The sequence below is a fragment of the Sminthopsis crassicaudata genome, chromosome 2 (genome assembly GCF_048593235.1).
Source record: "Sminthopsis crassicaudata isolate SCR6 chromosome 2, ASM4859323v1, whole genome shotgun sequence".
In the NCBI taxonomy this organism is placed as follows: Eukaryota; Metazoa; Chordata; class Mammalia; order Dasyuromorphia; family Dasyuridae; genus Sminthopsis; species Sminthopsis crassicaudata.
In genome coordinates, this window is record NC_133618.1 from 450,088,489 (window position 1) to 450,160,577 (window position 72,089).

The 72,089-nt window shown below is 36.9% G+C and overlaps 1 protein-coding gene across 4 annotated transcripts; it reads right to left on the reverse strand.

Annotated features, from left to right (window-relative positions):
* Positions 1 to 6,146: 6,146 nt before the first annotated feature.
* Positions 6,147 to 45,278, reverse strand: BPIFB1 (BPI fold containing family B member 1). Of its 4 annotated transcripts, none has more exons than XM_074292726.1 (17): positions 43,003 to 43,100; positions 41,802 to 41,870; positions 37,634 to 37,756; positions 34,890 to 35,031; positions 33,683 to 33,787; positions 33,237 to 33,386; positions 26,289 to 26,370; positions 24,220 to 24,283; positions 22,675 to 22,760; positions 20,988 to 21,167; positions 18,638 to 18,691; positions 11,698 to 11,856; positions 11,029 to 11,096; positions 10,819 to 10,864; positions 9,206 to 9,269; positions 8,221 to 8,297; positions 6,147 to 6,369 (listed from the first exon to the last, which is right to left on the reverse strand). In XM_074292726.1, the coding sequence occupies exons 3-17, from the start codon at positions 37,746 to 37,748 to the stop codon at positions 6,343 to 6,345; spliced, it is 1,419 nt and encodes a 472-aa protein (XP_074148827.1). In that variant the 5' UTR covers positions 37,749 to 37,756; positions 41,802 to 41,870; positions 43,003 to 43,100; the 3' UTR covers positions 6,147 to 6,342. The 4 variants fall into 4 exon arrangements, with proteins under 4 accessions (XP_074148827.1, XP_074148825.1, XP_074148826.1 ...); XM_074292724.1 differs by lacking the exon at positions 41,802 to 41,870 and adding an exon at positions 39,654 to 39,831 and having other exon boundaries at positions 43,003 to 43,089; XM_074292725.1 differs by lacking the exons at positions 41,802 to 41,870; positions 43,003 to 43,100 and adding an exon at positions 45,172 to 45,278.
* Positions 45,279 to 72,089: the final 26,811 nt, after the last annotated feature.

Here is a 72,089-nt window from a genome sequence, read left to right on the forward strand (position 1 = left end):
AGTTTGATAAACCCAAAGATTCCAGTTTTTAGAACAAGCACTCACTGCTGGGAAAACTGAAAGATAGTATGGCAGAAATTAGGCATAGACCAATCACAAGCTATATCAAAGGTTGAAATTGGAACATGATTTAGATCTGAAGGGTGATACTCTACAAAAATTTAAAAGAGTAAGGAACAGTTTGCCTGTTCTATGGAGATCTATGGAGCAGGGAAGAATTTGTGACCAAAAACCAGAACATTTTGAAATGCAAAGTGGATAATTTTGATTACATTAAATTAAAAAGCTTTTGCACAAACAAAACCAATGCAATTAAGATTAGAAGGAAAGCAAAAGGCTAGGAATCAATTTTTATAGCCAGTATAGCCAGTATAGCCAGTGGCCATTTCTAAAATATATGGAGAAATACAAGAATGCAAGTCATTATCCAATTGATAAGTAGTCAAAGGGTATGAACAGGCAGCTTTCAGACAATGGAATTAAAGCTATCTATAGTCATATGAAAAAAATGGTCAAATCACTATTGATTAGAGAAATCCAAATTAAAACAATTCTTCACACCTATCAGATTTGTTAATATTGTAAGAAAAAAAGATAAATGTTGGAGAAGATGTGAGAAAATTAAAACACTAATGCATTGTTGGTGGAATTGTGAATTGATGCAACCATTATGGAGAGCAATATGGAACTATGCCCTTTGGCATAGTGTACTTCTTTTCATCCAGCAATACCACTCCTAGGGCTGTATCTCAAAGCAATCATAAAGAAGGGAAAAGAACCCAGATGTGCAAAAATATCTCTAGCATCAATTTTTATGGTGACAAAGAATTGGAAATTGAGGAAATGACTATCAATTGGGAATGGCTGAACAAGCCATGGTATATCAATGTAATAAAATATTATTGTTATTTAAGAAATAATAAGCAGAAGGATTTCAGAAAAACCTGGACTTACATACTGATACTGATTTGTATAGCTTCCAGGGGAAATATGGCAATAATTTTAAGATCCCCTGATTTTAGAGTTTTTCTGTTCTAACATCCATTTATCAATAATTGTAAAAGTCTCCTGGCCTAGGAATATAATAATATTTCTTCCTTTAGACTTTAGGGAAGATACATTAGTGATCCTGAGACCCACTGACCTTTGAGTGTTTTGACAATCTGTCTGTCAATGATTCTAAAGTCTTCTAGCCTTAGAATAGTTGTATAAACATTGTTGACTGTCAAATACATAATCTGCTGGTCAGTGATAACAAAATTCCTGAGACCACTCCTCACTTCTAACTCTAGGCCATAAAATTAGCATATCAAGGACATGAAGAACTGGATAAATTTGTCTTGTTGCTCTTGGTTCTTTGCTAAATTCTTTTGGAACTTAGCTCACTTCCATTGGCATTACAATTACAATAAACTTTGCCTCTTGATTTGGATGTGGGTTCAAGCCTGAAAATTCCTTTGAGACACCACAAGACATCGGTTCTAAGACCCTCAACCTTTGGGAGTTCCTTCCCAACCTCAACAATACTGAGCACAGTGAGCAGAACCAGAGCATTGTGTGTACTAACTGCAACATTGTGCAATGATCAACTATGATAGACTTAACTCTTCTCAGCAATACAATGATTCAAGACAATCTCAAAAGTTCTGGGATGGGAAAATGCCATCCACATCCAGAGAAAGTCTGAGTGCAGATCAAGGCATACCATTTTCACTTTTTTTTTCTTATTGTTTTTCCCTTTTGTTTAGATTCTTCTTTCACAAAATAATTAATTGGAAATATATTTAATATGATTATTGTACATGTATAACCTATAGCTATTAACCTATAGAAATTGTTTGCTTTCCTAGGGAAGGAGAAGGGAAGGAAAGAAGGGAGAAAAATTGGAACTCAAAATTTTACAAAATTGAATGTTGAAAACTATCTTTACATGTAATTGGAAAAAAATATATTATTAAGGGCAAAAAGAAACCCAACATTCTGAAGACTCCAACATTACTATATTGTCAAAATGACCCACGCTCCAAAAAAGGTAAAGAAAAAAGCTTTGATTTAGGGAGCAATTCAAGGTTAAATTAAGGTGTTTGTCCATGGAAATAGGACCTTTGTTGACTTAAGCTGCCCAGGCCCTCTGGGCCCCATTCTTTCCTCTGTGGATTCACCAAAGATATTCAATCCTATTGTTCCTAACATGAATTTTCGAAACTCTGTGTTAGTCTTTGTTGAGAAAACATCATTTCTTTCAACACCAGATGCAATCCAATCTCGTGTAATCACCCCCTGGATGACATGGGCTGACTGAGCCTCTCACATCACAGTCCACCCCAGAACAAGGAGGCCCTTGTCCTGCTCTGATCCTGCTGCCAGCCGCCACGCTGGGAAAAAGGACAACCACAGAGTCATAAGACTCTGGTACGCCCGATCCGAAGGATCCATTGAGCTTAGCTAGGTCAAGAGCCACCATTTAGAAACAGGCTGAGGAAGACACTTGTGTGACATCACAGGAAAATTTAATGGCAGAACCCAGGTCTCCAGAATCCACCTCTCTTAGGCAGAGGACCTTTGTACAGCTTGAGAAGATTTAGACATAGATCGCATGTCAATCAGTATGATTTAGCACAAGTCAGATGTGGAAAGTCTTGGAAGAAAATACCAACTCTTTCATTTTCTAGCTGTGTGTGTGTGTGTGTGTGTGTGTGTGTGTGTGTGTGTGTGTGAGAGAGAGAGAGAGAGAGAGAGAGAGAGAGAGAGAGAGAGAGAGAGAGAGAGAGAGAGCCAGAGAGAGAGGAGAGAGAGAGAGAGAGAGAGAGAGAGAGAGCGAGAGAGAGAGAGAGAGAGAGAGAGAGAGAGAGAGAGAGAGAGAGAGAGAGAGAGAGGCAGAGAGAGAGAGAGAGGGGGGGGGGGAGGGAGGGAGGGAGGGAGGAGAGAAAGAGAGAGAGAGAGAGACAGAGAGAGAGAGAGAGAGAGAGAGAGAGAGACAGAGAGAGAGACAGAGAGAGAGACAGAGAGAGACAGAGAGACAGAGACACAGAGATAGATAGAGACTTTTCTTCCTTCTTACACCTCGATTTTCTCATCTGCAAAATAGAAATAGTAATGCTCACATTATCCATTTCATAGAATTGTTGGGAAACTGCTCTGAAAAACCTTAAAATTCAGAGGAACAAAGTTAGAAGGGACCTTGAGGGTGACTGTGTGCAACAAAGCCCTTGTTTTACTAAATCAGAAACTGATCTCCGAGAATTTAAGTGATTGATCCATGATCACAGAAGTAGTTAAGGACAGAAATGTTTTCTTTTTTTTTCTGCAATTGACTCCAGAAGCCTTTCCATTCCTCCACATGGACCCTATTATGAACATACTTTTCCTTGAAAAGATAAATAAAGGAGGACAGACATGAATGTGGATTCTATCCTTATATTAACTCATTAGTCTCCTCTGTGCTCTGGTCATGGATTGCTCCTCCAGATCCCGGACTACTTTCTCTTAAATTGTGAATCATAACGATGGAGGGTGAAGAGAATGTTATACTTCCTGTGAACATGACCTTATGTTGCTGTGTATGTGTGTGTGTGTGTGTATGAAGGAGGGTAAGATGCATTCCTTCCCTCACAATATGTCAGATGGAGGGCCTTTCTTCTGAGTCAACAAGTATTAATTAAGTGTCCAGTATGTTCCTGGCACTGTGCTGTGTTGGGAATACAGAGACAGGAAACCACTTCCTTTCCTCAAGGAGCTTACATTCTAATGGAAAAAGACAACATATAAAAGAAAGAAAAAAGAGGGAGTGGGATGCAGGAGGAATGTATGCTAAAGAGCAATGAAATAATGAAATAATGCCCTGGCTGACCAGGACACTTTCTTTAAAATGTAAGTTAGCCAATTAAAGGATGCCATCCTAGGAGCAGAATCATCTTCTGGTATGAGAAGGCGAGAGAGTTTCTTCAAGGCACTTCTCCCACAACAATTATCATGACTACATTTATCATGGTCATTTATACAGTTATTGTATAGTTCTGGAAAGCCTAGATGTAATATATACCCTTAGACCTATAAGTATAGAAGGGTTATCAGGGTTTTGCCCTGGGTACTGAAAAATCAATTCTCCCATAGGTATCTCAGGCATTTAGAAGAAGTATTGGGACTTACAAAGCAGGAAGGCAGTGGAAACTCCTGGCAACACCATACCCTCATGCTGACCAGATGACTTTCCCAATCCTTCTCTGCAGTGACCCATTGATCTATATGTCCTCTTGGGCTAGGTCCCCTATCCAAGTCCTTTCCCTGCAGGAGGGGGATACATACATGAAAACATGAGAGTGGAGTATTATAGAAATGCCCACACTGGTATTCCTTACTCAGGGACCTCTTTATTACCTTTAGTTCCTGGTTTGAGTATTCATATCTGTATCTTCTGGCAAATAGACATTACTCACACTATCACCAATGTCCAGGAAGTGGTTGAAAGATATCTTTTTTTTTTAATTTAAATATATTTTTAAATGGGCCCATCCAGGTCAAGCATGGATATAGAGTCTAGAAATATGAATAGTGGATAGTTCCTGAATCATAGGTTTTAAGATCACAATTGCTTGAGCCAAAAGATCCAGAGTATGCTAGTAGTCAAATCATCTCCATTTACAAATGAAGGAGGCCCAGAATGAGGAGGAACCTGTTCAGTATCTCACAGCAATTTAATGGCAAAATTCTGTGCTTGAATGGACAAGTGTCTGGACCCAGGGTAAGGGAAAGCATGAGTAGAATCCTTGAATATCCATCACCCTGCCCATCCTGGCTCCCCACAGGGAAAGGTCTTGGATAGGAGATTTAGCCCAAGAAGACAAATAGAACAATAGGTCGCTGCAGAGAAGGGTTGGGAAAGTCATCTGGTCAGCATGAGGGTATGGTGTTGCCAGGAGTTTCCACTGCCTTCCTGCTTTGTAAGAGTCCCAATACTTCTTCTAAATGCCTGAGCCTCCTCAAAGAGCTTCAGGAGATGATTGTTAGGATCTCCATATGGATACAGGAGTGATGTGAGGGTGGTCTCATGGACAGGTCCATGCCCTTTCCTTGGCCACATACATCCTGGTAATGAAGCACTTGTCCAGCTATTTTGCACAACTACTCCCACCCTTCCTCAAACATGGTTCTATTCAGACTATGTGGTATACACTCACTTGGCCCCAAATCAGGAATGCTCATCTAAGCTTCAAATTTGGCAGAAGATATTGGACCTTTGCCATTTCTCCTCCCTTCTGCTTAGGCTAGGCCAGCCCCCACTCACCATTAGCAGGAAGAAAGAGATGCATTTGGCACATTGCCTCTGTGCCAACATGGCAGTGGGAGAGGGAAGGGAGAGGCAGGTGGATCTGTCAAATGTCTCAGATCTCTACCGCATCTCCTCCCCCTGCCTTACACACACACATACCCACTTGGGATCTCTGGAACAGCTAAACATTATTTAACTATTTAACAAGAGATTAGCTAACTCTGGGAGCTTTCTGATGGTCCCCTAGTCTGTTTCTTCCTCATCCTGGATGGCAAGGGGTGTCCTATGCCTCTTTAACTAAAGACACCTTTTGTACCTCTTGCCCAGGGACAAAAATTTCTTGTTTTAGTTCCATTTGCCTTCATTTCAAAAAGGCTTAGAAAAATACTTTTGTGGGCAATGCATATGCATGGAGAGAGAGAACAGAAACTCAGGGGGAAAGGCAAAGGGAGAGGAGGGGAAAAGATTGTAATAGTATCTATAAAGTACTTTAAGGTTTGTGATACCTTATGTGAACATTTGTGTGTGTGTGTGTGTGTGTGTGTGTGTGTGTGTGTGTGTGTGTAAACTCAAAAAGAAACAATAAACATCTTTAAAGATTTTCCTGGTTTTCTATAGTGAATAAGTTTTTTGATGAAAAATGTTAGGTTGAAAAGTTTGATTTACTGAAGGTCACACAGTTAGTAGAAGAGTGAATATAAAGCCTCTTGGGACTGTTAGTTCAGTGACATAGTGCTGCTAACATCAACAACCTGCTCTTTTCATTCAGAAATCATCCCCACACCAGCAGCCAAGACATGGTCAATAGAGCTGAGTGAAAATAAGCCAGACCCCGGATCCACCTGTCTTCCTGGGAGAAGTTAAAGAATGCTACCAGTGCAGGGACAGACATGTTTATTGATGAGTTAGAATAGCTACAGACTGGGAAGTTCTTGTGTTCTCCCATTCTCAGCTCCTCTCAAGTCCAATTTAGGAGCAAACTTGATGATCTCTCCTTCTGTCATCATCTCCATCTCCTCTGGCTTCTTTTTGTTGATGGATCTGCTGAGCCAGGAGTGGCAGATGTTCTAGAATTAGGCTGGAGTGATCAGGAGTGCACCCTAGAAAAGGACAAATCAGACAAGGATCATAGATGAGAAGACTATGTCTAGCACATAATAGCACAGATCCATGAATTTATTGGTGGAATACATAGAGGGAATCACAACATTCTGTGACTTAGTAGATTGTCATTAAAAATCACCATGGCTAAAAACAAGTAATATCCCAATGACCAGCCTTCTGTCTTCTCTCTAAACCACTTAGGATCATCCTCAAATAGCAGAACGTCTTTCACTCAGCCTGTAGAGACTCTTTTATACTTTGGTAGACCCAACTTTTAAGAGATGGATGGTATATAAGAAATAATCTAGTCCAGTCTAATCTAATCTTATAAATGGGGAAACTAAAGTCAAGTGACTTGTCTAAATTCCACAGTTATTTTAAGTGATAAAATATGGATTCAAAGCCAAGTTCTCTAATTCCAAACCCAGAATTCTTTCCACTGTGTCATGCTACTTGCTTCAAAATGTCATTCTTATTGGATACAGCTCCTCTGATAATACTAGCTAAAGAATATGAGTTTTCTTGCTGTGGAAAAATTAGTTGAGCTGCAGCCTGAGAGATAAGAGCTATCCTTAAAAATAAATAATGTCACTAAGGACAGAGCAAAATCAGTTGCCTGAGAACTAATGAAGAGTCAGGTTGATAGTGTCCTGGTCTCTATGGCCATGGCAAAGAGAAAAATTTGAGGTCATACAATTGCTTTAATTTCCCTCTGAGTTGCTTGATCAGTTGAAGTTTACAGTTCTTTTTGAACTGTTACAGCCAAGTTTGGTGTTATGTGATGTATTGATGTTCATGGAGGTGATGGTGATGGTGATGGTGACGGTAGTGTGTGTGTGTGTGTGTGTGTGTGTGTGTGTGTGTGTGTGTGTGTGTGTGTGTGTTTAATGGCCTAATAAATCCAGTTACGTGGCTTTTGTATGAGATAGCATATGGTTCAGTGGAAAAAAGATGGGATGCCAGACTGCTTTTGAACTTTTTTGGATCTTTGCACTATGATTCCTTCTTCAGGAAACTCATTTTTGCGAAATCTCATAATCCTGTAAGACCAAACCTGCCTGCTTCATACATCTCTTCATTATCTCTTGCTCCTTTAATTGGTTCCAAGACTGGAAGCCTTGGGCTTTGGGACCTCTATTTCAGGAAGGCATTGACCATAGTTTTCCTCCATATTTCCCATTAGTTACCTTGACTTTTGAATTTCTCTAACGCTTTCCATCATGCCCCTGTACTTGATACCTTTTCCTTCACACTCCTTAAGACTATCCGCTACTTTTCAGCTTTCTTTTGTGTACTATCTAGAAGCTAAGTGACACAGTGGATAGAGTGTCAGGCCTGAAATAAGGAAGATCTGATTTCAAATCCTGCTTCAGACATTTACTAGCTGGATTACCCAAGACAAGTCACATAACCTCTGTTTACCTCAGCTTCTTCATTTGAAAAATGGAGATAATAGCATCTATCTCCCAGGGTTGTTATGGGGATGATAAAACATTGTAAGCACTTAGTACAATGCCTGGCACATAGTAAGTGCTACAGAAACATTTATTATTATATTATCTTCCTCTATTAGATTATAAGCTCATTGGTGTTAGTAACTGTCTTTGTTTCTATTTGTATCTCCAATACTTAGCAGAGTACCTGGCACATAGATGGTATCTAATAAATGTTTATTGATTGATTTGATTTGGGAATCTAGAGCAACTAAATTCTTGTCTCAGATTTACTGTGTGACTTTGGGCAAATGGTTTTCCCTCTCTCTGCCTCAAAGATGAATATTCTTTCCTCTTCACTATAAGACCTCCCTAAAGAAGCAGTATCAAGGACTTCTAGAATGGCTTACTCACCTGGACAGGAATCACTTTGGCTTCATTAAATCCCATGTCCTTAAGGATAGATAAGGGAATTCCCTTTCGAAATATACCTTAAACAAAGCACAGATGTTTGACAGAGAAGAGGACCACGCCCAGAAATCCACCATTTGCATTTGAAGGATTTAGGTTTCTTAGGGCAAAATCTGAAAACTCACCATGGAGGTATCCTCACTCTCACCAATCTAGGCCTCTCAGACACTCTACTTTCCTAGCTTCCCATGACCCTTCTCTTCCTATTCACGCCTTTGGACAGCTCAAGAGAAAAGTCCCATTTTTTTATAGCTTTTCTTTGTTCTAACACCCTTGATGACTCCCCATGGGCTATGAGATAAAATCCTCTACCTTCACTTAATCTGTTTTTTATAGAATCTCCTTATTCCTTTTCCACCGTGGGATTCATATCCATCCTTTAAAACCCAACTCAAATGTATATTCTCTAGGCATTTCTTTGATCTTCTTTCCCCTTCCCTATTTCATAAAACATATTCTTCCTTAAATGTCATTTAGCATCTTGTTTGATACTCTAATGCACTTACATAATAAGTATTACTCAGGCTAAACTATGAGTTCTATAAGAATAGGAACTATATTTTATTTTAACTCTATCTCCCCTAATACCAAGGACAATAAACTTAATAAGTAATAAGATTGGCATCTGAGGTCCTTCAAAATCTGGTACAATCTCCCTCTTTCCATTCATTTCAAGCCTTAGGTCCTACATAATTGCCTACCATTCCCCCAGTTCAGTCTCCCCAATGACCCACAACTCTTACATATAAATTCTCCCTTCTTGGCCATTGCTGGAGACGTTCCCCTCTCACTGTTTCTATTTTCTCTCTAAACTCTACACATTCTTCGAGGCCTAGCTAATATCTTGTCTCCTCCAAGAAGCCTTCTCTGATCACCTTGACTATGACAGGCTTCACCTTCTCTGACCACTTTGAGGGGCTATCCTTACCATTTTGGTTTGGCAGCAACACAGAGGTTAAGATTTCATTAATCACGCTCCCCATAAGTTCAGGCTGCAACAAAGAAAAATGAAGCCTTATACTTTTGTCCATGCAGGGATTCTTCTCCATAACCCTCTAGGAATCAGTTAGTCCCAGGGAAAATAGATGAGAAAGAAGGTTTATGAGGGATTTGGGGAGGAGGGGGGAAAGGGAAAATGAATGACTCAATAAAGTTTATCCCTATTGCTAAATGGAACAACTAAAATATTATGTCTTATGGAAAGTAGGTAAGAAGATAACCCTCATATTTGAAAGTTGGTATATTGCTATTGTTGGGGGTGGAGAGGTTAGGAATCCTTAATGGTAGTCCCAGGGAAAAGAGGATGGAGAGAACAAAAGATGGCACTATCATAGCCTTTATCAAGGCTCCTACATGAAACCTAATGACCCTTGAGAAAATCTCTCTCCTACGAACCCAACCTGAGAGAGGAAACATGTGTAAATCTTTCCTTAATTACTCTATAGTTCAGGTGCTGCTTCTTCCCCAAAATCTTTACTCCCTTCCTGGATGAAGGGAATTCATTCCTCCTTAGTTTGTTCATAGACTTTATCTTGGATCCTTCTTTTGTCCTCATCACACTCTATCTCCCCTAATAGAATATAAGCTCCATAAATGGCAGAAGCCATGTCATTTAGCATATTTGCGCAGCCCATTGCCAGCCATGTGGCCCCAAACATAGTAAGCACTTAAAAATTCATTAGATTGAATTGAAGTCATTGACCTTGTCCTTGGAATTATAGAATGTCAGAGTACAGGATTCTTAGAGATCCATAATATAAGTGAATTAGAAGTAAAAGTGTCATTTGAAGAAGAATGTAGAGATCTAGAGGTCTAAGAATCTTTTTTTTTTTAGCAAAAGGGATACTATGACTCAGAGAAGGATGCTCCCAACTTCACTAAGACTAAATCTATATGAACAAAGTGAAATAACTTGATGAGGATAGGAAAAGCCCTGGCCTGAGAGACTGTAGTTCTCTAGATTCAAGTCTCAACATTTGAGCAGACTTATTTGGCTATATGTGCCCATAGACAAAGTTTTTTTTAATCTGGGTTTCAATTTTTCCCTACCTTTTCCCTATCTTAACTTCTCCAATCCATGATCTATAGAAAAAATCCCTTTGACATAAAACTGACCATCATCACTCACTTCCCACAGATAAAAAGTCACCATCCTTTGACATGTAATTGGCTTATATAGACTTAATTACATGACCTCTAAAACCCAATCCAAGTTCAGTGGTCCATGCTTTTCACTCTAAGTGGAAAAATGTAGACAATGGTTTACATAATTCACATTTAAAACCCCATTTAAAAAGAAGTACTCCTGTTTGTTCCTATTCACAGCATTTGGCAATGATGAGCACTCAGGAGTTGATGTAGATCAATGGAATTGATCCACATGATTGATCCCCAGGACCCGAAGTGACTAAGCCATGATGATGTCTGGGGAGAAATGGTCTAAGACAAGTCATTGTGACAGCTGCCTTTTCCTTGAATAAGCCCATTTTCAGGGAATTCAGTCCAGGCTCTCACACCAGTCTCTGAAGATAGCGGACTTACACTGAATAAGCCTGATGCTGAGTTCATCAGATGGATGTGATCAGAGCTGTAACAGAAAAGCCAATGTCAGGATAATCTTTGAGGGCAGGAACTGTGACTTATTTAAATCCCCAATGTCCCCCAACATGATTTGATGATTTACAGAGAGAAGTTACTTTAATAAGAGTTTGTTGGATGAATAAAAGAATGAATAGTATTTTATATTTTTACCTGATTCCTTTGAGGTTGAAAAAGAGTCTGTCCTCTTCAGTGTAGAATTGACCTTCAGAGCTTGCTTCCTGTAATCATAATTTTTTAAAAAAGTAATCATGATCTGACCTAAAAATTCAGAAAGTGAAAGTGACTTAAGGGGCTAAGGAGGTCAGAGAATAGCTTCTAGAGGAGACTGAGGCAAAAAATTCCTTGACCATATCAGATCTAATCAGAAGGCAGAGATTTTGAATTGAATCCTTATTCTGTTATTTACTGCTTATATGACCCTGAATAAGTCACGTTACCTTATCTCAATTTCCTTAGCTGTCAAATTATAGGAGTGGATCAGTCCACTTCTAATGTCTCTCTTCAAGCTCTGTCAGTGTTTCAAGGTCCTTCACATCTGTACTTAATTGAGTGATACTGGAATACATCTGGTTTCCCTCAGTCAGTTTCTTTATCTATAAGATGAAGGAGCTGAACAAGATAGCTCCTAACTTCTCATTCTAACTTTCATTCTATGACTCAATGTTATAAATGTTACAAATGTTGTTTCTTGCTTTGACATTTTCTAGTCTAGGTTCTAAGGTCTCCTTGAAGGCTGATGTGTTAGAAACCCATGAAAGACTTGACAATTTTGTGGAGGGGTTTGGATATGATCATGGCTATTGGCCATATACTACTTACAATGCCCAGAGTGAAAAGAGGCCGGGTTTCTTGATTGGTAGCAAACACTTCCAATACAATCATGTGGGCTACCCTGACACTGCCAGCTCTCAGGATAATCTCTGGAAGTTCCTCAGGGAAGATCTTCACCATCTGAGTCTGTTTCAATTGTGCAGAAGCCTGCATAATGATAACAACCATGTCTAGAATCTTTTACAGTTTCTCCAGATCTTCTTCACAACAATCCTGAGAGATAAGTAACATATGGATCTATTATACCCCTTTGAGAGATGAGTCAATTAGGGTCCAGAGGAAAAAAGACTTTCTTAATATAATATATAAACACTTTAACTTTCCTTAAAATCCTTTCATTAGATCCTCATAGTCATTCTATGACAAATACAGGATATGATTGTTTTACAGGTGTGAAAAGTGATACAGAATAGGACCCAAATATCACTGTACTCTATATTCCAGAGATAAATAGCTCCAGTAACCTGGATCACTTAAAGTAAGCCTAGAAGCATAATTTTTATTTTTATTTTTTTGAGGAGAGAGTTTAGGCTTAGGACACGAGGATAAGAAGATAAAATTGTGGGGTAATATAAGGAGAGGATTTGGAAGATTTGTGAGAAAGTGAAGTACTGACTTTGGAGAATATGTTATTTTCCTTACTTGTCTGGGGACTATAACTAACTTGTTTTGTAACATAAATGTACAGGGATATTCTCTCCACTTCCTCTCTCCACTACACAATCCAAAAACCATTTCTAAAAGGAAAATTTAATTCATTGCTGCTCTCCCATCTGCAAGCTCCCCCTGAGTGCCTTTGTCCTACTCTCTTTGGTTTCCAGAAGGGAAAAAAATCATTAAAAAAAAACAAAACAAAAATTAAAAACTAAATAAAAACCAAACTGAACTATAATGGAAAGAGTGCTTGGCTTAGATTGAAGAAAATTAGTTTGATTTTTAGTTCTCCAACTGTGATCCTGGACAAGCCATTTTCCCTTTCTGTGACTCAGTTTTTTTCTCATCTGTAAAATGAAAGGTTTGGACTAAATGATCTCTACAATCTCTTATAGTTTTGATATTCTGTACAGAGGCCCCTTGTCCATGGGCTCACAGCAGGGGGTTGCCCTACCTGCTCTCTTCAGGAAACAGCCTGGTTTCCCAGCTGGCAATTTGCCTTCTTTGCTGGGACTGGAGGCTAGCCCACTGATTCCTGAACATCATCTGAGCTAGGCTGAACATCCCTTTTACCCCAGAGACTCTGACCTTTCTTAAAGTCCCTTTAAGGTATTCTTGAGCTAGAGAATGGTTTCATTCCCTTAGACTCTTTTCAGAGGCCTGGTTTCATGTGCTTTTTCAAAGAGAACTGGGCTAGATATATGGGTACCATCTTGACTCTGCCCCCCCCCAGATATATAGCTAAATTATTTTCCATATCTCTTAAGAAAAGTGTGTATCTGTCTCAGTTGCTTCAGGATGAAATAGGCTCAAAGAGCCCAAGGTCAAACCAATTATCCTAAGAGATTCTGCTGATGGGCTGTTTCTGCTCCATTCTGCTGGCTGATATGATATAAATGAGCCATGATTACATGAAGTATGGATATAAAAAATGGGGGCTTTTTAAACTAAGGTAGAAAGGGGAAAGAAAGGGATGGAGGAAAGACTTCAAGGACACTTGGTCAGTGATGTCCAATTTTTGAAGGGCTAGCTATCATGGAGAAGAAGGAACAAGCTTGTACTGAATGATGATGGAATTAAGGGGAGATCATTTGGTAGAAGTAACAAAAAATAGCAGATACTGGCTCCAAAAATGGAAACTTTCTTTATAGTGACCAGAACTAAACAGAAAAATTGATCTTTAAACACAGGACTCAAAGAGAAGCATGGAAAGGCAAAAAGGAAAGAAAAACCAAAATGTTATTTAAAGGTTTATATCCCAGGTGGGAAAATGACACTTGTAAGTCTTGAGAACTTTATTTTTATTAGAGCAGTCAGAAAAGACCTACATAGACAGAGGATAGGTATAAATTGATCCTGATGTAATATTGATGTAATGATATCGAAGAAAAAAAAAACATTAAGGGATGGAAAATGGAATGCACTGAGAGAAGAGGAAAAGGGAGGTAAAATATAATAAATTATATCACATGAAGAGGCACACAAAAGGTCTATTACAATACAGGGAAAGAAGGGAGTAGGATGAGCATTATCTGAAACTTAATCTCAAAGAGGGAATAACATATTTATTCAGTTAGGTATAGAGATTTATCTTATCCTATAAGGAGAAAGGAGAAAGAGATAGAATAGAAGGGAGGGCAGAAACAAAAAGAGAAAGGAATAAGAGAGAAGGGGTGATAGAAGAGGGTAGGTTGAAGGTGGGGTGTGTCAGAGATGAAACACTACTAAGAAAAGACAGGGTGGAAAGAGAGGATAAAAGTATATTACAGGGGGAAAAATAGGATGGAAGGAAATACATGGCTGGTCATCATAACTGTGAATGTGAATGAGATGAGCTTTCCCATAAAATAAAAGTGGATTAAAAACCAGAATCCTACAATATGTTGTTTACAAGAAATACATTTGAAAGACTGAAATACATACAAAGTAAGTATAAAAGGCTAAAGCAGAATTTATTATGCTTCAGCTGAAGCAAAAAAAAAAAAAGCAGGGGTAGCAATTTTGATCTCAGATAAAGAAAAAAACAAACAACAAAAAAAGATCTCATTAAAAGAGATAAGGAAGGAAATGACACCTTATTAAAGGATATCATAGACAATGAAGTGATATCAATACTGAATGTGTATGCACTAAGTAGTACAGCAGCCAAATTCTTGAAGAAAATGTTAAATTAGTTATAGGAAGAAATAGACAACAACTATTTTATAATATTAACTATATTAATGGGGGACTTCTATCTCCCTCTCTCAGAATTAGATAAATCTAACAAAATAAATAAGAAAGAATCTAGGGAAGTTCATAGAATTTCAGAAAACTTAGATATGATAGATCTCTGGAGAAAATTGAATAGGGAGAGAAAGGAATATATTTTTTTCTCAGCAGTATATGGCACCTACACAAAAGTAGACCATATATTAGGGCATAAGTACCTCATAATCATATGCAGAAAGGCAGCAATAGTAAAAGCTTCCTTTTCAGGTCATGATGAAATAAAAATTACATCATATAGTAAAAAATCAGGGAAATACAAACTAAAAACCAATTGGAAATTAAATAATCAATTCTAAAGAATGAGAGGGTTAAGCAACAAAAATTAATTTCACCTAAGAGAATGACAATAATGAGATAACATAACAAAGCCTATGGGATTGAGCCAAAGCAGTTTTTAGGAGAAATTTTATGATCTCTAAATAGTTAAATGAATAAAACAAAGAGGAGATCAATAATCAATAATAACTAAAAAGTTAGAAAAACAACAAATTAAAAACCATGAATTAAATACCAAATTAGAAATTCTTAAATCCAAAAGAGAGATTAATAAAATTGAAAGTAAGAAACTATTGAACTAATCAATCAAACTAAGAGTTGGTTTTATGAAAAATCAACAAAATAGATAATCATTTAATTTGATTTGATTTAAAAAAAGAAAAAAAGCCAGTATCAAAAATGTAAAGAGTGAATCTATTCCTAATGAAAAAGAAATTAAAGCAATAATTAGGAGCTATTTTGTCCAACTGTATGCCAACAAATCTGACAATCTAGTTGAAATAGATGAATAATTTACAAAAATATAATTGTTCCAAAGAGGAAATAAATTTTATTTAAATAACCCTATTTTAGAAAAAAGAAATTGAATAATATCAATGAATTCCCTTAAGGGAAAAAACTCCAGGGTCAGATATATTTACAAGTGCATTCTACCAAACATTTAAAGAACAGTGAATTCCAATACTCTGTAAACTATTTAGGAAAATAGTCAAAAAAGGAATTCTGCTAAATTCCTCCTATGACACAAATATGGTGTTAATACCTAAACTAGGAACAATCAAAACAGAGAAAGAAAATTACAGATCAATCTCCCTAATGAATATTGGTGCAAAATTTTAAATAAAATATTTACAAAGAGGTTACAACAAGTTATCAGCAACATAATATATTATGACCATGTGGGGTTTATACTAGGAATATAGGGATGGTTCAATATTAAAAAAATATTGGCATAATTTACCATATTAATGATAAAACTAATAGAAATCCATATGATAATCTCAATAGATGCAGAAAAAGCTTTTGACAAAATACAACACCTATTCATATTAAAAACACTAGAACGCATAAGAATAAATGAATTTTTCCTTAAAATGAAAAGTATTATCTATATAAAATCATCAGCAAGCCTTAATTGTAATGGGGAAAAGCTAGATGCAATCCCAATAAGATCTGGGATGAAACAAGGATGCCCATAACTACCCACTATTATTCTATATTGTATTAGAATGTTGCCTTTAGCAATAAGAAAAGAAAAAAGAAATCAAAGTAATTAGAGCAAGCAACAAGGAGATAAAACTATCACTCTTTGCAGATGATATGATGGTATACTTAGAGAATCCTCCAAAAACCTACTTGAAACAATTAACAGATTTAGAAAAGTTGCAACAAATCTATAGAAATCATCAGCATTTCTTATGTTACTAATAAATAGAAAGAGAAGTTCCATTTAAAATGACCATAGACAATATAAAATATTTGGCTGTCTACCTATCAGGACAAACCCAGGAACCACATGAAAACAATTACAAAACACTTTTCACATAAATAAAGTCAGATCTGAACATTTGAAAAATTATCAATTGTTCATAGGTAGGCCAAGCAAATATAATAAAAATGGCAATTCTACCTAGATTAGTCTACTTGTTAAATGCCATATTAATCAACTCCCCAAAATATTTTATATAGCTAGAAAAAAAATAATGAAATTCATCTGGAAAAAGAAAAGGTCAAGAATATCAAGGAAATTCATGAAAAAAAAAATACAAAGGGCAGTGACCTAGGGTGGTACCAGAACTAAAACTCTATAAAGCGGCAGTCATCAAAACCATATGGTATTGACTAAGAAGTAGAGTGGTGGATCAGTGGAATAGATTAGATACACATGACACAATAATCAATGATTATAGTAATCTAGTATTTGATAAATCCCCAAACTCCAGCTTCTGGGATAAGAACTCATTTTTTTCACAAAAATTGCTGAGAAAACTGGAAAATAATGTCAGAAACTTGGCACAGACCTACATTTCACATCTCATATCAAAATAAGGTCAAAATGGGTATATGATTTAGTCATAAAGGGTGAAAGTATAAGCAAATTAGGAGAGCAAGGGATAGTTTTCCTATTAGATCTTTGGAAAACAGAGGAATTTGTGGCCAAAGAAGAACTAGAGATAATTATAAGTACAAAACAGACAACTTTGATTACATAATATAAAAAAGGTTTTGCACAAACAAAACCAATGCAACAACGCAGTCAAGATTAGAAGGGAAGCAGAAAGCTGAAAAAAAAAACACTTTTATGTCAGTATTTCTGATAAAGTCCTCATTTCTAAAATATATAAAAAACTGGATCGAATTTATAAAAAATATACGTCATTTCCCAATTGATAGTTAAAGGATATGAGCAGACAATTTTCAATTAAAAAAATAAAGCCTTCTATAGTCATATGAAAAAAATGTTCTAAGTCACTATTGATTAGAAAAATGCAAATTAAAACAATTCTGAGATACCATTTCACACCTCTCAGTTTGGCTAAGATGACAGGAAAACATAATGATAAATGTTGCAAGGGATGTGGGAAAACTAGGACACTAATTCATTGTTGGTAGAGTTGTGAAATTATCCAACCATCCTGAAGAGCAATTTGGAACTATGCCCAAAGGGCTATAAAAGTGTGCATATTATTTGATCCAGCAGTGACATTATTGAATCTGTATCCCAAGGAAATCTATAAAAGAGGAGGAAAGATTCATATATGCAAAAAATGTTTATAGCAGCTCTTTTTGTGATGGCAAAGAATTGGAAAATGAATAAATGCCTATCAATTGGGGGATAGCTGAATAAGTTATGGTATATGAAAGCAATGAAATATGAAAATAATGAAATATTATTGTTTATAAAGTAATAGCAATGTTCTGGAATGACCACTATAAATGACTTTGCTATTCACAGCAGAACAATGATCCACCATTATTCTGAAGGATTTATAATGAAAAAGTCCTATCCATACCAAGAAACTGATTGTGTTTGAATGCAAATGAAAGCACTGTCCCCTTACCCCTGAATTATATTTTTCTTGAGTTTTTTTTAAATTAGGGTGAAGTATCTATATTTTCTTTCATAACATGACTTTTATGGAAATGTTTTAATAATTTCACATGTGATTTTTTAATGGGGGCTGAGGGAAGGATTAAGGAAGAGAATCTGGAATTCAAACACTTTAAAAGCAAATGTAAAAAATTGTTTTGGAGAAAATATTAAATAAATTAAAAAACAAAAAAGAAATATTATTGTTCTATGAAAATTGATGAACAGGTTGATTTTTAAAAGGCCTGTAAAGATTTACATAAACTCATGATGAGCAAACAAACAGAATCAGGAAAACACTGTACATAGCAATAGCAAGATTGTTCAATGATCAACTATGACAGAATTATTTCTTTTCAGTGGTTCAATGATCCAAGGCAATCCCAATAAACTTTGGATAAGAAACTCCATCTGCATCTAGAGAGAATTATGAAGACTGACTATGAAACAACATATGCTATGTTTGTTTGTTTTTTTCATTCATGTTTTTCCCTTTTGTTCTGATTTTTCTTTCCCAATATAATTCATAACATAAATATGTTAAAATTGGTGTAAATGTATAATGAAAACAATGTTTTTACATGTAACTCAGAAAAATAAAAATGAAAATGAAAATAATATAGAGAATAGACCAACCTTTGGGTTGATTTTATCAAGAATTGATTTCAGGTGACGAGCAACATCAGGAAGCTAAAAATCAAAAGAGATCAAAACTTGTTATAGGTTGAATATCATCAGAACAATGTTTTTTTATGTGACCTTAAGAATACTCCTTCCCCAGTCTGGGTCCTAATTTTCTCACCTATGAAATGAGGTTGAAGTTCTCAAAGGCGTCATCTAATACTCAAATTTATAGCAATAATGAATCAATGGACAAATTGGACAATGGAAAATCAATTTTTCTCAGTTACAATGAGATCAGGGAGATAGTGTTCTGTAACTCACAGATTAAAAAATTAGAAGGCAGCTCAAAGGCTGTCTGGTTCAAACCACATATGAACATTAATGTCCTCCATGGCATACTTGATTGTGCTGCTTATTCTCACCACCAAGTCAAGACAATTCATCATGAAGTTCTGATACTTCCTTTGTATCCCACAGGTCAGACAGTCAAGAAGTATTTATTAAATACTTAATATGTGCAGGATGCTAAGCTCCAAGGAGACAAAAAGGTCAAACAACAGTCCTTGTTCCTAAGGAATTCACATTACATAATGATCTTGATCAGACAAGAGGAATAATGAGAGAAGATATTACAACCTACAGGAGAGAATATAGTCAGAAGGAAATTTTCACTAATGCCAAAGGCTGCAGAGGTTTAGAAGATTGAAAGCTGAGAAAAGAGGGGCAGCTAGGTGGTGCAGTGGATAGAGCACCAGCCCTGAATTCAGGAGGACCCGAGTTCAGATCTGGTCTCAGACACTTAACACTTCCTAGCTGTGTGACCCTGGGCAAGTCACTTAACCACAGCCTAAGTGGTGGGGAAGCTGAGAAAAGGTCCTTAGATTTGGCAATTAAGAATTTTGGAGAGAGTAGCTTCAATTTTACAATAAGGTCAGAAATGAAATTTAAGATGATTTAGAAGAAAATGAAAATAGGGAAAATGTAAGCAACAAGAGATAGCTTTCTCAAGAAATTTAGCTGAGACAGAGACAGACAGAATCACAGAGAGACAAAAGACAGAAAAAGTCAGGGGGAGAGAGAGAGAGAGAGAGAGAGAGAGAGAGAGAGAGAGAGAGAGAGAGAGAGAGAGAGAGAGAGAGAGAGACCAAGAAAGACAGAAACAGAGATACAGAGATAGAGAGACAGAGACAGAGAAAGACAGAGAAAATCAGAGAGACCAAGAGATAGAAACAGAGAGAGATAGACACAGAAGCAGAGAGAGGAGTTGATAAGTTAGCTGGAGAAGATGGGAGAGGATGAGGTTGAGAATACACATAGAGGAGTAGAAGCAGCTGGGTGGGTCAATGGATAGAGTACTAAACTTGGAATTGAACATCTTCATGAGTTCAAATCTGAACTCAGACAACTGAGACTGGAGGAACGGGAATGATATAACTTATTTATAAATAAATCAATAGAAAAATATATAGTAAATTCAAAGGAGAGAATCAGGACTTATAGCAAGTGGCACTTAAGGAGCTGAGAATGGAACTAAACATTCCAGAAAGCTGAGGTGAGGGAGACGGACCTATGGCCACTGGGGGGCAGTCTTGCCAAAGTCAAAGCAACAGAGGATTAAATGAACCCATTGAGAATGGTCAAATTTGGCTGGAATTTAGGGGAAGTCATGGACAATAACAAGTCTGAAAACAGGAGCCAGAATGTAAAGGATTTTAAATGTCAAGCAGAGGAGTTTGTATTTCATCCTAGAGGAAAGAAGGGACCCCTGAATATTCTTGAGCAGGTGATTGACTTGACAGACTCTGTTTTCAGAAAAACAAAAACATACCAGCTTGGTAATTGTGTAGTAGATAGGCTGGATAGGGAAGGTCTTAGAGTTAGCAAGTTCAACTGGGAGACTACTGCTTTATTCCAGGTTAGAGGTGATATGAGGGCCTTAATTAGGGTAGTGTGTCTGTGTGGGAGGAGATTGGGTGAAGGATGCATGAAAGACTGCAGATGTTCTCTTCCTCTCACAATGGAGAGTTGTTGCAGTGGATAGAATGCTAGGCCTGGTGTCAGGAAGTCCTGAGTTAAATCTGATCTCAAGAGACTGTGACCTGGGTCAAGTGATTTAACTGTTTGCCTCAGTTTCTTCAAGTGGAAAGTGGTGATAATAACAACACTTATATTTCAATATTATTGAGGCTCAAATGAGGATATGTTTGTAAAGTGCTTAGTAGGTACTTAAAAATGTTTGTTTCCTCCCTTTAACTAGTTGTAAGTTGAAATGGATGTTCTTTTTATTCTCTTCAAATTCTGAGCTGCTGTGATTCTACCCATACATCATAGACAGCCAGTCCATAAGATTGAACTTCCTTACCACAGGGTCCAGAAGAACTGTTAGCTCCTGGAAAGGCAGCAGTGCCCCAATGGCAGCCTTCACCACTTCTTGTCTCACTATAAAACTGAAATCAAAGTTATTCAAGCTGGGCATAATCAGCTGGCCCTCTGTGTCTTTGAAGACCTTGATCAGCTTTCCTCCTCGATCCCGAAGCTTAGCCTGGGGAGATACATGGGAAAGAGGAAGTTGTGAAAGGATTCCAGGTGTATGGCTTCCTGGATCTGAGCTCTGACCGCATCCCTGGGTAGGAGAGTATAGTTGGCAGAAGGCTTTCTTCTCCCTGAATGACAAGCTACTTGTGATTTCCACAAGTATATTTATGGGGGTCAGCTTTAGCTTCAGCGCCAAGCTCAAGCCCAAGTTTTAATGATGGATTGTTCAGGAGAATCAGTCACTCCCCTGCTCTGTCATTCTTCAAAATGAAAGGATTTGACTAGACGATCTAAAATTCACTCCAGCTCTGTTATTCTCCATTCAAAGGGTCCCTTTTGCTTCCATAACCCATGTTGTAAATCTCGATCTTTGTCTTCCCCCTCTTCTTCCTTCCTTTTCCTCTCTCCTCACTCCTTCTCTTCCCCCTTCCTCCCTTCTTTCTCTCCCTCCCCCTTCTCTTCCTTCCCCCTCTTCTCTTCCTCCCTTCTACCTCCTCTCCTTTCCTCTTCTTCCTCCTTCTTTCCTTCCCTCATCTCCTTCCCTCCTTTTCTTCTCTCCCCTCTCCTCACGCCTCTTCCCTTTTCCTTCTCTCCTTTCCTCTTTCTCCCCTTTCCCTTCTTCTCTCTTTCTTTCCACTCTCCCTTCTCTCCTCTTGTTGAGGGCGGTAGCCCCTTTGGTATTCTTTGTTTGATCTCCAACTTCCTTTGGGACTTGGATCTTTGATACAAGATGTGGTCAAACTAGTTTGGGCTATCTGAGGTGGCCAGGATTTTACAGCCCCCATTCTAATCTGCTCAGATAGACCAAATGGCATCAGGAAATTCCTTTTGGGAAGAGACTTCTGTCTGTCCCCAAAAGATAACAAGAGAGTCCTTATCTTAATTTACATCACTCTCAGGAACCTCCCTACATCACTGCATAAAAGAGAGAACGGGAATCTTCTCTTTGCAAATGGCCTTGTACCATGCAGCCATTCTGCCCACCAGCTCTCCGGTGTTTCCATTCTAATCAATAAAGACTATGTTTCCATACAGCATTAAGTAGCAAATTCCTTTGCTGCCGAACCGGCCATTGGTTACTTTGGGGAAGGAAGGAGAGAGAGAAAAAGAATAGAACCATCTCGGTTTAGACCACAATTTACTCCTCAATTTACTACTCATCATTTACTACTCATCATTTAATACTCATCATTCTCTCCTCTCTTCTCATTCTCTCATCCTCAGTGTAGACATAAATTAGAGGTAAGGAAAATGGAAATCCTTGTGCTTAGCCCCAACCTTAGAATGGGACTGATTTAGCATTGCTTCTAAAAATAGTGAGCCTTAGGGGAAAGGATTTGTTTTGAAGAATTCCAATATCTTTTTTAGTTTCAAAGGGAGCCAGAATCTAGAGGATTTCTGAGCTTTATTTAGGGGGAACATTAGCACCTTTCACCCAATCTCAGGAAGACATGCTGTCTCTTTAGAGGCTTTGAAGGGCTTAGATTAGCATACCATTAGGCAACTATACTCACATTTAGATCCAGCTGAAAGTTGGTGTCCACAACTGAAAATGACAGGACATCAAAACTCAGGAAATTGGATCCAATTGGCACTGGTACTATAAGAGGATAGCAGAATGTTTGTTAAAAACACACACCATGTGCATGTAGAATATACTGGGACATTAGTATGAAGTATTGGAAATAGAGATAGGCTAAGGAGCTCCTTATAGTTCTATCATTTTGTATTTTAAGGTCCCTTCTAATTCTAACATTCTATTTTCTAAGGCCCATTTCAGCTCCAACATTCTATGCTCTCAGGTCCCTTCTGACTCTGATGTTCTTTAACTTTATGATTAAGATGTTTAAGGACTACAATTTTGAGATAGAAACCTGATTTACTCATTAGTTTGTTAATAGCCCTGCAAAATCACTGCAGGGCCAAGAAAATGTGAAAGGGAAAAAGAAAAGCAAAATTAAAGCATCCTGCCTTAAAGAGCTTAGAATGTAATAGACACTGAACAAAAAGCTAAGCCCATTCATTCCCTGTCATTTAAAAGACTCCACAATCTGCCTTCAAACTACCTTTCCACACTTATCTCTCTTCTCTGATGTAAAATGTCTACTCAAAGTGCCACCTCATAATACCACCTCCACCAAAGGTACCCTGTTCCTCAGTTGTTTCCAATTCTTCCTGACCCCATTTGGCAAAGATATTGGAAAGGTTAGCCATTTCTGTTTTTTAGCTTGAAGAAACTGTTAACCTTAATAGGGTTCAATGAGTTGCCTGGGCTCACATAGCTAAACAATGTCTGAAGCTAGATATGAAGTCAGATCTTCTTGACTCCAAGGCCCAGTTCTCTATCCACTGTGCCATTCAACTGCCTTCCTTTGTCTTTTTATCTATCTCTGTCTCATTCTGTCAATTTGTGTTTATGTGTGTGTCTACCCCTGTTTGTCTCTCTGTGGCTCTTGTGCTCTCTTCTCCCTCTCTCTCCCTCTCCCTTCTACCCCCTCTTTTTCCCCCTCCCCCCCTCTCTCTCCTCCACCCTTCCCCCTCCCCTATTTCCCTGTGGCTAGGATAAAAATGGTACTGAGTATCTTAAATCTAAAATCAACAAATGGGAACAGTTGACCTTTTATACTCCTATTTCCTCACTTCAGGAAGACAACTATACAGTGGTGATTCCCATTCCCCACCTAGTCTACCTTCAGTCTTTCACTGCACTTCCCCAGCATGGTATCTTTATTAAGTCTTAATACTTTAGGCAAGCCATTTGTTCTCTCTGTACTTCAGTTTCCATATTCGTAAAATAAGGTTAATAAAACTTGATCCAGCCACATTTCATAATAGTTTGTAAGGAAAAGGGCTCTATAGAACTTAATATCACACTGCAAATAGGAATGTGCATGAGAAATCCTGGGCACACAGAAGTCATTTAATGAATATAAAAGGTAGCTGCCCTGAAGAGGGCTACTCTCCCTCCTCCCACTCCCAAGCTTTGTAACAGGCTGCTTAACCCAAGAGGCAGAAAAGGAGACTCATTTTACATAGGAAGAAAATATCCTAGGACTTACAGGTTGACCAAGTGTAGATTTTGGTAGTCACGCTTGTAAAGCACTTTTCAATGATTGGGCATATCTACAACAACAAAAATTTGGGGTTTCAGGAAGTTTAATGACAGTTCTGAACTATACTATCAGCTTGACCTACAGAGCTTATGCAATGGAGACATAAAGCTAAGTATAAGACTGAGTAAGAAAGGAGGGAAGACAGGCAGGCAAGGCAGGCAGGAAGAAAGGAAGGAAGGAAGGAAGGAAGGAAGGAAGGAAGGAAGGAAGGAAGGAAGGAAGGAAGGAAGGAAGGAAGGAAGGAAGGAAGGAAGGAAGGAAGGAAGGAAGGAAGGAAGGAAGGAAGGAAAGAAGGGAGGGAGGGAGGGAGGGAGGGAGGAAGGAAGGAAGGAAGGAAGGAAGGAAGGAAGGAAGGAAGGGAAGGAAGGGAAGGAAGGAAGGGAAAGGGGAGGAAGGAAGCTTAAATCTTAGGATGCAAATTGAGAATTAGATAGGACTTCCATCAGTACTAGTCCAACTCCTACACCAAAGGAATTCCCATTGTAATATACCCAATAAATACTCAACAATCTAGCCTCTTCTTGAATTGAAGAAGAGGGGAACTCATCTTCTCTTGTGACTGATGATAGCTCTAATTGCTAGGAAGTTTTCTCTGATAGCTAATCTAAATTTGCCGCTGTAACCACCACCCATTGCTCTTGTTTATCTTGTTAGCTTCAGCAACACAGAAAGAATCCTTCTTCCATATACAATCCTTCTAATATTTGAAGACATTTATTGGTAAGAGAAAAATAATCATAATTAGAAAGCACATTGAAAATGCCTGTTCTGGGGCAGCTAGGTGGTACTAGATAACGCACCAGCCCTGAATTCAGGAGGACCTGAGTTCAAATCTCACCGCAGACACTTAACACTTCCTAACTGTGTGACTGTGGGCAAGTCACTTAACCCCAAGTCACTTAACCCACAGCACCCCCCCCCCAAAAAAAAAAAAAGTCTATGCAATTTCAAGTTAGTGACAACATTGGATTCATCTTACAAAAATTTAGTTTACACGCAACTTGTCAGAATAGTGTAAGAATTATTGTAAGATGGGGAGCTATTTTGTGATAAAAAAACAATATGGTTACAAAGGAAGCAAAGTCAGGTTGTAACTCCCATCTTGAACAAGACTTTAGGTTGCTGTCTGATCTATATGACAATCAACAGATCAAGTAGTTAGTCTCAATAGTTGTAGAGTTGGGTAGTAACATAAGGGGCAAACCCAATGGAAAGCAGGAATCCTATATAAAACACCTTTGAACAAGCAATCAACCAACCTCTGTCCAAAGACCTCTAGGGAAGAAGAGAATAATGCCTTCTAAAGCAATCAGCTCCACTTTGAGATAATGCTGATTATTAGGAAATACTTATAATGAGCTGAAATGTTATTTCCCTGAGTTTCTATCCATTGCCCCTACTTCTACACTCTGTCCTCTGAAGCCAAGTAGAAATAAATGAATGAACATTTATTAAAATATAATATATAAAACTCTGTGCCAAGTTCTTGGAACACTAATAAAAATCAAGAAAGTTCCTTCCCTTAAGAATATCTTAAGTAGTTCTTGATCTGGGGTTAACAAACTTGGTGCCTTGTTTTGTTTAATTTTATATGTTCATTATTATATCTTAATATAATTGATTTTTTTGTATTGTTGCACATTTTATTTTCTGCATTAAAAACATTCAGAGATGGGGTCCAAAATACTTGCTAGACTAGCGAAATGGTCTATTTCACAAAAAGCTTAAGAACCCCAGGTATAATCCCTCTTCACTATGATAATCTTCCAGATAGATATTTGAAGACAGTGTATATATCATTTTTTTTTCCAGCTGAAACATCCATAGTCAAATTGTGTTTACTAATCCATTATTCAAGATTCAATTTTCACAGCTAAACTGGCTGGTTCTTCCTGACAATGGCCCAGTCATTGCAATTGTAGAGCAGAACTCACTGGATCAATTATTACCATGAATGTATTCCCACAATACTATGGTCAAAGGTACCTCCTATAAGGAAAAGACATCACACTCACTTCATTTTTCACTAAGATGGGCAACGTTGGCATCAGAGCATCAATGATCTTGTTAGCCAAGATGTTGATTGCAAAGGAGAACCTGCCCAAAATAAAACAGCCATTATGATACCAAATAATGGTTTTATTTAAACATTTTGAGGCTCTGTAATGGTGTTTGAAGACATCCTCCAATGACACATCAATTAGTAAGAGTTCACATTTATCCAAAATTTTAAAGTTTGTATACTTTATTTTACTTTACCCTTCCAATACCCCATTTAAGATTAATGCAATTATTATCCTTATTTGACAGATGCAAATTAGGCAGATAGATGTTAAACCTTGCTTAGGCTTACAAAACTACTAAATGTTTGAGATAGAATTTGAACCTAGATTTTCCCAACTCCATGTCCAGAGCTCTATCCACTACTCCACATTGCCACATAACTTAATCTATAACTTAATAAATAGTTTTTGGGGATTCCTGTGGCCAAAAAAATATCATCCATTTGAGACTCACTGGGTAATAAATTTCTTTAAAGTATTCTAAACTGATGTAGTTGGGAATTGATCCAGCCTTTTTGGAGAGCAATTTGAAACTATGTCCAAAGGGCTATCAAAAAGTGCATACCCTTTGATCCAGCAATGTTTCTACTGGGCTTATATCCCAAAGAGATTTTAAAGGAGGGAAAGAGACCCACATGTGCAAAAATGTTTGTGGCAGCCCTTTTTGTATTGTCAAGAAACTGGCATTAGCTGGGGAATGGCTCAATGAATTATAATATATAAGTGTTATGGAATATTATTGTTCTGTAAGAAATGATCAGCAGGATGACTTCATAGAGAGCTGGAAAGTCTTACCTGAATTGATACTAAGTGAAATGAGCAGAGCCAGGAGATCACTATACATGACAGTCATACAACAAGACTATACGATGATTAATTCAGATGGACATGGCTCTCTTCAACAATGAGATGATTCAAACCAGTTTCAATTGTTCAGTGATGAAGAGAGCCATCTAAGGGAGAGGACAGTGGAAACTGAGTGTGGGTCACGACATAACATTTTCACTCTTTTTATTGTTGTTTGCTTGCATTTTATTTTCTTTCTCATTTTTTCCTTTTTGATCTGATTTTTCTTGTGCAGCAAGATAATTGTATAAATATGTATGCCTCTATTGGAGTTAACATATATTTTTTTTTACCATGTTTAACATATATTGAATTACTTGCCATCTAGGGAAGGGGGTGGAAGGAAGGGGGTTTTGCAAGGTTTAATGCTGAAAAAATATCCATGCATATATTTTGAAAATATAAAGCTTTAATAAAAAATTTTCTAAGCTAATATTTGGACAGGAGATGTATAATCTGCTACAAGGTCATTATGGAAACATTTTCAGCTTGGTGGGATCTATAATAACCTGTGTTTTTCTAAAACCATTTTTAAAAACAGTGTCACTGTCCGGTTATGATAAAGCATGAGAAGAGATTTTAGAGTCTTTACATATTACCTGACATATATGTACAAATATTATATATCACATAATACAAATGTATGTATAATTTGTATAATATGTAATATATATATATAATATATTTAAATAAACATACATACTCTCTATATATGAATATATTTACTTAAATATACTAACCTATAAAACCAGACAGTATGTTATAGTGTATAGAAAGCTGACCTCGGAGCTAGGAACACTTGGGTTCAAGCTACTGTATTGACACCCAATTCTTGTGTAATCCTGGACAAGTCCCTTACACTCTTTCAGTGCCCCAAGTAATTCTTTCTCCCTTCAACTTCTTTATTTTTATTACTCTCCATTTTCTTCCTTTGAAAAAAAAGCTATCTATTCCTATAGCTTACCATTTCCATTCAGTTTTATTTTATTTTCAGTTCTAATTCTCCCTACCCAAGGCAATAAAGTATCATTATCTATATGAAGCAAAGCAAAACTGATTTCTACATTATCCATGTTCAAAAAGAACAATCACTTGACTTGCCCAGGGTCACACAGCTAGGAAGTGTTAAGTATCTGAGATCAAATTTGAACTCAGGTCCTCCTGACTTGAGGGCTGGTGCTCTATCCACTGCATCATCTAGCTGCCGCCCCAAAATACTTTTCAATCTGCACTCTGAGTCCATCAGTTCTCTATCTGCAGGTAAGTAGCATTTTTCATTATGAGTTCTTTGGAATTGTGGTAGACTATCATTCCTAAATCTTTCACAGTTGATTATCTTGACAAGATTGCAGTTACTATGTAAATGGTTCTCTTGATTATGCTCATTTCACTTTTCATCAGTATATAGAAAACTTTCCAGATTTTCCTGAAACTATCCCCTTTATCATTTCTACAGAAGAATAGTAATCCATTACATTCATTTACCACAGATCATTCTGCCATTCCCTATTGATATACATACCCTCAATTTTCAGTTCTTTACCCCTTAACAAAGAACTGCTATCAATATTCTTGTACAAATAGGTATTTTTCTTTCTTCTCTTCAGGGGAATAGACCTATTACTGGTTCAAAGTATATGTATGCCTAGTTTTATAGCCCCTTTGCCATACTTTCCTTGTTGGAGTAGTTCAGAATTCCATCAACTGTCATTAGTGTATCTCTTTTTCCACATCCCTTCTAGCATTTCTCATTTACCTTTTCTGACATGTCAGCTAATATAATAATTGTGAGGTGTTACCTCAGAATTTTTAAATTTGCTTTTCTCTATTAATGATTTAGAGCATCTTTTATATAACTGTAGCTTTGATTTCTTCCTCTGAAAACTACCTATTGCATCCTTTGACTGTTGAGGAATGGCTCTTTTTTATAATAGCTTTATGTTTTTCTAAATGCATGCATGTTTTCAGCATTCACCTTTGCAAAATTTTGCATTCTGATTTTTTCTCTCTCCTCACCCCAACTCTAGACAGTAAACTATCCAATATAGGTTAAACTTGCAATTCTTCTAAACATAATTCCATATTCATTATGCTGAACAAGAAAAATCAGATCAGATGGAAAAAACATGAGAAAAAACCCAAGCAAACAAACAATTACACCACTGTCAAAAAGGGTGAAAATATTATGTTTTGATCCACATTCAGTCTCCACAATATTCTCTCTGAATGTAAATGGCTTTTTCTATCACAAGTCTATTAGAATTGCCTTGAATCACCTCATTCTTTGTTAAAAATAGCCAATTCCAACATAGTTTATCATCACATAATCTTTTTGCTGCTGTGTACAATGTTCTCTCAGTTCTACCCTTTTGCTTAGCATCAGTTCATGTAAGTCTCTTCAGGCCTTTCTGAAATCATCCTGTTCATCATTTCTTTTAGGACAATAATATTCCATACGTATTTCATTACATGCATATACCATAATTTATTCAGCCATATTCCAACTGTTGGTTATCCACTCAATTTTCAGTTCCTTGCCACTACAAAAAGGGCTGCTACAGATATTTTTTGCACATGTGGGTCTCCTTTACTCCTTTTTCTTATAAATATGGATAATTTCCTCATGCATTTGAGAAATGAGTCCTTTTTCAGAGAAACTTGCTATTAATTTTTTTTTCACAATTCCCTGCCTTACTTCTAATTCTGGCTGCACTGCTTTTGGTTAAGTAATAACTTCAACTGTGTGTAATCAGAATTATGGTCACCCTAGGTAGCATAGTGGCTGGAATACCAAGCCTGGAGGTAGGAAGACTCATCTTAGAGTTAAAGTCTAGCCTCAGACATTTTCTAGCAAGTCACTGGGCTAGAAGTCCTGGGCAAGTCACTTTAGCCTGTTTGCTTCAGTATCTTCAGCCTAAAATGAGCTGAAGGAGGAAATGGCAAATTATTCCAATGACTTTGCTAAGAAAACTCCAAATAGGGTCATGCAAGTCCAACAGTTCTGAACAACCACAACCACAACAAAAGAGTCAGTCAAGGAAATAGAAAAGGGAGGAGAATGTGCTGTCTTCAAAGCTAAGCATAGTCTTGTATAGTAGTGTCAAATTCAAATAGAAATTGGATCACTAAACCTCACATAAGGATCCCTGTGGACTGCATAATGATTTAGAAAACCACACATTAATATTATCTATGCTCTCTTGCATATTTATTTATTTTGTTAAATATTTGCACACTTCATTTTAATCTGATTGGGCCCTATTCAGGGAATATAACTACTCAGGTACATTTGTCACCTCTGTTCTAGTAAAGCAAAATGGTCACAAGGGTTAGAAAAACTATAGCAAAGTAAAAAAGCATAAGGACTTGATAAAGAAGTCATTGAAAATGCAAACAAAAAAGCATTAAAAGACTTCAAAATTCTGATAAGAACAGGACTAATGGATCATGAAACATGATTCTCACCTACTGGCAAAGAAGTGATAGATTTTACATATATAATAAGGCTTGCATTGAAACAATGGCCAAAAATGTCAACTTTCTTATTTTTTATAAGAGAAGGTTCCTTTTTTTTTTTAAATTTATTTTTTTTTATTGAGGGGGATCTGTGAGGGAATGGAGTAGTCATTGGGAACTGAAAGCCATGTAAACAAAAGAGTATCAAGAAAATAAAAGACTTTTTTTTTTTTTTTAAGATCATTGAACCTGAACTGAAAGAAGCTGAGAAAACACTGGTAAAATAGGGGACTTGGGTATAGACTTTTTCAAGATGTTAAGCAAAGTAGGGGAATATAGCAATGAAATAATAACTGAATAGAAAATAGGAAAACATTTTTCTTTCTTTTGTTTTGTTTTGTGTGTGTGTGTGTGTGTGTTTTTAAGAATTAAGGATACCTGAATATTTCACTCCTTTTTGACCACTGTCAATATTTATAGTGGGGCAACTAGATAATGCAATAAATAGATAGGTAGAGTCAGCAAGCTCTGAGTTCAAATGTGACTTCAGAGACTTACTATCTGTATAACCTGGGTAAGTTACTTATTCTTTATTTGTATCAGTTTCTTATCTGTAAAATGGAAACACATCATAGAAGGAAATGGCCAAATTACTACAGTATCTTTGCCAAGAATAAGTCCAAGAGGTCACAAAAATTGGACTATACTGAAGACCACATATGCAGAAATCATAGGAAAATGAATTTTATGCTACTGTAGAAAATAGATAATCACATTTTCTTATGGTTTAATGAGCTGCTCGTTAAAATAGTTAAGTTGTTAATATTTTAATTCCTAGACATAAATTATGTTTCTATGTGCCTATATTCATCATCTAAGGGGACAGATTATCACAATCCCCAGAGGTTTAACAACAACAGAAAGCCATTTTTATTATCACATTAAAGGACTCCCTTTTTTCTGTTCCTACTATGATCTCTTGACTAAAGATCAAACTGTCCCCATCAGAGACTACATCTAGGAAGAATTTAGCTTGAGGACCCCCTTTCTGAATTGGTGGATATCTCTTCTAGGCACTATTTCTGGAAAGTCTTGGTCGTGCTTTATTTTCTTCCAACCTCTTTCTTCCAACTTTCTCCTCTAAAATCTCCTTCCCCTTTTTTGCAACCATGAACCATAATCAAATTAACTTTGCCATTGCTTCTGAAAAGATTATGTCATACTCTCCTTGTGACATTACTCACCAATCCTGTTCACAATTTTTCTATAAGCATTATTTCCCTCATTGCAATGTAAGTACTTTGAGGGCAGGCAAATTCTTTGCTTTTACATTTGTATCCTTAGCATTTAACACAATGCTTGACACATATCAAAATCTTAATAAATATTGGTTCATTAAATAATTCATTCAAAGAATAAAGGAATGTAAAAATAAAGGAATGATGAAGTTTTGTGAAAATCAATTTCATTCTTGTCCAAGTTTATTTTCTCTTCACTTTCTAAGTTCTATTTATTGATGGACCAGCTCTATGGATTTTCTATACAATTAAATATGCATTCATCATCCATTTTTTTACCCTCATGTGAAGAGTTGATTTTTTTAAGCTAATGTGAGTCCCACTTGGAAGACTTGCAGTGTTCCCATTTTTAATGCACTTGGTACATTGTTATTTGCAAATAGAACTATATGGAACATATAAAAAACAATCTCTGTTGAATTTGGATCCTGCAATTGACATCCTATAGGATAGCAAACTTCTTGGGTCAGATTCATCTCTATAGTCTAGAGCTCATCAATAATCTGAGGGTCATAAAACAAATTTATATCTGTTGCTACATTTTCAATGAATCATATGAGTTTAATATATGTATAAATTGTACTCTGTTAGAGGAAAGCTTTTCCAGGACAAATTTTACTCTACCAAGTGAAATGCTTTTTTAAAAAAATAGTTACCAAACAAAAGAAAAATGAGATCATGTATTACTTGCCACTTTCACTCTTTTTTTTTTTTTTTTTTGGCTATAAACATGCTTTCTATTTAACATATTTGTGAAAGAAGGCCTGATTCTTTTTCTTGACTTCTATATCTTCAATACAAATGGAGTCTATCCTTGTAAAATTTTGTAGGGATTGGAAGGTATTATTGACATTCCTTTGATTGTTTTGGGGTATGATAAAAAGGTGCCTGGTAGAAAAGCTGTCTTTCCTAAAGTGAGCTGCTCATGACAACACAGTATTTCATTTGACCAGGGCAGCATACAGTGTGACATTCTCCTCCTAAATTGTGAATATTATGCTCCTGCAAATGCAGTCCAAGATGAAATAGCCTTCTTGGCTACCATGTCACAATATACAAAATATAAGGAGCTTACAATTAAGTCCACTTAATACTTCTTCAGATCTTTTTAAGTGCTACATAACCATGTCTATACTCATACTCACAAAATTGAAACCTTTTAATCTAAGTGTAAAATGTATATTTATCTCTATTAAATTTCATCTTAGATAATTTGAAAAAAATTAGGATGTACTTTAGAGAATTATAAAGTGCTGCCTAGCTATAAAGAGTTATTAGTTACGAAATGACAAATACTCACTTTTGTAGAAGACTGATGCGTAAGTTATTGGGACTGTTGGTACAATGTCTGAGGACTAAATTAGAGGGTCCTTGATTGTCAATTACTGTATGGACATCAGCTATGACATCAATTTCCATGTGCAGCTCTATGAGTTTGGGGGAAATTATGCTAAAAGGGAAAAGAGACACCATTGGAAATGACCTTAAGCTTCACTCAATAGAACTCAGCAAGTAAAAATTATCTAAAGAGATGACAGGAGGAAGTTGGGAGCACTAAGTGTCTGCCCAGGTAGACCATACCCCCAAGGATTTAAGTAAAATTGGATTTAACCTGGGCCCAGTAACAGAGATGGAAGCTGAGGGATGAAGAGAGAAGAGAAATGGGGAGAATAATACTGATTTAGACAGTGCTACTCCCTGAGGCCACCAGCTTCAGTGAAGGAGGTGGCCTATGGGATTACTCACGTGTTGAATCCAGCCACCATATCCAGGGGGATCCTGATCTGGAGACGATGCTCCTCAGAAATTTGAAATGTTACATGGGGAACACTAGCCTCAGTAACTTTCAGCCTGCAGCAATGAAACAAAGATGTAGCCAAGGATCTACCCCCAGACTCAAGATGTGTTGGGACAAACAACTAGGGTATAGCTATTGAAGTCTTGTACCAGGACATCTACATTCAGAGAAGTGCAATGTTTTCCCCAGGGAACATGCTTCCTCTTTTTGACTGTCCTTAAAGGAAGGGAAGAAGTTTGCACATGACACATTTGTATACAAAAAGTATAAGTGGCTAGGATAAAACATCAGATCCAAACATACTTCTTGTGGTGGTGATTTATAAATAGCCTAATTTTGTGCTTTAGTGAAAGAGAATATCATAGAAAATCAAATGACTGTTTTGTTTGATTTTTCTTACTGAATTGACTGACATAGTCCTCTTGTAATAGAATTCTAGAATCCTGAAATCTCAGACCTGAAAGATCATTAATTCCAGAGCAAAATTTCATCACTCACACATATATGCATAAGTATATATACGAAAACACAAATAAACATATATATATATATATGTATGCATATATATATATACATATATATATATATATATATATATATATATAAAACACATATATATGTGTCAGTATGCCCACCCTATTTCTTTCACATAAATATATGGAATAGCAACTAAGGTGGACAAGGTGAGCAGCTATAAATCCCTTATACCCATCTTTCTCTGCTCACTTCATATATACATTTTATCTCTTTGACATATACTCACATATTTTCCATCACAAACATGCACACACATATGGAATCATACATGAAGAAAATGCAGTTTTAGACCTCCTGCATTATCTAGTTCCACTCTATTTTGCAGATTGGGAAACTGAGGTCTAAAATGTTTACGAAGCTTAAACTAAAGTCCCAAAACTCTAAATCCAGGGCTCTTTGTAGAGCATCATGATTTCACCTTGTCCTTGGGTCAACTAGATTCTAAGCTCCTTAAGGGAAGGATATCTCCTTGCTTAGCACAATACTTAGAATATAATCCTTAATAAATGCTATTGAATTGAAATGAATCAACTATCATTGGAAATAAGTTACATTCAAATATCTCTTTCCAGAGACTGGTTCATATCAGGATGTACTTGGTATCACTAAGTTGCTCACCATATAATCTGCTTCAGAAAATTGTTGACAAGGCCTCCAATCAAGGGGAAGGTGTTGACCTGATTCTTTTCCATAGCTTCATAAAGAGGCAAGGTTTTTAGGATCTTAATAGTATCCTGATTCATGAGTTCCTGGTGAAAAGCTGAAAAAAAATTTTCTTGAAATCATACTGTACCTTAACATATTTAACATGTATGGGACTACCTACCATCTAGAGGGTGGAGGGAAGGAGGGGAAAAATTGAAACAGAAGGTTTTGCAAGGATTAATGTTGAAAAATTACCCATGCATATGTTTTGCATGTAAAAAACTATAATAAAAAGTTTTTAAAATCATACTGTATCTATAGAAATATATGATTTATGAAGCACTTTCCTAAACAAAACAAAACCCTCCTTGATGTAAGTAATGCAAATATTATTGCCATTTTATCCAAGAGGAACTGGGGTTCAAAAAGTAGCAGAGTATTTCTCATCAGCTTAGTCATGGTCTCTTTGATAACAATGGACAAACAACAACTTCCGTGAGTAGAATTGCCCCTCTGGGAACCCAAATGGAACTGGTCAGTTGAACAACATAATTCTTTCCTCCCTCCCTCTCTCCCCTCCCTTTCTTCCTTCCCTCTATATAGGGTAAACATATTACTGAAACCTCCCATTGAAGATAGATTTTTTTTTTAAAGACCATATCTTAAACCCAAATCTCTCAGATCCTCATTGCTTGGCCAGTTATAGGTCCCAGGCAAATGGCCATTGATTGGGCCTTGATCTATTCAGAGTGAAAGTAAATAGCAATTGTTTCTGTTTTGATCAGAAACCCTGAGGATTTTCTTCTCCCAGATTGGATTTTTTTTTTTGGATTAGATGAAAGAGGCCATTGTTTGCTTTGATTATTTTTTAATTGGCTTATTTATTTATTATTTTCATTTTATTGGAGCTTTTTATTTACAAAACATATGCATGGGTAATTTTTCAACATTAATCCTTGCAAAATCTTTTGTTCCAAATTTTCTCCCCCATGGCAGGAAGTCCAATACATGTTAAATATGTTAAAATATGTTAAATTCAGTATATGTATACATATTTATACAGTAATATTGCTGTATAAGAAAAATCAGCTCAAGAAGGAAAAAAACCCTGAGAAAGAAAACAAAATACAAGCAAACAACAGAGAGAGTGAAAATGCTATGTTGTGGTTCATGCTCAGTTCCCACAGTCCTCTCTCTGGGTCCCTTACTTAAATCTCCCTCACTTGCATATCATGACATCACATCCCTGATGTCATGGACCTCTTTGAGAATGGAGGACAAGCAACAGCTGTGCATATAACACAAGTCTGCTCCCTCACCCCCTATTGCCTTTGAAACAATCCCTGATATACAGCTTATATTCTAATGGAATTGAGATAAAACATATACAAAGGTAAAATAGGAAAAGTTATTGACAGGAGGGCTAGTAGGTATAATTATTTTCGTGTAACATAGTACATAGGTATTGGGGTGACAATGCCAGAAGTCCATTGGCCAATAAATGTGTGCTCCTTAATTTCTCTCAATTAGGAACAGATTGTGATAAAATAATCATTTGTCAATACTTTCTTAGAAAGACTAAAGAAGGGCATGAGGAGTCTTGAGAATGAAATGGTAGGGAAAGTATAAATTAGATATCTATTTTTCACATGATAAAATGGTATCTCTCCACATTCATAGTCAAGAAAGATGCCAATCTTTAAGTTGCACACATTGACCAGGCAGTATATGCTATGGACTTGGGAACAAAAATTAAGGTGGGACATAGCATAAGCAGGAATACTTTTCAGTACAGTTCTAAGTATAAGGAAGTCTTTTGACTTTTGATTTTTTTTACAGATGCCAAAAAAAAACATAGTGTTATTTGGCATCTGCACCTCCCAATAATATCTTCCTGAAACAAAAGTCTGAGTACCAAGAACCTGTGCAAAATCCTTTAATCTCCCATTATTGTCTGATGTTTCTTCTTGGTCACCTTTCAACTTAGCCATCTCTTTTTCTCAGAGAATGAGTCTTTCTAGGGGATGGATTCTCCTCTCCTGTCAAAACTGTTCTCACAACTGAAATCTTTCATGCTTTCTCCTACTCTTGTTCTTTCCTTAGCTTGTTTTTTATACCCCAAGTGATAATAAACTTCCCCTCACTGCTACTGTATTGTCTCACCACAACCAATAGATCAGCCAGACTCTTTCCCAATGATAGAAGTCTTAGTTATAGATGCAACTCAAAGCTAAAATCCCAACATCTCTGTGTGATCCAGTAAGCTTTTCTCAAACCTCTGACTACCTGCTAAGCTAAGCCCCTCACACATATCCAGAACAAACATCAACCACAGGCACAGATGGATTCTTGATTCTGTTATAGACTAAACTTCAGGACCAGCCTCAAGACCCAGGTCCAGACATATCTAATCATAATCTGAATTCTCATCCTCATGTATGAAATCCTATGTCTGGTCTCCATATAAGCATTCTTGGTTCTGGTAGCTTTTCTAAGGCAGGACAGATAGTCAAGGAAAGTCTCAGTAGAAGCTGTTGCAGAGTTCTGGACCATGACTATGATGTCAGCAATCTTTTCTCTAGGTACTTGAATTCTCTGTTACTTGAATCTTTTGACTGATGTAGACCTTACTACCTACCAATTTTTAGAGCTCTAATGGTTTTAGTGTGGGACAGTATCTCATTCCTTCTTTTCTTCTGACTGAGCAAATGACTTACCTTTGTTGAAGACTTCTGGACCAACAACCAAAGCTGCCTGGCCTCTTGGTGTAGCTTGAGCCAAGGATATTGTAAGCAAACCCCATATAAGTACCATTCCCCATGGCTGGAACATCTTTAGTCCTGAAATCAGCAGAGAATATGGAGCAATCATAATGCTTCATGAAAGGGAAACAATCCTATTAGTACCATCAAGAAAGAGGAAGAATTTGGAAAAGGAGTACCTGGTATAAAAACACCTTAAATTAATAATAGTGTAGCTAAATGTCTGGTGAAAGAAAAGAGCTTGTTGTTGGACACATATAATAAAAGCAGGACAGAAGGAAGGAAAGAAGGAAGGAAGGGAGGGAGGGAGGAAGAAAGGAAGGAAGGGAGGGAGGGAGGGAGGGAGAAAGGAAGGAAGGAAGGGAGGAAGGAAGGGAGGGAGAAGGAAGGAAGGAAGGAAGGAAGGAAGGAAGGAAGGAAGGAAGGAAGGAAGGAAGGAAGGAAGGAAGGAAGGAAGGAAGGAAGAGAGGGAGGGAGGGAGGAAGGAAGGAAGGAAGGAAGGAAGGAAGGAAGGAAGGAAGGAAGGAAGGAAGGAAGGAAGGAAGGAAGGAAGGAAGGAAGGAAGGAAGGAAGGAAGGAAGGAAGGAAGGAAGGAAGGAAGGAAGAGAGGGAAGGAAAGGAGGGAGGGAGGGAAGGGAGGGAGGAAGGAAGGGAGGAAGGAAGGAAGGAAGGAAGGAAGGAAGGGAAGGAGAGAGGGAGGAAGGGAGGAAGGAAGGAAGGAAGGGAAGGAAGGAAGGAAGGAAGAAAGGAAGGAAGGAAGGAAGGAAGGAAGGAAGGAAGGAAGGAAGGAAGGAAGGAAGGAAGGAAGGAAGGAAGGAAGGAAGGAAGGGAGGGAGGGAAGGAGGGAGGGAGGGAGGGAAGGGAGGGAGAGAGGGAAGGAAGGGAGAGAGGAAGGAAGAGAGGGAAGGAGGAAGGAAGGGAGGAAGAGAGGGAGGGAGGAAGGGAGGGAGGGAGAGAGGAAACAAGCATTTGTTAGGTTCCTACTATTTGCATGGTACTGTGCTAAAAGCTTTACAGATATCTCATTTAATCTTCATAATAACTCTGGGAAGTAGGTGCTATTATTATCCTCATTTTGCAGTTGAAGAAACAAAGGCAGAAAGAGGTCAAGTACCTTACCCAAGATCCTAAATGTCTGAGGTCACATTTGAAACGTCTTCCTAACTCCAGGCCCAGCTGCCTGTAGGCATTTCATTAAATGCCTTTGCTTTTAACTAATTTTGTCATCTGGTTGACCAGTAAAAATACATTATAATTTGAACCTGAGGTAGCTAGAATTTTCTAGAGAGTCTCATGTGCAAGATGGTATGATTCAAGTGCTACTTAAACCACAAGTTATATTATTAAGGGCAAAGATATGACCTTAGGCAAGCTCTTTCTGGCTAAGCTGATATTTCTGACTTTTTAAAGTGAAAGGTTTATTATGTTAGATGGTCTCCACGGTTCTTTATAGCTCTGATGCTTTATACTTCTAAGAACTTCCTTACTCCTCTCCCCCAGGTCTCCTTTTGGTATTTTGTTAGGATTTGCATCAGGTCAAGGAGCATTCATTCAATTCATCTTTTAAGTGCCTACTGAATGAAGAACTTTGTGCTAAGTGCTGGAGATTAAAATCAGCTAGAACACTATCCCTGCCATTATAGAGCTCACAGTCTATTAGAGTAATAAGAAATATATACATAAGAAATAAATGCATTGGAGGAATACAAAATGGTGTTATATTAGGTCTATAGGGGACAGTTGTGACAACCATGTGAATCAGGGAAGACTCCTTGGAGGTAGTAGCAATTAAATTGTTCAGAATGTAAGAAAACTAGATATCACTGCTGGTCTCTCCAGGCTTCACTGCCAAACCCTATTTTTGTCTCTCTCCTCTTATTCAGGAGAGTTCGAGGCCTGGAGAAAAAGGAAGAATTCCTTTTTAATACAAGGTTGGGGACCACTAGCCCACAGAGTAAAATACAAATTTATTCACCCAACATTTGAAGCTTTCTGTAATCTGGCTCCAGCCTATTTTTCCAGCTCTGCTCCATCCCTGCTGCTTGTTTGAATAACCCCACATTGCTTTCAGACAGTTATGTTTCCCCACTCTCTCTCTTCTTTCACACTAGGCTCATCTCATCCTCCTGTGCTTTGGTTCAAATGCACCATACCTAGAATGAAATATTCTGCCTTCAAGGCCCTGTTCATTCCCAACCCCTTCCCTGAATAGCCTAGCCCAGACATCCTTTTAGCTAGATACATTTGACTCTGATTTTTAGCTCATACTGCCTTGTGCATTGTATTATTTAACTCGATTCTGATTTTTTTAGCTCACACTATATTGTGATATCTACTATATTATTTAACTCTTTCTCAATTACCAGAAGAGCAAGCAATTCAAAGAAGCAGAAGAGCTAGAGACAAAATTGCCAGGGTTCCAAGATAAACATATACTTTTGTTTTATTGACTACACTAAAGCCTTTAACTGTGTGTATCACAACAAAACGTGGCAAGTCTTCAAAGAAATGGGAGTACTGGATCATCTTGTCTTCTGAGGAACTTGTATTTTTCAGGAAGAAGCAACAGTTAGAACTGAATATGAAACAACTGATTAGTTTAAAATTGGAAAAGGAGTATGACAAGGTTATAAGTTGTCATCTTATGTATTTAACTTATATACAGGGTATATATCATGCAAAATGCCAGATTGGAAGAATCAAAATCTGGAATTATGGTTATTGGGAGAAATGTCAACAATCTCAGCTATGTAGCTGATACCATTCTAATGTCAGAAAGTGAAGAGGAATCAAGATGCTTCTTGATGAGGGTGAAATGGGAGAGCATAAAAGCTGGCTTGAAGGTTAACATCAAAAGCAACAACTAAGATTTTGGCAACTGGTCCCATCATTTCCTGGCAAATAGAGGGAGAAGAAATGGAAACAGCATTAGATTTTATATTCTTGGGCTCAAAGATCATTGCAAACAGCAACTGTAGCCATAATATTAAAAGACACTTGCTCCTTGGAAGGCAAATATGGACAGCTTATTAAGAAGTAGAAATATCACCTTGCCAACAAAGATTCATATCATCAAAAGATTTGGTTCTTCTAGTAGCAATGTAAAGCTGTGAGAGTTGGATTATTAGGAAAGCTGAGCATGGCAGAATTGGTACTTCAAAATTATGGTGCCAAAAAGGACACCTTGGACAGCAAGGAAATTAAATCAGTTAATACTTAAAAAAGAAATCTAAACTATTTACTGGAAGGGCAAATACTAAAGCTGAAGCTTAAGTACTTTGACTATATAATGTGGAGAAAGGATTCATTGGAAAAGATCCTGATGTTAGAGAAGATTAAAGGGAAAAAAAGATGGCAAGAGAATGAGATGAATAGATAGTATCATAGAAACAATGAACACTAATTTCGACAGTCGTTGAGAGATAATGGAAGACAGAAAGGCCTGATATGGGAATATCCATCAGATCATGAAGACTAACTGAACAACAAAAGCAATAGATCCCAAAGATCAGGTTTCAAGCCTTGACTCTTGTCCTTACTCTATCTCTCTTGATTACCCCTTCATCTCTCTAGATCTCAGTTTCCTTATCTGTCAAATGAGGATAATAATAAAGATATTACCTACCTTATAAAACTATTGTCAAGAAAGTACTTTGTGAACCCAAAGCAATGCAGAAATGGAGGTTATAATTAACTCTTATGTGAGCTTCCTGAAACCAAGGACTGTGTCTTCTACCCTTGCTTCTCCCAGTGTCTCTCCCTTGGCTTTCAATTATCTCATAGTTTTCTCTCCTAAAGGACTGTGAAATCCTTAGAAAAGGGACTTTCATTTCACTTAGTAGTGTCTGATACATAGTCGATGGCTAATAAATGCTTGTTGATTGACTAAATATAAAAGATCAATATTATTCTTTCTAGATCCATAATTTCATCTTGTTGAATATTTCCTCAAGCAACATTGATCCCAATGCTGAAGGCCTTTCTAGACAAGTTTAATGGATTGTCATGGATGAAAAACTCCATCTTCTGTCAGCTAAACTTCTGGTGATGGGTTAGGGGTTTCACTGCACTTATCTAGGCTCATCCTTAGATAATATACAGTGTATGTCACCAGAATTAATACCTGAAGTTCTTCCAGTTAGGTAGGATGTATTTGTTCTCTACTAGAAGAGCCTTCAAGAAGTCAAGGTCACTGTCATGACATAATGAGACATTGAAAGAGAAATTAAATCATTGCTTGATATATCTGATTGATGCTTCCTGGCAGAGATCTGGCTCTGAAGGTTCAATATCTCTCCACAACTTTCAAGCAGGAAATTGCTGTTAAAGGTTGGTATCTTTTGTGAATCAGTAGCTTCCCTAAGAGACATTTTGTCTTGGTATCACTAAGGAACACAACTAGTGACTCCCATCTCTACTGCCATAGGGAATTGTGCTGCAATTACCCTTGAGTGAAGGTGATCAGCCCAAGACCAGGGTCAGCATGATAGAAAACAGAATTATCTGAACTGAGGAAAAGGTTAGAAATGAAGATTAGAAATAAGTAGAGAAGAAGGTTGAGTGTTATTAGATTAGAGTAGAAAGCATTCTGGACATGGAGTCATGGAATGTGGATTCTAGTTCTGTCTCCTGCCTTTACTAGTTAAATCATCTCAGGTAAATCAATTTTCTTTTCTAGGACTCAATTTCATCATTTATAAAATAGAGGTAATCCTCTAACTAACTCAAAAGATTGTTATGGAACAAATTATTTTTCTAAACCTTAAAGCCCTATTAAAATATGAAGTTATGACTTTTTAATCACTAGGACACAGAAGGTAAAGATCAAAATGGAACAAGCCAGTCAACAAGGTCAGAAGGCAGAAATGATATAAAAGTCAGAAGTGATGACAGGATTAGTCTGAGCTGACAGCATACCAGAGAGTAGCTTTAGGTAGACTGAAGAGTGCTGGTAGAACGAAGAGTTCAAGCTTAGTAGTTGACTTTGGACAAAACATTTCACCTATGCTTAGTCCCCAACATTTTATACTGAGATTCCAGAAAGTACCACACAGATCCATCACACTGAACCTTAAAGCTCCAGAAGGACCTGATCCTGGGAGGCCACACCATCCAACATTACAGCAAGGGGAAAATCTTAGTTCTAGCACAAATGCTCAGATCAAGAACTAAACCTGGAGAGACAAATAAATTAGATCCTGACCAATGTCAAAAATTATTGCTAATCTAGAAATTCTCCCTAAAGAAGGACACTTAATTCCTTAAACACTACAAGCACAAGCTCAAAGAAAAAAGTTAATTTCCCACAAGGGTTCTCTGAATACCTAACTAAAATATCTCCCTTAAGCTGTCATGGGGCTATTTAGCCTTTGGTGACTGGAGGCCATTTGCTGTCTCATCTTCTGCAGCACAGATGCTTTGTGGCAGTGATGAGCTCCTGACAATTGTGACACTTCCTCCATGAAGTAGACATATGGGCATGTAATAGATGATAAACAATAGCTCTGACTTTCATCCACTCAAGGACACACACCAGACAGTTATCAAACATGGACAGCTCTAGAAACATATATCTAGGACATTACTTGGTAATAGCTCTCTCTGCTAAGAGTAATTACAGTAAAAATCAGCAGTGTTCATGTCCTATAGTTGATGATGAACTAAAGTGGGGAAATGGAAGATTTTCAACTTTGAGGGTAGGAATAATGGGAGTATCTGGATATCTGTCTATAAATGAAAATTAAGTTTAAGTGGAAATTGAGTTCCTCAGAACTTGTACTCTTCTCCTCCCCAGCCTGGAACACTGGGGTGATGCTCTATTTGCACTGAATCCTAAAACAGAAATTCAGAACTGTGAAGGACTTCATCAGGAGCTCTGTCTCTAGTTCTAACAACCATTCATTTCTCTTTGGGGTCATTGAGAACAAGTCTAATCTTTCTTCCACTTGACAGATCTTTGAACACCTAAAAATAGTTCTCTAGTCACAGAAGTCTTTTATTCTCCAGACTAAGAACCCTAGATCATTTAATCAATCTTCCCATGGCATGAACTTGAGGCCCTTCACCATTGTGATTACCACCTTATTCTGGATTTTCTTTTAATTTATCAACATCGTTCCTAAAATATAATTCCTATTCCTGAGCTTAGATGTGGTCTAACCAAAGCAGAGTGTGGCAAGACTATAAACTATGCACTCTGGGAATTTCTAAGATTGGATAACTTATTTGGCTGCCATATCACTCCCTTGATTTAAGGTGAATTTGAAATCTACTAAAATATCCATATATTTTTTCAAATAAATTGCTGCCTAGTCACCCTTCATCATATTCTTTTGAATTTGATTATTTGAGCCCAAGTTTATGACTCTATATTTATCTCTAGTAAATTTTTTTATATTAGATTCAGCCCAGAGTTCTAACCTATAGGATTAGAGGGAGATCTGGATCTTGTCATCCAGTGTATGACCAATTATTCCAGCTTTGTATTATTAGCAAATTATCAAAATAAAGATACCTTTATTTAATCAATGATCGAAAATTTATTGATTAAAAGGTTAAAGAGGACCAAGGACAGATCACAGGGTACCCAGATCTGGCCTTTCAACCAGACAGAAATTGATTTAATTGTATTATTTATACCACATCTTTCCATTTTGTCCATAAGATTAAAAAAGAATTCATTAATAAGAAACCATGGATTACTCTTCATCTAAACAAAAAGCAACTAATCAATTCTCAATTATCTACACAATGTCTTGCACGTAGGAGCTCAATCAGTTGAATTAAACTATCTGAATAATTTGATAGACTACCTCTCATACTGCTTCATAGCTGCCTTCTTCACAGTAAGCAATAATTTATTATTATTATTAATCATACTACATCTAACATTTGCAAAGGACTTTACAAATGTTATCTCAGTCGAATTTCACAACCATCTTAAGATTTAGGTACTATTATTATTCCCATTTTACATATCATGAACTGAGATAAACAAAAATTAAATTACTTTTTTTCAAGTTCACACAGTTAGTGAGCGTCTGGGAGTCAATTTGAACTTCAATCTTTCATTCCCAAGTCCTGTACCTTCCAACGCTGTACCATCTAGCTGCTTGAGTCCAAGTCAATCAAAATATTATCTCATTGAAGACAACCAGAAAAGCAAATATGGCATTGCTAACTTGAAATGAAATTGAATAAAACTTTGAATCCAGTAGGAAAGATAACTTTAAAAAATGCAGATTTTTAAGGTTCTGACCAAACAGTAATGAGAAGATTAGACTCAGGTTGATTCATCATAGCTCACCTACTTAATTGGAGGATCTCTGGGAACTAATTAATTCTAGTCTCGTTAACTATGAGGAGAACTTAAACTACAGCAGAGATAGCAGTGGAATTCCTTGTTGCAATTAGGAATTATATCTCTACCAGGGAAATTTCCATGATATTTTCCAGCAAAGCAAATTTCATTATAAAATTCACATCATTTTTACCTGCACTAGCTGGAGTTTCCAGCTCTCCACTTGTCATCTGTCAGGTCACCGTCTCCTGGTGGGACCATGTAACAAACTCTCTTTTTATCCTGAGAAATTGCCATCAGTAATGGGTGTGCTTCCTTTTGGGATTGTATTTAGAGTTCGCCATTGTATTTAGAGTCCTCCAAGGTAAATATTTGTGAGATTTGATGAACTAAAACAACACCCTTAACCTGTATTAAGTCATAGTTCAAGTTTCCTGGGTCCCAGGGAAAGGAAGTTGGGAGGATCCCCACCAGGTTGAGGAACCCCACTGGGATAGAGCTCCTTTATTGGAAGCTGGGCCTGAGCATGAGTTCTAGAAAACATAGGACATCACTTTCTGAGAGAAGAATGGTTTTTGGAGTATTCCAGACTATAATGTTTGGGGAGATCCTGGGGATATGAAAATGGAAAACTTCAGCCAAGGTCAATTAAATGATTTCATCAAAGTTATATAGGTAATACACAGCAGAACAAAAGTTTGAATACAGCTACAAATCCAATGTACTTAAAAAAAGCCATAACTATAAGCGTAATACTTGTCAATATAACAAACAGATTTGTATACTAAACTGTGAACTTCTGTTATGCTGAGATCTTTTTAAAGTGTTTATTGAATTTGAAAAGGTAATAATAAAATGATTCCTTCTATCCCCTTTTGAAACTTAAATTTTTTTCTCTGTATTTCATGTTCTTTCCATGATAGTTTCTTCAGAAAACATTTCTTAATGCCAATTAGCAGGGAGTTTTAGGGAAGTATCCAACATAGATGAAACAGAGAGATCTCTCTGCCTGCCTTCTTCCCTCCAAACCAAATGACCTTCTGCAGGTGAGTTGTCAATAAGGTGCAGTGGGGAAAGCTTTGGCCAGGCCTCATAATCAGAAGTCTTGGGTTTTGGTCTTAGCTCTTGTGTCTTGTGACCTCAACTAAAATTATCTCCTTTTTAGGTCAAATGGTTTCTTTTCTTCTTTTCTCTCTTTCTTTTCTTTCCTTTTGCTTCTTTCATTTCTCTTTTTTCTTTTTCTTTCTTAAGTATTTTATTTTATTTTATTATTTTTCCTTTTATTAAAATTTATTTTATTTTCAATTCCAAATTTTTTTCCTTCCTTTAACCTTCTTCCACCCATTGACAATGTGAAGCCCATTTCAAATGTGAAGCCATGCAAAATAAATTTCCACATTAAATATAAAACATTGCCCCCCCCCCCAAAAAAAAGAATAAAGAGAGAAAAAAATACACTTCTGTCTTCACTCTGATTCTTTCAATTCTTATATGGATATAAACATCATGTTTCCTTAGGAGGCTTTTGGTACGATGGTGGGTCATTATGTTGATTAGATTACTAAATCTTTTACAATAGATTATCTTTACAATATTGCTAGTATGTAAATTGTTCTTCTAGTTCTGCTCACTTTACTTTGTATCCCATTAAATACTAGTATTTCTATTATTAGAATTTAGAATTTGAAGATACTTTAGTATTGTCTAGTCTAAGTCTTTCCTTTTACAAATAAGCAAATTTGAGAATTGGTGTTCTCAGTCATTAAATAACCATTTATTAAGAATTTACTATGTGCCAGACACTATGTTAAGTGCTAGAAATTCTTAAAATAATAACTTAACTAGGCACTGAACTCAAGTCCAGATCAAAATCTGGCATCTCCTTTTACCATATTGTGATAGATATTTCCCAGTGTGCCAGAAGCAGCTCCAAATGACCCTGGGCTATTTCTACAAATCAAACCTGATCTCAGAAATATCTGTTATCACTAAGGAGATTTAAAAAGCTGAGCCTCAGCTCTGAAAGTCATTCTTTAGAGGGGTATGTTAGTATAGTGTGAAGAATACTTGTTTTAGATCAATCAATCCATCAACAAGCACCTATTAGTAATGTTAGCTTATAAGAATTTTAAAAAATAAACTAATTCCTAATAAAGAGTTTACATTTTAATAAGTGAGATAAGAATGCAAATACAGATAGAATAAATATAAAAAGAATAAATATGAAGTAGTGAAATATAAGATAGTTAAGGAGGGAAGCTAAGTGACACAATGGATTGAGAGGTAGGCCTGAGCTCAACTCCAGCTTTAGATATTTCCTATCTGTGATCCTGAGCAAGTCACTTGACCTTGTTTGCCTCAGTTTTCTCAACTGTAAAATGAACTGGGGAAGGAAATGGCAAACCACTCCAGGATCTTTGCTAAGAAAACCTCACAAAGAGTTAAATGTGACCCAAAATGACTAAAACCAACAACTTTAGGAAGGAAGGACACTTCTAGTTGAGGAGACAAAGAAAGGTTTGCTATAGAAGACAGAACATGAGCTCCATCTTGAAAGAAGAAAAAGATTTTTTGAGGCAGAGGGGAGGAGAAAGAAAGAGGGGAAAAGGAGGGAGGGAGGGGGAGAAAGAGACACAGAGACAAAGAGAGATAGAAGAAGGAAAAAAAAAGAAGAAACACATTATAAATATAGCATATGCTCTATATTCTTCCTCCTCATCCTCTTCCTCCTTCTCCTCCTCCTCCTCTTCCTCATTCTCCCCCTACTCCTAAACTTTTTAAATCTGGTTCAGGCTCATTCAAAAATATTGTGGAGAACAGGTATAAGCCACATGTTTTCCACCTTTGACCTAGTCTACCTTATTCATGGTCAAAGATCTTCCTAAAATGATTCAGCTTGAATGTCAGTCCCTTTTATATTCTTTATATGCACGGGGAAGAACATGCTTTCTATTTGTTTGTTCATTCATTCCTTCATTTTTATCTTGGACTAGGTGACTATGGTCTCCTCATTGGAGGGAACTTTTGTTGTAGAACCTTTCTCACTTAATTACCTCTTCAACATGATTATACATATGTAACCTGTATCAGATTGCTTACGGTCTTAAGGAAGGGGGAGGGAAGGGAGAGAGGGAAAATTTTGGAGCTTGAAAGCTTGCAAAGATAAATGTTGAAAACTAATCATTGGGGGAAAAAATTATTAAATAAGTAAATAATAAATAAATAATATATGGGTACCTCCCATGTTGCCTATTGGCTCAGTGCATTGCCTGGGGACATGGAGTTAATATTATGTTAAGAGATAAAACTTGAGGTCAGAAATTTCTTAATATTACCAGGTTGCTTTTGGAGTTGGTATTAAGCTCTGCATGACACATTTTGGAGGAACATGGTCAAAAGGGAACTTTTCCAAACAAGAGTGACAAGCATGATGAAGTTATGGGAGTCCATGTCGTAACAACCAATTGAATAAATTGGGATGTTTTACTGTAGAAAAAGGAAGGGAGGGAGGAAAAAGCAAAGGAAGAGAAGGAAGGAGAGAGGGAGGAAGGAAAGGAGAGAGGGGAAAAAAGAGAGAGGGAAAATTGTGTTAGTAACCCTATTTTATAGTTGAGGAAACTGAGACAAATAGAGATTGAATGAGTTGCCCAGAGTTGCACTGTGTCTGAAGGCTAATTTGAATTTGGGTCTTCTTAACTCTAAATCCAATGTTCTATCTCCTGAATTACCTATTTAGCAAAGAAAAACATGGTGGTTTTTAAATATTTAAAAGGTTTCTATGTGGAAAAGGCATAGATATGCTTTGTTCGGCTTCACAGGTCAGAAGGAGAAGCAGTAGGTAGAAAGTGTAGAGGCTGATTTTGGCCCAATATAAAGAAAAAGTCTCACCCTAGTGTTGTGATTATTAAATTAAGTGATAAGACTTCGGGCCATGTAGGAATTCAATGAAAGGAAATTTAAATATCATTTAATTGGGATGTGCAGTGTTATTATTATTGTCATTCATATACTAACAGGAAAAAGTATATCAGCAGCAATTCATGATATCAGAATCTCAGAGATGGAGGTGTACTTTGAACGACAAAAATCCGAGCTAGGAAGGACTCTTAGCATATAGAATATTAGAACAGGACAGGATTTTAAAACATTGGAGTTGAGAGGGAATTTAGAATATAGAGCAGAGAATGTCAACCTGAGAGAGCTCAGAATAGAGTATCGGCACTGGAACAGATCTTAGAGATCGTTTATTCAATAACCTTCTTTTTATAGATGTAATAAGAAGAACAGCTGGGTGGCACAATGGAAAAACTGCTGGGCCTGGTGTGAGGAAGACCCACAAAATCCAGCCTCAGACACTCAGCTACTTACTAACTTATGTGACCCTCAGTTTCCTCATACATAAAATAAAATGGAGAAGGAAATAGCAAACCACTGCATCATCTTTGCAAGGAATTCCCAAATGAACATGACTAAAAATAATTTTTTAAAAAATAGTAACTAGGGCTTACTCAAGGCTTTGGGGAACTGGGAATCTGTTCATTCACTCTGTGTATTGAACAGTATATTCTCATATGTATAACTTTTCAGGTTTTCTATTTGATATATATATATATGTATATATATATATATATATATATATATATATATATATATATTTGCTATTCACTATGATTTGCTAATAAGGCAGTCAAGCCTTGTATTTATAGCTTCTCTGTTAAAGGACAGAAATCAGGGGTACAGCTTGAATTTATAAATTTCCCTAGATTAATAATATTTAGGAGGAAAATAGATATAATTCTAACTCCATACCACCTTTCTGAAGAGAACAGAGTGACCAGTATTTAGCTTCATTCTCCTTCTGGTAAGACTCAAAATATTCCTTGAAGAAGGAAGAATAGAGGAATTTTATTTATACCTCTTGTTAGTTAGCTCCATCTAGAAAGACCCTTGTGGACCCACTTACTCTACATGAGTAACAAAGAAAAAGTACTTACTAAACTTTTACTATATGGAATGACTCATGGCCAGCCCAAAGTTGATCATACTTGGCATTTTGTGGGCAGTTCATTCTCACTGAAGGCAGATTAGGGGAGATCTCTTTACAGAAAGCAGATAGACTCAAAGTGTAAAATGAGATATATGTTTTTAGACATAGCCAATGTATTTGTTTGTTTTGTTTGTCTATACATTATTTGTTACGAGGTTTAGTTTTTCTATGTTTTCTAAAATTATTTTTGATGTGTGTATATAAAGGAAAAAACATGAAAAATAAATATATATATATATTAAATGAAAAAAGTAAAACTTGAAAATTATAGATTGGAAGAGAGAAGTAGAGTTGATGGGAGAGGGCTGTCAAGGGAGTGGCAGCCCCAGATCTTGGCAAGGGTGAGCCACTCTTCCTTCTTCTCCCCTAGAGTGCCAACAGTGAAAATGTAAGGGTTTGTTCCCTCCCTACAAAAGTCAACAGAACCTCACAATTTTCAGATGGCCCCATGCTACCCGTGCTGACCACAGCCGGGAGAAAATTCCTTCACCCCTAACCTACTTGAGGCAAAACCCTGGGTTAAAAGTTGAAGGATGTATGTGGTCTGCCCTATATTTCTCTTCCTATGAGGAAGTTAACTGGAGACCACTGGAGGGAGACCAAGGACAAACGGGCCTTTGTGTCCCCAAAAGACCAGATACTGGTAATTCAGAAGCATAAGCGTGGCTGGCTAGTGGCTCAGCAAATTCAAGCCATGTCAGCAGGGAAGGAAGACTTTATAGAGTTTCAGTCATGCTTGTGAAACCTAATCAACTGACTGCAGGAAGTGATGGTAGAAAAATGACAGACCAGGAAGTTTCAGGGGACAGACCTTATCTGCTCTGCACTGGACTCTGGGGGCTGCCATAAAGAGCCATTCTGCAGGAGCAAGGAGCGTGATGAGACTGGATCTTCTTCCAGGGAATGAGTGGACTACAGGAACTGGAGAAGAATAGGATTCTGATGTCAGAAGGCCATGAATGGCACAGATTCTAGGCACATGCCTTCCTCATGTTGCTCCAGGGGGCCCTTGCTGGCATTTGTTAAGTGTTTATAACTCTTCCAAGTTACACTTTTGCATTGGAACATTCTCATCAGACCTTAGAAAGGGACTGCCTGTGGCTTAAAGGGTAGGTCTCTGAAACCCAGGTGCCAACCTGGAGCAGGAAATATACAGAGCTGTGCAAATTCTCATTCACACGCCTTTTGTGGGAATATCCAGCCCTGGCATTTAATTGCTAGAGTTCTTTGTGCTGGGGTTCAGCACCTGTGTTTTTCCACTGTTTGACTATTGACACTAAAATATTTGGACCAAGATCACAGATTTTGAGTTGGAAGAGATCTGAGACTCCATTCATTGTAAAAGATTCCATCTTTTACAAATAAGGAAACTGAGGTTCAAGGACATCAAGCAGGATTCAAACAGGGTCTTCTTGACTCCTTGACTAGGATTCTATTACATTATCTAGCTGCTTATTAAGCACTGGTCTAAGTCAAATTATCTAGGTGTGAATATTTCCTTCACAGTTGACTAGCTCTCTGGCTCGGGACAAGTCATCACTCCTTTTTAAACTTCAGTTTCTGCAGTTTTAAAATGAGTATATAATAATCAATATTATAGTGCTACTTTGGCAATGGGCTTTGGGAAAAAACCCACCACAAAGTCTTAGAGATGCCAGCTATGACCATGATTAGGAGAAGAAAAGTGGTATACTGGATAGAGCACTTCCTTTCTGGAGTCAGGAAGACCTGAGTTCAAATTCAGCCTCAGCTGTGTGACCCTGGGCAAGTCACTTAACCCTGTTTGTCTCATCTATAAAATAAACTGGAGAGGAAAATGCAAAACTACTTTGGTATCTTTGCCAAGAAAATGCCAAATGGAGCCTTGAAGGGAAGGACATGACTCAAATGACTGACCAACAATTATTGTAAGACTGATGCATCCACCTTCTCTAATGGTACTTGGCCAAAATAAAGACCCAGTTGACCCAGTTTCCCCAACATGAAAGGATGGGTTGACTATGATCTCTGAGGTCCTTAAAATCTAGGATCATAGAGAATTTTGAGTTAAAAAGGCCCTAGTGGTCACCTACTCCAACTTTCCATCTTGTGCAAAAATCTCCCATAATATATTTCTGACAGATTAGCAACTAGCCTTTATTTAAGAAAACTGTTGCAATGCAGTTCATTATTTCACTTGGAAGCCCATTTCACTGTTGGACAATTATTAGGAAGTTCATTATATTGAGCCCCAACTTTTTTTTTTTAGTTAAAGCTTTTTTATTTTCAAAATGTATGCATGCATAATTTTTCAACCTTAACCTTTGTAAACACTTTGTATTCCCATTTCCACTCCTTCCCCTACCTCCTCCCCAAATGTCAAGTAATCCAATATATGTTAAACATGGCAGAAATATATATTAAATTCAATATAAATATAAATATTTATACAATTATCTTGTTGCATAGGAAAAATCAAATCAAACAGGAAAAAAAGTGAGAAAGAAAACAAAATGCAGACAAACAACAAAAAGGGTAAAAATGCTATGTTGAGAACCACACTCAGTTCCCACAGTCCTCTCTCTGGGTGTAAATGGCTCTCTTCATCACAAGATGATTGGAACTGGTCTGAATCTTCTCAATGTTGAAAAGAACCATGTCCATCAGAATTGATCATCATACAGTATTGTTGATGAAGTATATAATGATCTCCTAGTCCTGCTCATTTCACTCAGCATCAGTTTATGTAAATCTCTCCAGTTCTCTCTGAAATTATCCTCCTGATCATTTCTTATAGAACAATAATATTCCATAACATTCATATACCATAATTTATTTAGCCATCCCCCAACTTATGTGCATCCACTCAGTTTCCAGTTTCTAGCCACTACACAAAGAGCTGCCACAAACATTTTGCACATGTGGGTCCCTTTCCCTCTTTAAGATCTCTTTGGGATATAAGCCCAGTAGAAACACTTCTGGATCAAAGGGTATGCAGATTCTGATAGCCCTTTGGGCATAGTTCCAAATTTGAGCCAAAATTTTGTGCAGCAGGCTGACAGATTAAATGCTCCTAAACATGGTGTTTCCCTGCATGACATTTTCCTCTAGCTCTTGAGTTCCAAGAGAGTATAGTAGATAAAGTATTGTTCAGATATTAAAATGTAAAACCAACTTTTTATATTTGGGGCTCATTTTTCTATTTTGAAAAGTCACACTAAGAAGTTCCAACTTTAAACCTTGCTTAAAATCTTTGTGTACTTATGGTGCCAGCCTGCAGAGGAAAAGGCTTGAATACCCTTGCATATGGGCAAAATTTTTATACTTATAAAACTGTAATGAGGGAGAAGCTGTGAGAGGAGATAGGCACTAATTCCATCTCCTTATGATAATGTTATCCAGTCAATATATCTTTGCCCTTATATGGACATTTTTTTACTCCCATCTTTAATCTACAAGCTGCACCCAACTGCAATCTGCCTCCTTTTTACCTTTCTTTTCCTGAGTTTGCCTTATTGACCAAGGTGAGGCCCAAGTCAATATTTCTTTTAATGCCACCCCATAGAGGTATTTCATCTCTGGTTTCTTCCCTTGGCACCTATAGATTAGTATGTCATAATGACAAAGCTTGATGGGGATAGAGGAGGTTGAGGGGAAGCAGATTTTTTTCACTAGTAATTTCTGAGCTAAATAGTCTTTCAAAATTTTTTGGGTTTAACATTAACAATTTTCAATGAAAAATTATGGTGGTAGGTGTCATAAAAGTAATCAATTCAAATTATCATTGTACTTCAGAAATTTGAGTGTCCAGATAGATCAAATGTAATATATGATTTTGTAGCTTTCATATCATGGGAATTAAAATGCAAAAAAGAAAAAATTAAGGAGTAGATAGTTTATCTTCTGAGTGTGCACACTTGATTCTCATAAAGGAATAGGAGAGAGGTGGCATATTCTTATGGAGCAAAGAAAATTGAGGAAGATTAAATTCTATGATGACTTCAGTACTCAGTATCTACAGATTCTTGGTTGATTTGAGAATGATGTTGATTGTAACGTGGCATGGTCTCCAACTGCTCCAAAGTCCTCAGTTAATAGAAGGACCATTTAACTCTAAGAGTTGAGAGGGACACATTTTGTCCCATGTCTGATCTTAGAATTTGCTTTTCCAAGCTCCTAGAAAATCATTTTCTTGGCTTTTCACAGAAAGAAAGAAGAATCTCATAAGTTACGTGTGCAATGTTTCATCTCAAGCTAATATAACTCTGGGATAAATGTCAAGTTCTGCCTTTTGATTCAAAAATTCAACAGCCCCAAGACAGGATGTGGATTCTAGACAAGTGTTTGTTAAATTGAATGAATTAACATTTATGCTTTCATGGGAGCAGAAAGCTTGAGAAAGGAATTGATTATAAACTCAATTTGTGTAAACAATGTCACTTGACAGAGGACAAGGAAATTTGATCTTTGGTAGAATTAATAGGATGATAGGATTTAGACCCTTAGGAGAGCAAGTCTAGTCGGGGATACTCATTTTCCTGAATTCAAATCTAGTCATAAATCTAGGCAAGTCACTGAAATCTATTTGCCTCAGTTTAGGTGTAAAATCAGTAGAAGGAAATGGGAAACCACCCTGGTATCTTTGCCAAGAAAATCCCAAATGAGGTCCTGGACACAACTAAAAAATGATTCAACATTCTCATCAACAACAAAGTGCTAATATAAAAACCTCATCATGATATGGGAGGGAGCCTGGGTTCTTGACATCTAGGTGATTTCTCTAGGATGCAAATCCTAGGAGATCTTGCTCACTTGGGAAGATTTCTAATCCAGGCCTTGTGAACCTTTATGGCACTAGCGCTAACCAGTTAAATTCAAAGAGGCTTCAAATTGGGTCATAGTGGGGCCATGGAATCTCTCAAAGAGCCTCTATTCAAGAAATCCTAGAGAAATTATGCTCTTTAATGATGGTCTATATCAATGGTTGTTGCAGTTAGATGTCTTTATGTTTTGTGGAAGATTAGAAATACAGCTGCTACATTGGTTTTCGATATATATTCAATTCAATATGAATCCAATATATTGAGGAATGTGGCCCAAAGAAAAGAATCCTGGATCAGGAATCAGGAACTTGGGTTTTAGCACTAGATGTGCTATACCCCATACATTGTGAGATTTAGTCTAGATCCAATTGTGACATAATCTTGCCCTACCTGGTTATTATGAACTCTCCCAGTTCATTTTCTTTGAGTACTTCAAAAACCAGTTCAAAGCTCACTTCTTATAGATTAAAACTATTTCTAATCATATGAGAAGGCACTCTAAATCATCATTGATCAGAGAAATGCAAATTAAGACAGCTCTGAGGTACTACTACACACCTGTCAGATTGGCTAAGATGACAGGAAAAGACAAGGATGAATGTTGGAGGGGATGTGGGAAAACTGGGACACTGATACATTATTGGTGGAGTTGTGAACAAATTCAGCCATTCTGGAGAGCAATTTGGAACTATGTCCAAAGAGCGCATACCCTTTGATTCAGCAGTGTTTCTACTGGGCTTATATCCCAAAAAGTTCTTAAAGGAAAAAAGGGACCCATATGTGCAAAAATGTTTGTGGCAGCCCTTTTTATAGTGGCAAGAAACTGGAACTGAGTGGATGCTCATGGGTTGGAGAATGGCTGAATAAGTTATGATATAGGAGTATTATGGAATATTATTGTTCTATAAGAAACAGGATGATTTCAGAGAGGCCTGGAGAGACCGGAGAGAACTGATGCTAAGTGAAATGAACAGAACCAGCAGATCATTGTACACAGCAATATCAATATTATACGATTATCAATTCTGATGAACATAACTCTTTCCAACAATGAGATGATTGATGCCAGTTCCAATGATCTCATGTTGAAGATCTACACCCAGAGAGAGTAATGTGGGAACAGAATGTGGATCATAACATAGCATTTTCGTTCTTTTTGTTGTTGTTTGCTTGCATTTTGTTTTTACTCATTTATTTTTCTTTTTGATCTGATTTTTCTTGTGCAGCAAGAGAATTGTATAAATATGTTTATACATATTGGGTTTAACATATATTTTAACATGTTTAACATATATTGGATTGCTTGCCATCTAGGGGAGGGGATGAGAGGAAGCAGGAGAAAATCTGAAACACAAGGCCATGTAAGAGTCAATGTTGTCAAATTATCCATGCATATATTTTGAAAATTAAAAACTTTATAAAAAAAAACAACCTCAATTCTTCCAAGGAATCTTCCCTAATTTCTCCTTTATTCTATGTTGTCTGGCTAGTATAATCATTATATGGCTCTATTTGTGGTCCCCACAGTTTTTCTTTTGTGTCTTTGTTCTCCCTGACAAAACCCCAGGGGGGGATTATATCTTCAATTCTCCCCCAACAATACCAGTCTAGGGTAGACTTTCTGTAATGATTATTGACAGCCCAGAAAAAAACACAGAATAACAATGGATTAGAGGTGACAAAATGCATCTGCAAAAACCCAGAAAATCTTACTTCTGGCATCAGGACTACTCTGAAGTAACTCCCCCTCCCCCCAGATTGTCACATTTTATCATATGAACATTTCTCTCCTTCCTGCTAGGGCAATTTCTAAAGGCTATAAAGAGCTTGAGGGCATCTTTAGGAAGTTTTAGGAATATCCCTTGAGAGGGTGAGAGACCAGGGGCTATCCTTAAGGGATTCAGAAGGGACCTGAGAAATGGGAGTATCTCAGGGGTATCTGTGTGGGATGAATGCCCGGAGTAATAATGAGACTGCCATTTATATAGGGCTTTATGGTTTTGAAGGTATTATTTCATTTAATCTTCACCACAGGCAAGTAAAACAGGTTTCCATTTTACATATGGAGAATTGAAAACTCTGGAAGTTAAGTGACTTATCAGTCCATGGTCACACAGCTAGGATGAGCGAGTGTGAAGGTATCAGGGGAGGTGCAGAGTAGAGAATAAATCACATTGTGTGCCACTTCCTCTTCTGAATCCAAATTATATTTATATGCAGGAGAGTCCGGCTAAATTAATACTGGGACTAGGTCAGGTTACAGAGAGCATTCTACTCACTCAATCAGCAGGATGTTTCTTTGCAATTTCTATTTCTTCTTACTTTTGATGAGGTATAGATTTGGGGTACCCAAATGAAATTGAGGTCTAGTGGCAGGTTTGGGGTTCAGGGAGTCAAATGGAGCTCCCCTGCAACCCCTCAGGATTCAGCGCAAGGATAGGGAGTTAAATGAGGGCCAGGAGGAGATCTAGGTAAAAGAGACTTAGGTAAAGGAATTAACAGGCCCAAAAAGTTAGATTAATAAAAGAATTTTATCATGGGCATTGGAAGTAAGATTAAAGTCTGGTTAAAGTCTAGTTAAGGAAATGAGTGAGGGTGAAGAGAAGAGGGCACCGGAAACAGTATTCCAGTGGGCAGAGACCCTTAGGGTGCCCGGCAAAGAGAGGACTCCAGCTTGGCTCCTTTATAAGACAGATTTAGCTAAAGGGGCCCATGGGTGGAGTCCCAAGTTGGTTCAGATCCATTGGGGGTTGTGAGAGTCCAAGTTGGCTCAGATCCAGTAGGGGCTGGGACAAGCCCAGATCTCCTATTGGAATTCAAAAGGAATGCTTTTGACCAGGATTTGTGAATCAAAGGTCCTACTTTCTTGAATTGATAATGCATCAGCCAGCTGGGATTAGGAATCATCAGAAAGGAATAAATCCATCTGAAAGGACTAGTTTCTTTTTTTTTTTTTCTTTTCTTTTTTTAAAAATAATTCTAACTTTTTATTGACAGTACATATGCATGGGTAATTTTTTACATTATCCCTCGTACTCACTTCTGTTCTGACTCTTCCCTTCCTTCCTTCTACCCCCTCCCCTAGATGGCAGGCAGTCTTATACATGTTAAATATGTTATAGTATATCCTAGGTACAATATATGTGTGCAGAACCAAACAGTCCTCTTATTGCACAGGGAGAATTGGATTCAGAAGATAAAAATAACTTGGGAAGAAAAACAAAAATGCAAACAGTTTACACTCATTTCCCAGTGTTTCTTCTCTGGGTGTAGCTGATTCTGTCCATCATTGATCAATTGGAATTGGATTAGCTCTTCTCTATGTTGAAGATATCCACTTCCATCAGAATACATCCTCATACAGTATCATTGTTGAAGTGTATAATGATCTCCTGGTCCTGCTCATTTCACTCAGCATCAGTTGATGTAAGTCTCTCCAAGCCTCTCTGTATTCCTCCTGTTGGTCATTTCTTACAGAACAATAATATTCCAGAACCTTCATATACCATAATTTACCCAACCATCCTCCACTTGATGGACATCCATTCATTTTCCAGTTTTTAGCCACTACAAAGAGGGCTGCCACAAACATTTTGGCACACACAGGTCCCTTTCCCTTTTTAAAGATCTTTTTGGGATATAAGCCCAGTAGTAACACTGCTGGATCAAAGGGTATGCACAGTTTGATAACTCTGAGCATAGTTCCAAACTGCTCTCCAGAATGGTCCACAATTCCACCAACAATGTATCAGTGTCCCAGTTTTCCCACATCCCCTCCAACATTCATCATTATTTGTTCCTGTCATCTTAGCCAATCTGACAGGTATGTAGTGGTATCTCAGAGTTGTCTTAATTTACATTTCTCTGATCAGTAGTGATTTGGAACACTCTTTCATATGAGTGGAAATAGTTTCAATTTCATCATCTGGAAATTGTTCATAAAGAACTAGTTTCTTAAAGGGACCACAACCACTTCACTTTCTGGAGCCAATTATACACCTTATAAAACAACAACAATCCAAAAAAAAAAAAAAAAACCCAAACAAATCTACTTTCCTCTTCTCAAGCATTTGACATTGATTGTTGTCAGTGATTAAAACATGACTGTTCTAATTAAGTTGTTCAGTTTCTTGTCTTGACATAAAACTAAGCAGACCACAATCCTTTGTGAACCTTTCTTGCCATTTCATTGGTATCCACAAGACTCACCAGTGTGATAATAGTCATAACAGAAGCATAATAGTCTTTCGGATTGACAGGTCATGAGTATTTTTCCATCAGATCCCAGACAAATGCTCTGTATAGACAGCTCCCTTCCACAGGGTCAGGGTGACAGTCAGTTGCTTCAATATTTGACATCAGAGAGTCATTCCACAGCATTACTTCCCTTAACTTTCTCTTAATCATCTCTCTTCTTTAGGCTCCTCTGGATCCTCATCCCCCCGGTCATGGAACCTGAGTTCCTGAGTGCTTCCTCCTTAGAGAATGTATCTCCCTTTTCTACAAAAAGAGCCCTTAAGTTTATGATTTACACGGAAGAATATAGTATCCAGGTCTCAAGAGAATCCTGTACCCTTCCTTGTTTGGGCCACACTTGGGAGTCCTGGGGTTAGTTGTGGGAAGTAACTTTTAGGTAGGACACTGATAGAATAGAAAGAGGGGCAGAGGAGCAAAATAGAGCATTTTTAAAAGGAACTAGGAAGGTTTAGTCTGAAAAAGAGAAACCTAGGGTGGGTATGTTAACTTTCTTCAAATATTTGAAGGGCTATTGTGTGGGGAAAGAATTAGACATTTTCTGTTTGTCCCCTAATTTCCATGGAAGCACTTTAAAATGGAAAAGCAGTGTTGCATTTAATCAGAAGTCTTGGGCTTGAATTCCAACTCTTGTCACTTACTACCTTGTGATCTTTAGAAAGTCATGTATTTCTGTGGACCTCAGTCTCCTTATGTGTAAAAAGAAGGGGATAATGTTGAATAAAGATGATCTTGGAGGGTTCTTGTATTTGTTTGGATTTTATTTCAATATGATGAGTCTTCCTGATTTCAGATCTGACTTTCTCTCCCTTGTTCCACTTAGGTCTTTAGTGGAATGTTTTCAATTTTTCAGAAAACAAAGAAATATCTTATATGTTATAATATGATTCTGAATCAGAAGGAGGAAAGGGACAGAGAGAAGATTGTGTGTGTGTGTGTGTGTGTGTGTGTGTGTGTGTGTGTGTGTGTGTATGTGTGTGTGTGAAAGAGAGACAGGCAAACTGACAAACAGAAACAGAGATAGAGACAGACAGACGGACAAAGAAGGAAACAGAAAGAGGCAAGGAAAACAGAAACAGAATGGAGAGAAAGGCAAATACAGAAATAGGCAAGAGACAAGATACACAGACAGTACATAGAAAAAGAAAAAGAGACTTAGACAGAAAGCTATCCGTTCCATAGGAATAAGATGGGTAGGGCATAGTCTTTCATTGCTTTCATTAAATGCCACCTGATTGATTAGATAGGTCTCAAAATTCTCTCTTAGGGCAAAAAAACAAAAAACAAAACAAAAACAAAAACCTAAAAAATTACTCCCATAGCACCACCCAGTGGTGATTTAGTATCTTCTCAAATGCCTCTTGCTAAAGTTGACCATGGTAGGTTTTTTTTCTTGTGAGTTACAGACCCCAAAGACTACAATTGTAGTAATAATAGGAAGCTCCATTTGGGGTTTTTAGGGTGAGAGATTCAAAGCTGGAAGGCACCTCATGGACAACTCCCTCATTTTGTTGTTATTGAATTGTTTCGCCATTTGGGGTTTTAATGGCAAAGACACTGGAACTGAGGCAAAGAGGGTTAAAGTAGTTAGCCCAAGATCACAAAACCAGTAAGTACCTGAGACCAGGATGATGGGGCTTCCCGAATTCAGGCATGGTACTCTCTCCACTGTGCCATCTAACTGCCCCTCATTTTACAGATGAGGAAATTGAGATTCAGAAGAATTAACTGATTGCTCTAGATCATTCAAGTTGTAAGTATAGAGTTGGGATTGAGCCCAGATTCCTCTGGCTCCACATCTGGTGTTTTTTCTACTGTGCCATGATGTTGACCCTTGGACTGCTTTACCTCATGCCCTCTTCTAAGATAGGTCTTATCCCTGAACTATGCCCACGGGCACTTGGGGCTTTTTGTTTCAAAGGTAATTTCTCCAGATCACAGTCACAGAATCCCAGGACTGGAATGTTAATGCAAAGTCTACCAGAGCTGAAAAGTCTTTAATACATGAACAATGGGTTCTGAAAGGCATCTTAGAACATAGACTATTAAAGCTACAAATACGTTTCTAGATTATCTTTCCCAATCCATTCCCCCCATGTTATATAAAAGAATTGAGATAAAGAGAGAAATAATTAAATCCAGACTACATAGTAAATCAGTAGTATAACCTAAGCCATTCACTAGGAGTTAGGACATAGCCTTGAGGGCTCCTTCTGTAGAAAAGGGAAGTGCATACTGTAGGGGTGACTTGGTGATGAGGACCCATGAAAGCCTAAGAAGAGAGATCATTCAGAGACAGTTAAAAGAAGTAGTGCTGTGAGGAAACTATCCCTGATGAAGCAACTGACTGTCACCCTGACTCTGTGGAAGGGGACTGTCTATACAGAGCATTGTCTGGATCTGATAGAAAAATATTCAAGATCCGTCAACCCTGATGACTATTTTCACTCCTGGTGATTCATGCGGACATCAATGATATAGCAAGAAAAAGTTCACAAAGGATTGTGATCAGCTAAGTTTTATGGAATGGAATCTTAGACAAGAGAATGAACAACTTAGGAAGTCCAGTCATATTTTAACCATTGCTATCAATCAAAATCAAGGGCTTGAGAAGAGGAAAGCAGATTTTTTTTATTGTTGTTGTTTGATAAGACAATGGAGTTTAATGACTTGTCATAACCAGTAACTGTCTGAAGTCAAATTTGAACTCAAATCCTGCATTACCTAGCTGCCTGAGAAAAGCAAATTTGAAAGAGAATAAATGGTTAATAACATTTCAAGTTAATTAAACTTTTAAAAATTTAGTATTTGTAAAGAAATCATTATATTTCAGTGTATTTAACAAAATGAATGACACTGAGAAATATTATAGATATTATGGTACTTTTCACTTCCACACAAAGATTGCTTAACTTCAAGTTTGCCCATTTCAAGTCAAAGTGGAGGCAGTAGAATAATGACACTATTTGTCAGTGTCATGAGCCCTCCAGGTCTCATGATTTAGGTCATGGCAGATCCAGTCCTTTCGGAGAAGAGACACACTCCAATTCAATATAACCTCATTGCACATATTGTATTAAATTATCATTATGCTTCATCCAGTCACTGTTAGAGCAAATTTGCGATATTCAACTTGCTTTTGTTGATTTTGATTTAAACTTTTTTTCATTGCAAAAAGAGGAAGGGGGAGTGTTATATTTGAAGAGATGCGAAAAAATTTGAACACTACCTTACCTGTCTCATTCCCTTTCTCAAGATCTTTGGAACCACCCAGGGGAGTCTTCCTCATTTTGTAAAACTCTGACATACATAGGAGGCAGTTAATAGGAAAAAAAGAAAAGCCATAAAGACTCTCAATAATTCACAAAAGCTTGGGTTCACAAAAATCCAAAGAAGTTGTCATGACCTCGGATGTCTATGTATATATTTGAATTATTTGAATTTACCTTCATATTTCCATTGGACTAGAATCAATGACCATACTTTACATTTTTATCCTTAGAATAGTCAGAATTCAAATACCTGTAATCATTTTAACTATTTCCTGAGATTCATTAATCACCCTCATCTCAACAAGGAAAGTGAATGAGAGATCCTGACTCAGAAACAAAATTCATCCTCATAATTATCAGACACTAGATTGTATGGGATCCATGACTGAAGGACTTTTGAAGGGTATTTCTTTTTCAAAAGGAACATAATAAATATTTTTAAAGTGTGGATCGTATGTTAAATTACCTTCATGTAAAAAACAAACTAGAAAAAGAGGGAAGATCAGTGGAGGAAAAGGCAGAAAGCAGAAAGATCTCTCCCATTCTGAGACCCATCATCATCCAGAGTTGCAGAGAGAGTCTAATAAGACAGAGGGCTTAGTTGTATTGTGTTTTGATGATCTCAGGAGAATGGGAAGCAGAGGGAAAAAATATACTAGAGAGAGGTGAAAGAGAGAAGGCAACATTTGAACCTCATCTCATTTGAAATAGTCAAAAATGGTAGGAAAGAACAACACCAGATACACAAACATGAGGGTGAGAGTGGAGATAGGGTTTAATAAGAAAGGGTGGAAGTAAGGCAGTATTAGATCAAAGCAAAATTCAACTAAGCATAGAGAATGAGTCACAAAAAGAGGTTTGAAAGTAAAAAAGAAAAGATGAAAACCTGTAAATGGGCTTTAAAAGCAAAGGAAAGAGAAGGGGAGGAGAGAAGAAGCACACTGACTCATACCTGATATACTGATGTTGAGCACACTCATCTCTCATCATCTTTTTTGAATTGATTTTTTAATCAAACTTCTTTACAAGAAGTCTGATCAAGGCACTAATCAATTACAGTTCAAAAGATCTCATGATCTCTGGACAGAGAGATAATGGACTTTGGGTATAAATCAAAATATATTGGGGGGACATAGCCAATATTAGAATTTGTTTTGCTTAATTTTGATTATTTATTACAAGAGTTTTTTTTCCATTTTTTTTCAATAAATGAGAGGTAGAGGTAAGGTAAATAAGGTAAGGGGTAAATTTTTGTTCATTGAAAAAAATAAAGCTGAATTTAAAAGAGAAAGCATTCTCTCTTTTATAGGTTGAATGTAGCTAAGATTAGAAGGAAAAATTAGTTGGAAAAAATTCTTTGCTTTAAGTTCTTCTAATATAGATCTTATTTCTGAGATAAATAAGGAATTGATTCAGGCTTTTAGGAATAAGTCATTTCTAAATGATAAATGGTTAAATGCCATGAACAGGCAGTCTTCAGATATCAATAACCAAAAAAAAAATGTTAACCCCCAATCACTGCTAATTAGAGAAATAAAAATTAAAACATCTTCAAGTAAAATTCAAATTGACAAAGCTGACACAAAAGAAAATGACAAATGGTGGAGGGTCTATAAGAAAACGAGTATACTGATATACTATTGTTAAAGCTATGAACTGATTTGGCTATTTTGGAAAGCAATTTTAAACTATGCCCACAAATTTTAATAAGTTATGCATATTCTTTGACCCTGAAATATCACTATTAGGCCAAAGAGAGCAAGGAAAATGGAAAAGGTCACATATGTACAAAAATATTTATTGAAGTTTTTTTGCAACAGCAAAAAAACTGGAAACTAATGAGGTGTCCATCAGCTAGGGAATGACGAATATATTATTACATGAACATAATGGAATATCATTGTAACACTGCATTGTTTGAACTGAGTTCAGAGTAAAGTGACCAGAACCAAAAGAACATTTTGTACTTTGTATAAAGCAAACAGCTTTGAAAGACTTAGAAAATATGCTCACTGTAATGACCAACCACAATCCCAGGAGAGGGATAATGAAGAATGCTATTCATCTTCTGACAGAGAAGTGATGGATTCAGTACACAATAGGACATACATTTTCATATGGCCAATGTGGGGATTTTGCTTGATTTTGAATATCTTATAAGAGTTTTGTTTTTCTTTTTTTTTTTTGCTTTTTTCCCCAATGGGTAATAGAAAATGATAAAACAAAATACATATTTCTTAGTTGGAAAACTAAAAATAAAATTTCCATAAAATAAAAAAATAAGGACTGAGGAGAAGTTTGGACAAAGTGACCAGCTCAACTAAGAATTTGTAATAGAAAGGGAAAGGAGAGCGTGGTATGGCATTTACCCTCAATTTTGAGAAAACAGATTTAAGAAAATTCAGAGAAAGGATAGGTGGAATTCCTGGAGCTAGAATTCAATAGAAGTTAGTTAACTCATTAGACATCAGAAATACAAAAATGAAATCTTAACAATGAAAAAGGAAAACAGTTCTATAAGTATGGTATAATAGAAAGGGAACTGATTCTGAAGTTAGAACTTGGATTCAATTCTATTTCTAGTGCTTATTGCTTCTGAGGTGGTTTCTTCTATAAAATTAGAAAATAGCGGGCTCTCAGAATTTCTTTTCCATTCTACATCCATGATTTTAATGACAAAACAAATAGTATTATCTGAAGATATCAATAGAAATGGACAAAGAATTTATCAACCTGCTTGATAATAATTTTTTTTACAAGTTGTGTACAGAAGGCAGGAAGTAAGGGAGGGTAACAATGAATGTACAAACAAAACAAAGTCTTATGAAAAGAATGTCAAGAGCACCAAAGAACAAAATAATCTGAGGTTGTATAGGATTGCTAAGAACAGAAAAAATTGTGGTGGGGGTTGTTTTAATTTGATTGTGTTTTTAAAGCTATACTGGGTGAGGAGAGAAAGTAAAATCTAAAGATTAGTACTGCTATCTAAGGTGGATGGGATGATAACTGTATAAGGTGACAGGAGATAGAATTATTCAATTCATCTCACTTTTGTTTTGTTTCTCAAGGCAAATTATTTTAGAGATTGAAAGAAACAGAATAAGAATGACTGATAGGGACTTAGAATCCATGATAAGTAATAGGAATACAGGAAAGCATTTTGTTGCCTTTGATAGTTCAGTTTAACAAAGTTGCAGAAGTACAATACTGCAACTTACTGACAAAACTAGTAGATCTGGATACTGAGCCACGTTTGTGATCTTTGAAAAGTAATGGAGAATTGGAGGAGGCAAATATTCTGATGAAACAGAGACAGAAAGACCTTAGAGCTTGCAAATTATAGGCCATTAAATTGCTCAATTCATGGCAATTTTTTTTAATATCTTATTTTTTAAATGGTGAGTGAACATTTAGGAAAGCATGTGGTGATTCTAAAAAGCCAGTTATGATTAAGTCTTTCTGGACTTAATTTCCTTCTTTTATAGGGTTTCTAGATCAGTAGATAGTTCACCAAAATTTTATCAGAGCAATCTGATAGTTTCTTATAATGTCCTTGTAGCTGTGTAGGCTATGTTATAGCAGATTAGTTCTGTTCCTGCTGATTGTGATTTTTATTTAGTTAGGTTTAGGAAATCCATTACAATGCTTCTCTGAAGTCAAGGGGTGTTGTTGTTGTTGTTGGAACAATAATGGAAAACTATAATTTGACCATTCTCTGACTTTTGCTACAATTTTGCCACCATGCTAAGGCTTTTCTATAGTTCTACCTTCTTTATTCAACCTTCCAGTGCTTTTCCCTCTTGGTGATATTATTTTGTTTTATCATTTTTCTTTTGAAAGAGATGCGTTTGACAGTCATGTTTCAGCTCAGTGAGTCAATTCTGCAGTGATCAGATTCAGACTATGAAAAAGGCCGAGTTTTAAGAATGACAGTGAGAGTACACTGCTTGTATGCAGCCTTGGTTGGGTATCTAGAAGATTGGGTACCACAAATTGGTCCAACTGGAGAACAATTTGATACTATGCCCAATGGGCTATAAAACTCTACATATCCCTTGACTACTACTATTACTACTAGCCTTTACCCCAAAGAAATTGAAAGAAAAATATAAAATGTAATTTTATATATGATTATGAAGAAATGTTATTGTGCTAAACGAAATGATGAGGCCAGATTTGGTACATGTGTCTTCCTGACGCAGGTCCAGCACTTTATCCCCCAGGTGACTGTCATATCTGAGGTCCTGTTTGTATCGATCCTGACTTTTTCTACCATCAACTTTGTGACTTTTCAAGTTTTTATTTCTTATTACAGGGCTATATCTCTGGGTCTTATCACAATCTCCCAAATGAATTTACTCTTAAAATGTTGATTTACACACTTCTTTTTATACAGTTTATGGCAGATGGAAAAACTGCTAGTTATACCATTGAACACTTGGATTACCTACCTCATAAAGTCATTATGAGAGGAAGTGAGATATTTTAGAAACTAGCATAAAGTTATAATTTTTATTAATAGATATTTGAACTATTGAATATGAATAGAAGATCAAATTCTCAACCTAGAAAAAAAGTCCTATTAAAAAAGGATTATCCCTCTAACAAGGGAATTGATCAAACACCACTTGCATAAAGGAGCCAGAAAAAGTGAAGCAGGAGATATATAAGAATGCAACCCTGGAAATTCTTGGTTTATCATTAGTATGCAAATCATTGTCTATTCAAATGGTCTAATGGTAGAAACAGACATGGTTATTAAGAACCTACTCCTACCTAGCACTGTGCTAAAAACTTTTTAAAGCTATTCACCATCTTTAATCCATCTTCTGGGGACTTCACTTTCATTCTTTACCTTCTCCTAAAATAAAAGGATTGGGAAGGAGAAAAAGAGGTGGGGAAAGATTTTTGTGTGGGATTACACTATATGAATCTTTGGAGTTAAAATAACAGGGACACATTAGTAACTTCCATATCAACTGATGGAAAACTTACTCTTTCCTGAGAAAACTTTTCTCTTTTTGACTAGCTCTATTCCTATAAGTTATTCCAACACCTAATATATACTCCAAATAACACTAAGCCCAAATCTATAATATGTATTTGATTAGTCAATTACTCACTTACAAAAATGATTCTTCACAAATACTGACTCAAAGTGAAATTAGTAGAACCAGAAAAGCAGACATCATTTGTGGTTTTCTTGACAAAGATACTAGAGTAGTTTACCTCCAGGTCATTTTACAGATGGAGAAGCTGAAGCAATCAAGGTTAAGTGACTTGCCCAGAGTCTAACAGTTGGTAATGATCTAAGACTGAATTTGAACTGAGATCTTCCTGATTCCAGATCTAACCTTCTATTCTGTGTCTATCTAGCCATCTATACCATCTAGCCAAAGGTGACTTTTGCAACCTGGAAGGGGGAGGCCCAGAAGAGAGGAAAACTGGCCCTGACCCCAGGGACAAGGGACAAAAAGGATCTGAAGGAGATCTCCTTTCTCAGGCTTCAAAAGAGGAAGAAAAATGGTACTAAAATCTTCTTGGCTTAGCAAAGTCAACATTTTGGCCAAAGCATGTCAATCTTTGGGAGAAATGACAAAATAATAGTCAGATCTAAGAAGGTGGAAAGATAGAACAAGGAAATGGTAAAAGGTCTAAGGATCAAGGAGTTTTAGCTCAGATATTCTTGTCTTTTTGGGGGGGTTAATCCAAATAATAGTAATCCTTAATGCTTGACTGGAGATTTGCAACCCTAAACTTAAGAAGACATAAGAGTGATCCCCAGGCCTTCCTTTCATGCTGTGTTTTTCCACAAAGCCTTTCTTTCTCTTTTTTCTTTTCCTTTCTCCTTCAATCTTTTCTTCTTCCTTCTTCCCTCCCTCCCTCTCTCCCTTCCTTCCTTCCTTCCTTTCCTTTCCTCTTTCCTTCTTTCCTCCCTTCTCTTCCTCCCTCCCTTTCTTCCTCCCTCCTTCCCTCCCATACTTCCTCACTCCCTCCTTCCCTTCCTCTATCCCTCCCTCTTTTTCTCCCTTTTTCCTTCCATCCCTCCCTCTCTTCCTTCCTCCATTCTTCCCTACCTTCCTCCCTCTTTCCTTCCATCTCTCTCTTCTATCCTCCATCCATCCCTCTCTTTTCCCCTCCCTCCCTTCCTTCCTCCCTCCCTTCCTTCCTTCCTTCCTTCTTTCTCTTTCCTCCTTCCTTCTTTCCTCCCTCCCTCTCTCCATCCCCCCCTCTCTTCTTCCCTCCCTCCCATCCTTCCTCACTCCCTCCTTCCCTTCCTCTATCCCTCCCTCTTTTCCTTGCTTCTTCCTTCCATCCCTCCCTTTCTTCCTCCCTCTTTCCTTCCATCTCTCTCTTCTGTCCTCTATCCATTCCTCCCTCCTTTCTTACTTCATTCCTTCCTTTGTTCCTAAGTTCCTTCATTCCTTTATTCTTTCCTACCTTCTTTCCTGTTTTCACTCCCTCTCTGCCTTCTTCTTTTGCCTCTTCCTTTTCTCTTACCGCTCTTCCTTCCCTTCCTCCTTTCTTCCTTTTTTCTTTTCTTCCTCACTCTTTGCAAAAAGCTTTGTATCAGAATCTCTTTCAGCTACTCCCTCCAAAAAAAGTACTGAAACATCTTAACCTTTACTTAACAAGATCATTACTGGGGTTCTTCTGTTATGGAATGGAGACACACAGCTCAAGCCTTGTCCAACTAATAGCAGGATGGTTTTATGGCAAGACCTTGAACCCTAAGTCTCTGGAAGCTACATCAAAGGGTCAGGTCTCTCAAAATGAGGAAAATACAGAAGGCAAGCTGATCATGTTGCTCACCTCTCACTTGTCTGAGAAGCAAATAAAAACAACATAAGTCTACAACCTCATAAGATTTTATTTGGCCTTTCTACATTTTTCCTGATCTACAATGAAAGCTTATGGCTTCTCTGTAAGTTCACAAAGGATAGCTAGGTGGCAAAGTAGATAAAGTGTCAGACCCAAAGTCAGAAAGACTCTCCTTCCTGAGTTTAAATCTGACTTCAGAAACTTCCTAACTGTACAAGTCATTCAATCTTGTTTGCCTCAGTCTCTTCATATGTAAAATGTAGGAGGAAATGGCAAACCATTCTATTATCTTTGTCAAAAAAAACCCCAATGAAATCTCAAGGATTCGGATACAGTTGAAGTGACTGAACAAGAAATTCTCATAAGATCATGTCATCTCTGTGATTATTAAAGCATACCAAGAATGTTCTCTTTCACACATACTATGAAATGAATGTGGTTTTCATTTTATAGATGCTAGTTAGAAGAGAATGAAAAAAAAAGCTAGAAAATGGTATGTTTAAAAGGATCTCATATCAATTTGGCATGTATCCTGCTAGTGTTGACATTACCTTCAGGTATCTACACTCCATTTGATGTTTACCAAAGGAATTTACTGTCTGTGTTATAATCCCTTGGAATATATAGTTGAATCATTTATGATCTCACACTGATCCAGCTAAAAGTGTTAATGTTGATGAATCAGTAGTCCATCTTGTTAGAAAATTTTATTAGCAAGCCCTAGCTGGAGTGTCGAGCAGCATACCTAGGTTTAAAACTAGTTTTAAGTGGACATGTTAGATTGCTAAGGAGAACTTGAGGAGATAGGCCTATGAAGGCTTGTTTTGTTTTGATATTCTGAATGGGAAAACTTCTCACATGTGATGACCTCGGATGGGCCTTACTATTATACCTCTGGGGTATCATAATTCTTCAAAAGACTACCTGAAATTATCTTCTTAAACTTTCTCTAGGATCAAACAGAGTAATAATGTTATACAAAAATATATGTGTATATAACAGCTTGGTCTGTGAGCTAAAAGTCTTGTGAACAATATCTCTTCTAATAAGATGATGGATCTCTTAGCCTTCTCATAATTCTGCTTCTAAACCCATTGCTCTCTGACTGCCATTGTTCCCTAAAGATTCCTGGGCTTATCTGCTTCCAGAAAAAGGACTATGGGGACTGAATGTGGATTACCACATCGTTCTTCCAATTTTTTTTGTTGTTGTTTGCTTGCTTTTTGTTATCTTTCTCATTTTTTTTTCTTTTTGATCTGATTTTTCTTATGCAGCATGATAAATCTGGAAATATGTATAGAAGAATTGTACATGTTTAACATATATTGGATTATTTGCCATGTAGGGGAGGGGTAGAGAAAGAGAGAGAGAAAAATTTGAAACACAAGGTTTTACAAAGGTGAATGTTGAAAACTATCTTTGCATATATTTTGAAAATAAAAAGCTATTATTTTAAAAAGAAAGGATTCCTGGGTTTTCCAACAATTGGGGAATAGCTGAATAAGTTATGATACATGAATATAATGTAATGTTGTATGTAATTGTTCAATAAGAAATAATCAGCAGGATGATTCTCCTCTAATTAGAAAGAATATAGGACAGCAAGGTGACGGACAGAGCCCTGTGTCTAGAATCAGAAACACTCTTCTTCCTGAGTTCAAATCCAGCCTCACATACTTCCTAACCATGTGACTTTAGGCAAGTCTCTTAACCCTGCTTGCTTCAATTTTAGCATCTGTAAATTGAGCTGGAAAAGGAAATGGCAAGCCACTCCAGTACCTTTGCCAAGAAAATCCCAACTGGGGTCATGAAGAATCAGACTTGAGTGAACAATAAGAAAATAATCTCCCTGAGAAGAGGGACTGTCTTGAGTTTCTATTTGTATCTCTCAATTATAGTACAGTGCTTAGCTTTTAATAAGAGTTTAGTAAATTATTTTGATTTATCCTCTTATGGTTAAAGTACTCTGAGCTTGTGAGATATTCAATTTCTTATAACAATTAGATGCATTCCCTAATCTAGAATAATAAAGTTATAGAGATAAAAATCTTTTTCTTAAGAATCAGTACATGGCCATATTTTGATTAAACAATCCCCTGTGCTCATGGAGGTTTATGTGTAGGCTGTGGAACTCACGGGAGGACAACATCAGGTAAGTTTTAATTCACAAATAAACTTGGCAGACAAAAAGATCCTATTTATTCTTGCTCCATCTTCCCTTTATATCTATACATGTACTCAGTTACCATTATTTTGATTCACGTAAGACATGTTCTATTTAGGATGAGGAATGTGTGAAGGTCCATTATAATTCTGAACAAATTGTCTAATTTCCTATTTCATGAGCCCTAGGTAACTCTAATACATTAAGTTCTTAGCAAAAGTAGTTAAGTAAATATGATTCTTTTTTCTTTATTATCACCTCATTCTTAGGGTTTCAAACATTGGTTTCATTCTTATTTGTTATTAAAACTGTTTTTTTTTTCCTCCCCAACTCTCAATTATTACACCCATTGTTGCTTAAATAGATGTTACCTGGAAACTTTTTTGGTGAATTGCCCTTTATTCATTCCTCTCCTATCCAAAGGACACCCCCCCTTACAGGGATTATTGGGTTTTCTCAAGGCAATTCTCATAATACTAGAAAAAAATGAAAAACAGAGACTCTAGGCACTTCTTATAGCCTTCCCAGAAGCACAAAACCCCTAACAAGAGATAATAAAAAAAAATCTATCTGTGTTTTGGGGAGAAAATACATAGCTTGTTCTTTGGTACAAGATATGCTTTCCCACTGTATAGTTGCTCCTTTCTGGGAGATGATTGACGTGCCAAAATGTGCAACTAAATATGCCCAAAAATTCATACTGTTTATATATATATTTTTAAATCTTCTTAGCATTATTGATAGTGCCTT

Bases quoted from the DNA above. Each gene is read 5' to 3' on its own strand.
- BPIFB1 (XM_074292724.1), bottom strand. From the start codon at position 39,711: ATGGAGCAGAGCTGGAAAAATAGGCTGGAGCCAGATTACAGAAAGCTT. The intron at 35,032-37,633 runs GTAAGTCATTTG...ATTTTTTTTCAG, and splicing joins TCCAGAAGTCTTCAACAAAG to CTTTTCACCAGGAACTCATG. The intron at 10,865-11,028 runs GTAAAAATATAA...TTTCTGTTACAG, and splicing joins TTCAACCTCAAAGGAATCAG to CTCTGATCACATCCATCTGA.